This window comes from Parasteatoda tepidariorum, chromosome 10, assembly GCF_043381705.1.
Source record: "Parasteatoda tepidariorum isolate YZ-2023 chromosome 10, CAS_Ptep_4.0, whole genome shotgun sequence".
In the NCBI taxonomy this organism is placed as follows: Eukaryota; Metazoa; Arthropoda; class Arachnida; order Araneae; family Theridiidae; genus Parasteatoda; species Parasteatoda tepidariorum.
In genome coordinates, this window is record NC_092213.1 from 32,084,439 (window position 1) to 32,156,527 (window position 72,089).

General features: G+C 30.2%; 3 protein-coding genes across 5 annotated transcripts; 1 reads left to right on the top strand and 2 right to left on the bottom strand.

Annotated features, from left to right (window-relative positions):
- Nucleotides 1–2,731: 2,731 nt before the first annotated feature.
- On the top strand, nucleotides 2,732–17,973 carry LOC107437748 (adipolin). 2 transcript variants are annotated; one of them, XM_016049848.3, is made up of 8 exons: nucleotides 2,732–3,477; nucleotides 9,219–9,350; nucleotides 11,272–11,383; nucleotides 11,542–11,582; nucleotides 12,871–13,053; nucleotides 15,922–16,112; nucleotides 16,216–16,291; nucleotides 16,822–17,973. In XM_016049848.3, exons 1-8 carry the CDS (start codon nucleotides 3,322–3,324, stop codon nucleotides 16,918–16,920), a joined length of 990 nt encoding a protein of 329 aa, XP_015905334.2. In that variant the 5' UTR covers nucleotides 2,732–3,321; the 3' UTR covers nucleotides 16,921–17,973. The 2 variants fall into 2 exon arrangements, with proteins under 2 accessions (XP_015905334.2, XP_071042970.1); XM_071186869.1 differs by having other exon boundaries at nucleotides 2,953–3,477; nucleotides 7,919–9,350.
- A 12-nt stretch (nucleotides 17,974–17,985) lies between these two features.
- LOC107437741 (acid-sensing ion channel 1A-like) lies at nucleotides 17,986–57,307 on the bottom strand. 2 transcript variants are annotated; one of them, XM_071186868.1, is made up of 14 exons: nucleotides 56,591–57,307; nucleotides 49,174–49,420; nucleotides 47,693–47,815; nucleotides 44,032–44,155; nucleotides 40,944–41,077; nucleotides 39,778–39,899; nucleotides 36,827–36,987; nucleotides 35,330–35,428; nucleotides 34,040–34,139; nucleotides 28,360–28,426; nucleotides 26,952–26,997; nucleotides 24,244–24,278; nucleotides 24,088–24,163; nucleotides 17,986–21,683 (listed from the first exon to the last, which is right to left on the bottom strand). In XM_071186868.1, the coding sequence occupies exons 2-14, from the start codon at nucleotides 49,386–49,388 to the stop codon at nucleotides 21,399–21,401; spliced, it is 1,587 nt and encodes a 528-aa protein (XP_071042969.1). In that variant the 5' UTR covers nucleotides 49,389–49,420; nucleotides 56,591–57,307; the 3' UTR covers nucleotides 17,986–21,398. The 2 variants fall into 2 exon arrangements, with proteins under 2 accessions (XP_071042969.1, XP_042894641.1); XM_043038707.2 differs by lacking the exon at nucleotides 56,591–57,307 and having other exon boundaries at nucleotides 49,174–49,545.
- Nucleotides 57,308–63,295: 5,988 nt separating this feature from the next.
- On the bottom strand, nucleotides 63,296–70,610 carry LOC139426747 (speckle-type POZ protein-like). Its single transcript, XM_071186626.1, has 2 exons — nucleotides 68,853–70,610; nucleotides 63,296–63,781 (listed from the first exon to the last, which is right to left on the bottom strand). Exon 1 carries the CDS (start codon nucleotides 70,435–70,437, stop codon nucleotides 68,854–68,856), a length of 1,584 nt encoding a protein of 527 aa, XP_071042727.1. The 5' UTR covers nucleotides 70,438–70,610; the 3' UTR covers nucleotides 63,296–63,781; nucleotide 68,853.
- Nucleotides 70,611–72,089: the final 1,479 nt, after the last annotated feature.

Consider the following 72,089-nt stretch of genomic DNA (forward strand, 5'->3'; position numbering starts at 1 on the left):
TTGGGAATAAGCTACATGACATAAGTACTTGAGACACTACCATGCAAAAAGAAAATATATGGTGCGCTGGGCAACGATAAAGTCTCATAACAATGCTTTTTGGGCGGCAAAGATATATTAGACTTCAGATCTTACAGGCTATTATGTTTTTTGATAAATGGGTTGAAAACTTAGAAAAGTAAGTAGAACTGCACTGCGCCCACCGGACATTCTGGAGTCTACATCCATCCTATTTCAAGGTCTCTTCGTAGCATTTTGAGGGAACACGAAATTATGCCCAGGCAATGTGAATCTGGAGTTTTGAGGTGGATGTCTTAAATCATATAGAATTTCAATAAGTAACAAGAGCTACTTCTTGATTTTATATGAGTTTTGATTAATACGCTTGTAGAAATCATTCAAAAATAAAACAGAGAATTTTGCAATGGTCTTATCACTTAAATTAAATTGGTAGACATTAGAAGAAAATATCTACCCAATTAAAACTTTAATAGATTCCTTTTTTTCATTATTGGAGCACTTTTCGTTTGCAAAATAGGACATAGTAAAGGGTTTCAGTTAAATTAATAATTAATAAGAGATTCATGTTCGCATTGCCCTAAATTGTAACCAGTGTCCTTAGGGACACTTCAATTATTCCGTAAGCACTTATCGGGAGGATGGGGTTTATGCTTTTTTTATTTTTGCTGTTGACAAGAAGGGAGGAGGAATGTAAGTAACGCTTACGAAAGGGGTATTAAAATTCCTTAATTTTCAATTTTTTTTTAATTGAAAAAATGCAATAAAGAATCACAATTAGAAAATTTTTAATTAAATTCGGAGTAATGAGTTGAAAAGATTAAATAAGAATCAGAGGTCGAGTGTTTTGGGTTAGAAGAAAAGATTCCTAAGAAAGTATTCCACTTAAAATTTTATAAAATGAACAAAAACGTTAATTTTGTTACGTTTAAAGTAAAAATCCTGGCTTGAATTTAATCTTTAAATTTGATTGCTACAATAAAATTTAAAGCTCAAGTAAAAAAAAAGGAAGGCATAGCAATTTTTTTTTACGTAATCATGAAGGGTTTTTGATTTTGTTGTTTTTTCTGACAAGAGGGAAGGGAAACTTCAATATTGCCAAAAATAGGCTGACGTAATTTTTGAAAGGCTGCTTGATATTTTCTTAACCTGAATGTTAGAAGAAGATATTCACTTAATTTAAACTCAAATGTGTGACCATTTTTTTAATTTTTAACTTGAGTACTTTTTTCTATAAAATACGAAGTCGAACATTAAAGGATTAAAGCTAATTCAATAATTAATAAGAGTTTGATGTCGCAATGCCCCAGATTGTAAACAATGTTTTTCGTATTTTCTTACCCTGTATGTTAGAAGAAAACATCCACTTAATTTATAATTAGATATGATATAATTTTTTTTTTATTGAAAAATTTTCTTCTTTCTGCACTTTGAAGATTTCAAGTTATATTTATAATTAATAGGAGGTTGTTCTCAATGTTCCAAATTATAAATAGTGCTCTTCTTTTTTTTTTTTTTTTTTTTTTTTTTTTTTTTTTTTTTTTTTTTTTTTTTTTGTCCCAGTAGTTAAGTGCTTTGGCTATTTCACCTGTATGTTACTTTACTAGTTATCGACTCCGATAATTAGTAAAATCCTTTTGAAAAATTTTTATATTCTGTAGGGGAAAAAAATACAAATTTTCAGCCCTCGAGGTTCTTTGTTAAATTAAATTATCTTTTTCCAATTTTGAAAAAGTCATGTTCTTAAAATTCAATTTCTCAATAACTATTCGACTGATTTCGCTCAAATTTCGTATTTTGTTATATACAATTACATTCTTTAAAATGATGTAAAAAATTGTATACATTAGAATTTAAAATATTTTGACTGTTATAAAACAAAATAATAAATATTTACTAAAAGTTATATTTTGCATGGAATTATCTCAGAGTAATAACTGTGCAGAAATATTTTTCAATTCACTTAAAACACTTTGTCGAATACCATTTATTCTTTGCAAATTACTTAATGAAATTCTGGGGAAAAAATGCTACTGTTTTCTTTTAAACCAAGTTGAGGGCTATTAAAAGAAAATGTCCACCTATTTTAAATCTAAATGTATTACAATTTCTGTTGTTAAAACACTTTTTACAGTAAAATACGAAGATATGCACGCATAAATTTATGTTAAATTGATAAAAGGTTTACTTTCGTAACATCTCCTAATTGTAAGTAGTATTATGATGTACTATTATTTTAAGTGATTAAATCTTTTTGCTATAGCGCCCGGCTCTTATATGTCCTTGTTATTGAATCCCCTGCTATTTTCGTTCCATTTTTTAGATAAAATGGAACTTTTTCATTATTTTCGTGCAACATAATCCAGATTTTAATCTTATTTGAATCAAATCGTCATTTTCCAATAATTTGTTTATAATTATTTCTAGATTTCTAGAGTTTATGTACACTATGTTGAATAATGTTTAAAAATTTTGTTGGAAATTATTTCTTTTATTTCTTATTATTTAAAATGTCTACCACACGAAGAGTCTCTTTTCTCTTTACAGATTTAGGAACTCGAAATGTTAGGCAACAAAACCAGACAATCAGCCAACTATTATAGCCACAAATCGGTAACGTTTATTCCCTTTTAGAAAGAAAAAAAAAGAAAAGAAAATTTGCCATTAACTTCTATGGAAACTGGCTTTCAATTTCTGAGCTTTGACTTATATTGTCCACTTTTTGCAAGAGGAAAAGATCAAAGCGTGTCTTCCTTACCTCCAAGCAAGAGATTTGCACCATCCATCCTACACTGGCACCTGAGTGTCTTTTCTATAGAAAAAAAGGCTGTGACAATACACACGTGTTCTAAAAGCTGCCCCCCTAAAATACCTGAAGCAAAATTTGCACGTGATTTACAGGTAAGGGGGTGGGGTCAGACGGAAAATATCACTTGGAGCTTTTGTCCAGTTTACTTGCCCACTCTTTGCCTTTATTTTCAGAAACGAATCACCTTTAGGAAAAGATTTTTAAGAATTTCCTGTGGAAGGCAGTCGGTTTTGCCATTTTCAGTTCTGAGGTCTTCAGTTCGCGCGGTTCGTCGGTGGTAGTCAATTAGGAACGTAGGATAATCAAAGAAGTCTTTGTATGTTGCGTCATTGTTGATTAATCGGAAATGGAACATTTGTTTATCGAGTAATTATGTCTAGTGGATTGATTTCAAATTGATTCTGGGATTATTTGGTGTTTTGTGGTTGTTTAATTGGCGATTTGTGTTGTTCTTTTTGCCCCGAACTGCGCTTTTTTTGCTTAGAACTATTAACATGATTTGTAATCTACATTTTATTGTGTTTGTGACTTTCCTGGTATCCATTATTTGCCAAACTTCGGCAGCTAAAAAGAGGTTTCGGATAGAAGCTGGAGAGCGAAAATGGCCATTGAATCCATCTTTGCAGAGATCTACGGCGCCAAAGAAAAATGTAAGTATATTTTATAAAATACTTATATATAAAAAATACTTAATGTTTTTTAATAAAATACTTAATATAATACTTTTTATATTTTTTATAAAATACTTAAATATAAGCATTGATAAAGAATTTAACATGTACAATCCGCTGTAATTGTGTTATTTAAGAATTAGAGTATTATTTGAAATGAGAGGAGGGACTAAAAACAATATGTACTATCGATATTTATTGGTTTTTTTATTCGTTTTCTTTTATTTGTACCGTAATATTTGTATGATTTTTACAGTTTCTTTGGAATTTAATTTTCACATTTTTCATTCTAATTATAATTTTTTTTTATTCTAATGTTATTTATGATAAAGGCAAAAAATATCATTATTCAATTTCTGTTTAAAGTTTGTTCAACTCGATTTTTTATTTGTATCATATTGATTGAAAGTGATACTCTTAATCATACAATCTTGGTGATACTTTCAAACAATACATAGAACTAAGCTGGTGTACAAACAAGAAACTACATTATTAATTAAATAATTAATAGTATTACTCCTAAATATTACTAAGTAATTCACAGGCCGATTTTAAGATTTTAGAAGGCCTGAGCCTGTTTAATTTTAAAGGTTCAATTCAAAAAAAATTGAAACGATTTAAAAAAGTTACTTTCCTGCAAGAATGAAAAATTAATGCAATGTTTTTTACTATAAATGATTTACTATGCTATTTATATTAGTTATATGAAATAAATCTTAGGTAACATTACTTTTTGCTGTGATTTTTGATCCTTTATTAGTAAAATTATTTTACTAAAAGGCATTAGCTTCAGTGTCTAGCATTTTTGTGCTCCCCTTCTCTATTTTTTTATTATTATTTCATTTTTAGCCCATTCTATTGAAGAGATCATAAAAAACAATTCCATTTTGGCTGTTTTCATTTATTTATTTTTATTTTTTATTTTCATTTATTTGATTAAGTAATTTTAAACTTTTATAAACAAATAAGTGTAAAACAAACAAGTGTAAAGCAACTGCATTTATTTTCATTTATTTGATTAAGTGATTTTAAACTTTTATAAACAAATAAGTGCAAAGCAACTGCATTTTTGTAGCATTTTAAAAGTAGGAAATCTTTTAATTGCACGAAAATTTTGCCTAACATTTTTCTTCTATAAATATTTTTTAAATTTATATATTTGGAAAATACTTAAACAAACTAGCCGAGTANAAAAAAAAAAAAAAAAAATCAGAAGAGAACAACAATTGCCACGAATAATAGCGGCAATAGTTGACGAACTTTTTGTCTTCCACCAAAGAGTTGTAAAAAAAGCTTAGACGTCCAATTCTAACGTCTCGCAAAAATATAAATTAGCATCGGAAATCAAAATTGATAGAACTAATAAAAGTTAAAAAAATCAGTTTTGCCATTAAAAAAAAAAAAAAAAATTTCAGAAATTTTGCAAGTATTTTTATCATAAAAAATATAAAATATGTTTCCCCCCCTCCAAGTTACACATATCCATAAAAGTTTTTTAAAAAAAAACGCAATTTACGAGGAATACATAACTTTTGTTATTCATAATAACTTTTAGCTCAACTTTAGCACATATCAAATTTACAAAAAATTTCTTTTTCTCACTAGAATTGCCAAAATTCAAGATAAAAAAGCATTTTAGTCATTTTATGAATATGTATTTCAGTCTACTAATTATGTATGTAACCACATGAAAACCACAGTGGCCGGAAGGGGTAGCTCAGGGTATAATGTATTTCCACGTGCCATGGAGAGGTGGTGAAGAACTGATATTGTTAACAAGAGAATCAGCATTCACTTAAAAAAAAGACAAGATTCCAGGGCGTCAAGATGAGGTTATATAACAAGGATGGAAAAAAAGTTGGATTGTTGAAATTGAATTTATGCCCTTTGTTTCAACAATGTGCAGCAATTTTATTTTACTTCATATGCGTCGTTTAACAGCCGACCCAATTTTGAGTTTACGACTGCCAATGTTCAACTCCATTGCCTGATAATTTTGAACCCAACCGAAAAACAAGGGAGCACCTGGATTTCTCCTAACACAAGTATTAGGAAAAATTTGCTTACGTGGAGATATTTTTGATGGAAAAAACTCGCATTTTGCGTAACATGGAGACAAAAACCGCGAAAACTGCTTATGGTTAGCCTGAGGGCAAAGAGACTAATACATAATCTTTCTACCACTGAGGATATTTTACGTTACCACTGTGGTCGGTGCGAGCCGGGTGCGGAATTCATACCGACCAGCCATCGCTGGCATTCAAAACACAGTTCACCGTATTAAAAGGCGAACACTCTATTCTCTGAGCCACCATGACTTTTGAAGCATTGCTGGTATCCCTCCTCTCTCCTTGTCAACAAAAATAAACAACTAAACCCGCCTTCAGTAGGTGATAACGCAATATTTGGAACCCCCATAGCTAATTTTCTTTAATGTAAATAACAACTTAATCGATACATGTTACAAGCTTATTGTTTGATTTTTTTTTCTTGCATAAGGTATTCAAAAATACTTATTTTTCTTCGTAATTTATTGCAGGTCTCCCACACCTCTGAAAGCTTTAAATCTTATTACAAAGTATGAAAATTTGCATGAACTAAACACCTCCAAAGTTGCAAAATAATACTCTAAGTATTTCTTGAGAAATTTCAAAAAATGTCAAAAACTGTAACTGATTCTTCCATTATTGTAGGGTAGTGTATTTTCATGCAAACACTATATGCTGTCAGAGATCACACCAGTTCATATATTAGGCACAGTATAAGAAAATATACTGTATTTAACTAAGAGACAGTGTTATATGCTGTCGATAAAGTTGGGCGATAGCGACATCGAGATCTGATATTTATCGAATTGAGGAACGTTGAAATTTTATAATCATCAAACTACCTAAGAGTTTCGCAAGTAAAGTTGAGATTTTGAAAGAGAAAGGAAGGTGTTAGATAAATCTTGGTCATGATGACATGACATACTCCTATTGCTATTACTACGGCTCATTGACGTAGTTTCGTAACTCGAAATCTAATTATTGTTGTAAAAACGAAACTGATTATTACAGTAACATATTTCTGTTATGTTCTTTTACTTACACTAGTCAGATTTACAGCGCTTGGGGGTTCGGGGGCCTATTGGAATTGAGGCTCCAAAAGTGAAAAATCCCCCCCCCCCAAAAAAAAATTATTATTATAACTTATCAAAAAGTTACTTTGCAAGTTGCAAAAATTGCTTTTGAAAATGACGGTAACGGCGGCTAAATTTTGACGTAATATAAAAATTAAGGTTTTTCATGCATTATAGTAAGCTCTTAATCATGTGGCCGAAAGCGAAAGCATTATTCAGTTTGGTTGAAAATCCAAATTAAAAAAAAAAAAAAAAAAAAAAAAGAAAGAAAATTATAACTTTCCTGTGGCGGAAAAGAATAATTTTTTTATATGCCCGATACTATTCATATCTGATAAAAAAAATTTTTTTAATTGCGATAAATTTATTTATTTGCATTGTTACTAATGATTAAAAAATTTTATATACTGATTGTCGTTGTTAATTTAAAACAATTATTGTAAAATATTTTATACACTGATTCACACAATAAGTGTTAAAAAAAAGACAAAAATATTGACATTAAGCGAGAAACACAGAAAATAATAAGACAATATTCATAAGGAAAAGTTTCATAAGTGACAAAAACACGAAATAAATAATCAAAAAATTTCATATAATTGACGTCATGATTTATAATAATACACAATCGCATCCCAATGATGAATGAATTCTTTTTTAAGTTACTGTTTTTTATACTTTTTAAAATTTCAGATGTTAATTTTAATTTAAAGCAACCATTCTTAATACGATACATTTAAACTGTGATACGTAGGTCGATTATTGTTTAAAATTAAAAGGAACAAACTATTCCTTAAACTTAGTTCTTTTTAAACAGAAGCAGGAAATAATCATAAAAACGTAGACAGCATTCGGAAAAAAGTATAGTTACAATTGTGATTAAACCAATCATTACATGAAGGAAATTTAAAATCGAAAAAAAATCAAAGCATGGAAGACTTACCTGCTACAAATAATTTTTAGAAACGTAGTCTAACTTGATCATTTATTTCACAAGATATAATTGAATAAAATTAAGAAGAGAACACTATTATTGTGTATATCTGTCTAGACAAACCTATTATGCTACATTTAAAGAAAAACAAATTATTTTTTTCTTATAGCTCAAAGAATTTTAAAAAGTCGTTTGGGTACATTTATTTAAGTAGTTTAAGTTTATCTGCTATTAATATTGTAATTGGGCAAACGATTTTTCAGATTAAACATTTCGATTGTCGAAATAATGGAATTCGATGTTTGAGGCAAATTGATGCCACCTTGACATTTTATCTAAAAGAAAATATTCCTATTTCTTTTCAGAATAATAACAGACTCATTTTACTTTTGCAAGCGATATGTAACAAATTGGATATTTGCAAGTAACGTCATCGTAGATAAATCATGGCATTTGCGATTCAGAAACCAATCAGGTTCGACAAACATGCGTGACGTCGCTTACAGAAGTCCAATGAAATCTAATTAAAATCACAACGTCAGGCACTATCACTTCACGAGTTGCAAGTACTCAACAGAAGTTTAAGTTATGCTGGTTTATTTGCATTACTAAACATTTTTCATTTAATAAGAATTTTTATGTCATGTAAAAAAAAAATTATAAAGCTCATAAGATTTAATACTTCAAAATATTTCACGACTGTATCTATCTATCTATAGATAAAATATCGTAGTGCATCCGATTACAACGTCAAATTTGAACTAATTCTCTTGATTGTTCTAATTTAAACTATTAATTATAGTTTTGAATGCTTTTATTCGTAAAATCTGCTTTTGTGAAGTACTACTCGAACTACTATGCATTATCCGTCTCCACAACTACTCTTAAGAATGCTGTCATTTATGCAAATTTTACAATTGATTTTTTGTTAAAATTACAATCTTTCTTTAATAAAATTAACTGTAGATCGTTTGTTACACATTAAATCAAGGAATTTTTTATTTCATTTTCAAGAAAATTAGGAACAATTTGAATTATAAAAGAACTATAAGGAAAATTTAAATAACACATTTACCCCTTTATTAAGTTCAACAGCGCATTTGTCCCGACAACTTGTTGTTGTAAACAATGGGTCCACAAGCCTGAGCTTTTGGAGCCCACTCCGAATTTCTTCAACTTTTGAGAAGTTTATCGTTTAATGGTTGTTATTCGTTTAACTGTTACTTTTTCGATTAATTCAGTTCATATTTTCGAAGACGGAAAGAATATCACCACTTTTCTCTTAAGGTGAAAACCGATTGAACTTTTCAGTTTGTTTTCGAACGACATTATCAAAACAGCTTCAAGCGAACTCCAAAAGCTTCCTGTCCTGGAACAGACACAATTTGAGGTTAATAATGATGCACACTGATACAGAAAATACTGCAAGCAGATCAATATATGCATTTGTTATTGTATGTGTATGTATTGTTGCCTTGCATTTTTTCTCTGTGGAAATAAAACTAACACCATTAATTTAAACCAAACTGAAATTTTTAATAGTTATTTAAATTCTTACAATAAAATCAATTTAAAACAGTTTAACTTATCTTCGTCCTAATTAATGAAATAATTTTACACAAATACACATTGATGTTGCCATAATGCTTCTTATTGATATTATAGGAAGGAATTACCTCATTAAGTTCTAAGGATACATGGAAATATTTCCAGAATGCAGTCCAAGAAAACGAACGGAAAGTAAGAAGAGAGAAGAAAGCGCAACGAAAAATGATGACTAGAACTTTCAATATGCAGGTAATAAAGAAATGGCTGTATTAGCGCTAGGCTATATAAGTTTTGCCATTAAAAAGCATTTATATGAAAAACAAAGACATTCATATCTGCGATGCATTGGTGCAACGTTGATCTAGTTATGCAAAAAGGCATTGAGAGGTGAACGGAAAGGGAAGCATTTTACGAATTGCCGAAATTTTGCCCTCCTCCCATTCCAAAAACACTACACTTGACGGAATCATATTTGGTCACCACTACAGTCCCTAGCCAAATTATTAGACGCACTATAAGATTCTATGTAAAATCTTAATTATCAGTTGTTACTATACAGCATTATTGTTTTTCCGTGGCTGAAACCGGTTTGTTTACACTTGTTTACGTTCGTGTTTTAATTGGTTATCATAGTAACGCAATGGGTCAAAAATAAATACAAATAAGAAGAGTATAAAAAATATCCTAAATAAAAGCCCGTTACATGTATATTTAAAGATAAAAGTATTGCATATAAAATCATGCAAAACATGTAATTATTAAATCACTACAGTGAGTCTAATAATTTGAACTAATTATTATAATATACTAATATAGTACCTTGTATAATAAATATTCAATATTTATATAATGTATCGTCTAATTTATCGAATCGTCGAATTTATATTATATATCGTCTAATTTAACCAATTGATACCCAAACGTAAATAAGTGCAAACCGGTTTCAGTTGCGTAAAAACAGTAATGCTGTATAGTATCATCTGATAATTAAGATTTTACATAGAATCTTACAGTGCGTCTAATAATTTGGTCAAGCAGAGGAGTATAAGAAAGTAAAATAATAACTTACCATGCAAAACTAGCGTTGATCTAATAAAAACTAAAACCTCAGGAAACAAAGAGGAGAAAAGTACAAAATACAAGTCAGATGTTAGAAATTACGGAGATTGTGCATTCTTCTCCAAGAAATTCACTACGTTGTTTCGAATTATATCAACTCTGAGCCAGCCGAAAATAATTACTTACAACTCAGACTATCGGACAGTGGGAAATGAAAAGTTTCTTCGCGATAAGATCGGTGTTTTGCAAGCAATTTGAGGTTAATAATAGCACACTGATACACTAATAAAATCCTGCAAGCTGGTTAAACTTGTTATTGCATGTGTATGTAGTATTTTTTTAAAAAAAAAACATTCATACTTAAAATTGCTTTGAATAAATTTAAAGAAAATAAAAATTGATATTTGAAACATTTGTGTACTATCACGAGACTAAAAATTAAATTACATAAAAAGTAAAATAATTAATGCTTCGAACATATTCAAGATGAAATAATTTTTCCTCTTGGTATAAAAAAGGACATTAACTTCACATTGGGGACAGAATGGATAGTAAAAAGTATAAATTAGGCGCTTTTCTTGAGGTTTTAATTTTATCTTCATGAACATTAGAAACAGATTGATTGAAATGCAAAATAAAGATGAGGAAAATTTAATCAACTATGACCTTCGGTAGTATTTTTTTTGCTCCGTTTTTTTTTCTTTATTATTATTTTCTTGAATTTTTCTGAAGAATTAAAGCTAAAACAGTATGTTTAAATCATGAGCAATGATTTAAATGATTATTGAAATGAATGATGATTTAAACTTGATGTTGGTCAGCTGCTCAAATGGATCAGGAAATACAATTTCATGAAAATGAACTGTAAAACATTTTCAAAGTAATTGTTTTCATTTATTTATTCATATTTATTATTATTTTTATTTATCATTTTGAGGGAATAATGAACTTTTATTTTCAAGAAAAAATTTTCCCACTAGTTTCCTCTTTTATGAGTTATTTAAGAATCCTATTTTTATAAAATATTTATGAAACACGTTTTCATGAAACATGTTTTTGAAACATGTCCAAAGCAAACATTTTATAATATATTACAACTTTATAATTTTAGAGACCATCTGTAGGCTTGCCAGGACCTAGAGGGCCAATGGGGCCACGAGGTCCTAAAGGTGCTAATGTAACAGCAGAAGAAATGTTTGAAGAGTTCCGATCGCTAATAAATGGTAAATATAATTAATTTCTAATTTATTAAACATGCATTTAATTTTTTTTTTAAAAATTAACAGCATTGTCTAAATTTACTGTTTTTGTGATTATTGAATATAAAATCTTATTACAATGTTTTTTTTTTTTTTTTTTTTTTTTTTTTTTTTTTTTTAAGACATGACAAAGCAGAAAATTCTTCGTGCAGCTGATCCTAGGGTATGATATGAGAAAAATATTTTTTTAATTATTAAATATTAAAATAATTATAATTTATTCTTATTATAATTAATTCTTGTTTTAGTTAATTATTGTTGTAATTTATTCTTATTGTTAAAACTATGCTAGAATTCTAGCCCTCGAACCATTGAAGTTCAGAATTATTCATGCTAATTTATTTACTTATTTATTTTTTTGCGCAGTGTGCTAAGGCGATTAACACACTTAATGATGCACACATTCACTACATTTTTTGTGCAAACTGTGTGTAATCCTTGGTATTCCAGCAGACATCCCTCTGATAAACCAGTTCCACACTGAGTAAAAAAGTATGATCAAATCGAAATTACCTAAATATGGTAAAATTTACCGTGTTTCTGGCCTCCTGGGAATATCAAGAAGCTCGGTAATTTTTACCGAAGCGCTTTGATAACTGTAAAAAACAATAATTATCTTTGGTGAAATTAACAATAAAATATGGTTTGATAATATATGGTAAAATTTGATAAATATGGTAAAATTTGAGAATTGATGTCTTAAAGCATGGTATAAAATTATTTATTCTGTTAAATTTACTTCATGATTTAACATCTGTATTCGAAGTCATGATTTAACGTCGTCATCGATGTATGGAAAAAATAATGAATCTGAAATTTAGTTCACCAAATGATGAATTGTAGTTGTTACATGTTTAATGAGTATTATATTAAAAGTGTACCTCAACAAGATTAATATTCAGCTCCTATGTCTAACTATGTCTCAGCTCCTATGTCTCAGCTCCTATGAGTGACTAATGCTCTAATATCTATCCTGGATCAATTGTTAGATAAATCGTTCGTTTGCATCAACTGTAAATTCGGTTGTAAATGTATGGTTTGTGGTTGGCAAATATAATGATTACAAACATTTACAGGAATGTTTATGAAGTACATCATATAAAAAAAAAATTTCGTTTTTGCAAAATATAGAAATCTAATACAATTTTATTTCTTTTCATTTTTGTCTGGTAAATTTTAATATCCAATAAATTTCAGTTTATGAAACTGATGCATGAAAAATGTTATAAGTGGATGTTTAAAATTTCCTGCAATACTTTTTTTGATATAAGAACTACTAGATAGTTTATTTAATAGTTTTCCTTACAATTAAAACTTAACTTTTATCATTAAATTGATGGGGTACATAATTAAAGTTTCGCCTTTGGTTATGATCACCCTATACTTCTAAACTTTATTGGTATTGCCCAATTTATTTCAGTAATTTTTCTAAAAAAAAATTCATTTTGCAGTGTACAGAGTTGTGTGTGTCCACCTTGGGAGCAAATGACAGTGAACCTGTCGACAGGTGGGCTTTATTAAAGGAAGAAAATGATTTATTTTTGCCGAAAGTCATCAGTTCTTTCATGTGGGATTTGAAACGATACATTCTTGTACCAAAACATGCTAAAGTAGAACTGGATATGTTTAAATCAGTAAGAATTATTACCTTTTTTCTCTCAATTGTGACATTTTAAAGTTGTTAACTTCGTAAATTATGTAAATAAATAATATTTAATGAAAAGAGCTCAAATAAAGCTATATATAGTGAAACTATACATGTAGGAAAGCTCACTTATATGCATAGTTTGTCTACTGTAAGAACACTCCCTGCCATAAAGTCTGAAACCGTCTGCTGCTATGGAAACAAGAATAGTACATTTCAAGGCAAACACAACAGACCAAAGAAAAATATATTCTCTTTTTCTCGCCGACCCAAGCCAAAATCTGTCCCAAACAATGATCCCGCATTCCTACTTGAAATAGTTATACCTCGTTATCATAGTCATAGCCGCCGGTCCAGACGAATGGATAGGGGAGTTCTTACTTTAGACAAACTATAGCAACTTCCTCTATTTACTATAGCAACTTCCTCTCCCAGCATCCAAGCGAACCTCTGGACGAAATGCGGTTAAGGTCTGATAAGGAGGCATTAAAAAATATCAAAACAAAAAATATTAACAAAACAAATAAGTTGGTTAAAATGCATTCAAAATATTTGTGTGAGATTCTTAGTTAGATTATTATTAATTTATTAGAGATTTGTGCTCTTTTTGACAATCTCTGAAAGAGATCTCCTATCTCATATTGCAGTCAAAGTGCAATACAGACGATTCTATCAATGATTTATTTTTAGAGCTGAAAGTTAAAGGGAAAAAAAAGTTATTTTAAAGAAGAAACTAAGCATCTCAAAAAAAAAAATTATTTTCATTTTTTAAAAGCTAACTCGTTTTTATGATATAAAATTAATTGTACACTTAAACAAAAAACATAATTGTGCATTTATTTGAAATAGTTCTATCATTCATAATTGGTAAATTTGTTTTTACTCATAATTATATCAGTAGGGATCATTTCTATTGGCTCTAAGTTTTATTCAACGATCCGGTTTTCATGATGACAACACAAGTGCCATTTCCGCACCATGGGAAAGGACACTGACTAACTGGGACACTGATCATGAAAGGACACTGATCATGTACCACTGATAATATTATGGAGATAACCCCTGAGAACGACCAACCTCCATCAACCACTATTTTACTGTACTCCCAGTGTAGTAAGTGGTGACTCTGGTGCACGTTAAATCTGGAAAGTCACAAAGTCCTCAATGTTCCCACTACAATTCAATACCTCTGAGGGTACTGACTTGGAGATTGATTGTTCTCTGGTTCAGGTCAAAATTACGATATGTGAATGAATGGAACCACCCTATAAGCGAGTGTGACGCATGGGTGTGGCAGAAGTCGAATTCTTGACCATAGATGGCGCCACTGGAAAGCAAGAACAATCGCACCCCCTCTGCCTAAATGGCTGACTACAACAACAACAATCACCATAACTAAATAAATATTTCTGTAAAAATTATGGTACATAATTCTACGGTAAAAATGGATTTTGTTGTAAAGTGAATTTTACGATTGCCACACTGAAGGTGCCAGTACTTTTTTACGTAAATTTAATTCGAAAATTTTCATAGGGTAGAAAACCTTGTTAACAAATGTAGGGAGCTAATCCCTGTATCATTCCTCATTGCAGTGACGTCGTAGTAAGGGATAACTTGAATGCTAGCCATGGTCCTCCCTTAATCTGGACTATTTTTCTAATTTATTGTAATTTTATTTGTAGTAAAGACTTAGTAGTATGTTACAGTCAACATTTTACAGTAATCTTTACTTTCAAATTTTCCAGAATTCTTTACTTTGAAGTTCAAATATTATGTAAGCACCAAACAGCGAGGGGGGGGGGGAGGTTGAATTTGCTTATTTTTGCTGTCAAGAGGGAGGAAGAATATTAGCAATGCTTACGCAAAACATAAAAATCACATTATTTTTAAATGTGAAGAAAGACAGAAAAAAAGGAAAAGAAATAACCGTTACCAGAAAAAAATTGGTAGTTCTTAGAGTTTCACAGGCAAGAGACCTGCATTTTATTTCAGGCAAAGTCAGTTTGCTTGATTTCAGTCATAAAATTAAATTACTAGGTTCAAAGTCAGAGTTAAAACAGAAATAAGGGGCTATAACGTTGAAAGCTTATATATTCAACGACGGAAACAAGCAAAAACCACTTCATTATAGATTGTTTTCGAGATGGCTTACTGAAACATTCATGATTACTAAGAATTTTTTAACAGTCGTAACAAATATAGACTGTTTTTTTTACTAGAGAAAAAGCGAATAGCGATGAATATAGTTTATAATAGTAAGTTTTATAATAGTAAGAGCTTAAATTAGACCTCACGCAAACCAGCTATAAATAAAATCGCAGTTCCACCAGTTATTTTTTCCGTCTTACATTCGGCCCTGGAGAAAAAAAAGTACACTGTAAAAAATTCCGGATCAAATTACGATAAAAAGTACTGCCATCTTGTGTGTCTCATATATTAAAAACATTTCTCCGCAAAATCCATTTTTACGGTAAAATTTCATATCGTAATTTTCACAGGAATCTTTTTTAATTAGAGTGAACCAGTGATTTTACAATATGCACTACTGTAAAAATTACGATATATCAGGTTTTTCTGATCTGTAAAATTGTATGGTGAAAATGAATTCTGCAGTAAAAATTACCTGCATCCCGAGTGGCGGCACTTTTTACTCTAATTTGATCTAATAATTTTTCAGCGTATTGCAGTTTGGAGTGGTGTTTGTGATCTGCTTATTTTTTTGACAAGGGGCAGGGTTTTTTTAAAATTGCTAAAAGCATGCTTACGTAATAATTGAACTGCCCCTAGGAGTAGCTGCGTTTTGCCGCTGTTAACAAAATAGTTATTGTTTCCTAAAATTAATTCATGATCTTTACAGGCATCTAAACCAGGAGCATATGGCAGAGATTCTGGTAAGTCGGATGCTGATAGTGGTAGATTTTTCGCTCCCAGGACCGGATTCTACACATTTAACGCAAGGATGCATATCCGTTTGCCAGAAACAAAAGTTGTCAGAAGCGACTTGTTCTCTGTACAGATATGCATTGATTCCTCCTTGCAGGAGAAGACGTAAGCTGAAAATAGTTTTCTGTTACAAAAACAGTTTTTATTTTTATTTTATTTTACTTAATGTAAGTCTAACGAATACAATTTTTTTCTTTTTCAATTACAGATCTTTAGAAACTGTTTCGGGTCTCGGTCCAGGTAGTATGATGACGGTTACGGTGAATGGTCTATTACACTTAAAAGTGAGTTTTGCAAAATAAATTGCATTGATAATTAATAAACACACATACAGGGTGTTCCGTACTTACTGCCCTTATTAGAAAGATTTTGCTATCTCGGGTTACATGCAGCATGCTCAAGTACGTGGGCTCTGCGCAAACCGAAATCGTATGCATATTACTGGTCCTTAATCAATATTTAAACGAGGAAAAAAAGTTTTAAAATTTAACGAATCACTACTGAGGAAATAGAGATGAATAGAAAGATGAGAAATTAGAAATATAACACCAAGTTTCATTTGACAATGGAACGGATTTTGATGTTTTGGCTTTCAGTCCTTTCTACGGAATCAACTTACATCGATAGTAATTTTGTCTTTTCTTCACTTAAATATTGATTAGCAATCCTCAATCTGTATACTGTATGGATTTCAATTTTGATAAGGAATCTGAAAATATTCCTGTATAAAGGGTAATATTTACGGAACATTCTGTAAATAATATTTGTTCTATGAATGTTTCTCTTAATTGAAAACGTTCTTATTTGTTTTCAGGTAAATCAGTACGTTTCTGTATTTGTGGACAACGCTTCAAATTCTGATCTCACTTTCCTGGATGGTTCACAGTTCAGTGGTTATTTAGTGGGAATTTGATCTCAAGGAAACAAAGATTACAAAATTCATACAATACAATAGCAATTAATTACATTAGTTTTCTGATGCAATTGTTTAATCAAACATTTCATCTCATTTTTATGAAAGGGCTATTTTTTGGATATTAGAACCAGGTGTTTGAAAATCTTCTATGGACAGAAATAGCCGATATAAATATATATGGACACAAACTTTATCGATCTGTGGTTCATGATGCTATTGATATTACAGAAAAACAAACTATACGGGGTATCGGTTTTAGCTTTAATATGCTTTATTAGAGTGAAATAGTTGAGATAATGATAAAGTCTTTTCATATATCTGAAGATGATGAACACTCATATTAAATCAATGAAGACAGATACTATTCTCATGCATAATTTTTATCAACGCCCTATTACAAAGACAAAATTTGATTTACATGGAAAATAAATGACATATTTCCATCTGAAAAAAAAATCGCTCAAATTTTTAAAGGAAATGAAGATTTTGTTTATGAAAACATCATATAAGAAATTGGTTAAAAAGCACAAAACTTCGATACCAGTGTCTTGAAGGATTCTTAAGTGCTGAAGATATCACTAAACTAATAAACTTGAAACAAGAACGAAATTTAGGCAAAAGTTCTTATCTCAATAAAAGTGTTACAACACCTATATCTAAGAGTTTTGCGTTGTAATACGGTTGCTATTTATAATGTTTGCTATGTACTTTTCTTAATCGAAATGTTAAAAAAAATTTATTCTTTCCTTTACTGCAATGAATTACTACAATGAATTATTATTCTGGTTGTAGCATATTATTCCAGTAAGTTTTTGCCAAAAAAAGCTTCTTTTTTCCTTTCTCTTTGTACATTATTTTTTTCCATCAATTAAATACATTCTAATCTATACAACATTTTATATCTCATATAGGTATCTGTGTATATACACATTGATATATGTCCTTTTTATATTCCTGATATGGGTACATTTTTATCTGTTATGTATTTGTATTTTTCCTATTATGTATATAATATGTGTATGTTGTGAATATTAAATTGTATCTATTTAATCTGTTTTGAACTTTTTATTGTGCTGTATTTATGGATTGTAATATTTAATACAGTTTTTTATGTTTTTCGTATAAAACATATGGCCTTTATAATCGATGATATAATTTCAAGTTTCCACTCCCCCCCCCCCCCCNTTTCCCCCCCCCCCCCCCCCTCGACATTTATCTTTTTTTTTCTTCCTTCTTGCGTGGGATGCTTAGGTAGTTAAATTACAATTGAAAATTTCATTTTATAAATTTTAAATTTTTTTTAATCAACCTAAATTTAGTTACGCAATGTTAATTCAACTACTTAATCGTAAAATTTTTTGAGTTAACGTAAGGTTGCAAAAATATTACATAATACTATGGTTCAATATGCCGATATTAAGGTGCGACATTAATTCATTTTTTCCTTCTGAGAGTATGGTACCATCGTTTTTGTTTTTTATTCTTAACAATAAATTATTTTTGCAATTAAACATTATGGTTAGAATTAAATTTAACAATTCCACAATACTAGTCACGTGACTATTTCATTTATTGTTGTTTCATAGTTTTCTAATTAAACATAAATTTCTGTTTGTTAAAACAGGAAAAAAGTATCTTGTTTTTTTTCCCTTCCCCCTTTTTCAATGGTCAGTTACTTAATAAATAAATTTTTAATTTCCTCCCATGTTTTTTTTTCTCCAATGTCCACTTGGGGAATGACCTCTCATCATACAGGCATCTGAAGTGCAGATTTGTTGGCCACTTTTTCGGGGGAACCATATTAGGTGGGCCAACATTGCTCCCACAGTAAGGACAGATAGCACAGAGAATGAAAGAACATCCAGGCCACTTCCTTGACCCTTACACAGGCATTTCCTAACATGTAATAAAATATATTTCAGTTTCTTACTGCAAAAAAAATTTTTTTAAATTCTTGATTGCATGTTTTTCATAAATTCTATTTACAATAAACAATATACTACACTGTTCAAAAAATTGGTTAATTTTTAAGAAAAATCACAGCATGCAAATTTTCTGTCAGTTGACGTTTAATTTGAAAGTAGTTTTTTTAAGGGACTTTTTATATTAAAGTAATTGAAATATCACAAGTACAAGTGTTGTATAACAGCAAGTGCATAACAATTAAAAATTCAAAGTATATAATAAATTTAAAAATCATTAAATGAAAATATCGAAGTATTGAATCAGCAGACAAGAATAGCGTAATAAATATTTTATAGTTTATTTCATTTTTTACATTACAAAAGTTTCTGAATTTCACCAGTTTGAAAAACTCTTGCCTAATACAAATTTTACAATTGATACAAATTGCATTGCATACAAATTTTAATGTATTGTGTAATCTACTGAATACTTTTTATTTCATTAAAGAAGCTATGTGTGTAGTATCATTTCTAATTGCTCTGATAATATTTTTGAAATGCTCTTGCTAAATGGAAAATTATATTTTCAAGTATTTTTAAAAATATTTTACTTAAAAGTTACCTTATTAAATTATATAAATAGATATAGATATTTACGAAAACAAAACTTTTATTCAACGATTTTAAAAGCATTTTTTTTCTTTATAGATTAAAAACAATTACATATACTAAAACCCTTAGACGCAGAAGATTTATTTGACATACTTTTTTAATTATTTTGTATATTTTAGTTCAAAATGAGAAAAGAATATTACATTTAACATTATAATAATGTATGGTTGGGAAATGCGGCAGGTAAATCGGTCGCTTTTCTGCGTTAAAGGTGAAACCTTCCAAACACAGATCATTGCCAAATAATTTTTTTAATTTGATCTTATTTTTTGGCTATTTAGAGTTAAGAAAAACAGTTAGTCATCATTAAAAAAAATTTATTTTATGAAGTAATTATTTAAACATTTTTGAATAAGAATGGAAAAAAAATTTCTAACTACTTTTTTTAAATTTTATAGTTTAGTACAAATATAATTCAGATAATCTAACAAACTTTTTTAGTAACTAATAGACAATTTTTTATAATTAAATAATACCAAAAATATTTTTTCGCTTGTAATTAGAGCGTTAGAAAAAAATTACATAAAAGGGATTCCGGTGTCCCATCTGCATCAAAAAGTTAATACATACAATGATAATCTACAAGAAACCAATAAAATGAGTTGATATTTAGGTGATTCACGAAACATGACAATTCGGACCAAACAATTTCTTCAAATTTAAAGTCTTCAAAATAATCTAAAAAATTTTTTGTATGCTTCTTTAGCTACACTTATTAATGTCTTATAAACAGCAGTGTAGTTTAGAAGCTCGAGAAAAAAAAATAAAATAGAAATTCACCAAATCTTGAATGCCAGAAAAATGACATATTACCTTAGAAGTTTAAAAAACAGTAATTTTAAGTTAATAGTGAGCAACTCAATTTAAGCCTTTATGCTAGATGGACCATAAATTGCTTAAATTAATTCTTTTTATCCACTGTAGAAAGAAGCAAAAACATTTTTGTTGCTGATATGTGCAGAATAAAATTGCGTATAATAATCAATCATTAAATAAATAAATAACTTTGATTACATCCAAGCATATTACAATCATACATAAACTTGGTATTAGGTTAATATTTGCTTTCCCTCTTTACAGTATTAGCAGTTAAAAAGAATTTCTGGTAACACTTCAATGTCCTGGCATTCATAAGCCAGGAAAATGACAGCCAGGATAATGACAAATTCGCCATTTTATAGCATATAACTTTACTTTAATTTAATATTTTGGCCGAAGACGTTTATATTCTGCAGAAAACAACAGTATTTCTTAAAATAACTCAGATAAATCTATGTAGTTTTTGTTATTAATGATTTCAAGAAGCCAGGAAAATGACAGCATAAAAACCTACTCACCTTGAAAAATTTTTTGAAATAGATTTTGAGCCAGAAAATTGGTTCTTTATTCATGCAACAAGACATGTTCAGATAGGAGGGTATCTAATCAATCTATTAACATAAGATATTGATTCCTGGCGCTATCTATTTTGGTTATAAATCACTAAATAAAAGTAGCCAGGAAAATGACAGATTTTCATGGGACAAACAAATTATTGACTGAAAAAATTATTTTAAACGAAGTTTTAGTAAACAATACCCTTTGCGTATATTCTAGAAATGCTTACATAGGATAAGATAAAAAAAATTAGATTTTGAAAAATGTATGGGAAGTTTTGAAGCTAGTTATTATTGGAAATATTGTTTGGGACATGCCAGGAAAATGACATTTTGATATTCAATTAAATTTTTTAAGTATACAAAGCAGTCAAAGCTAGTGCAAAGTCATTTTAAAATGCTAACAGCAATGCTATTTATTAATTTTTTTAAAAAAATGTTCTTTTAGTATTATAGTATTAGATCTTGGAGCAAGGGGCAGTGAATGTCATGTTTCATGAGAATCACCCATTTATGACATTCTTCAGTAGTGTCCATTAGTAACCTTACGAACATTTACGCCGAGATGGCGAGGGTGCTCTTTAGCATCCTTAGCCCATGGCATGGAATCAGTAGAGAATGTAGAATTGCTGCGAATTCTAGAACCTATTGCTGATTGAATGTTCGTTATCTTGTGCTTGTTTTTGAAACGATCAAACACATACACAATGAGAGTACTTAATGATTCTAAGAAGTCCAGCAGAGCAATTAACGAAACTCCGAGCCATATCCCGATGAAACCTCCTAGAAAACTGAATAACTCAATGCTCTAGAAAGATTAAGAAAAGCTAAATGAATATCAAGAATATTAAATATCTACATTGTTACAGCGTATGACATCTGCATTAAAATAGGATTGAATGTCTGCACTAGACAAGGATTCAATGTCTGCGATACAATATTATTCAATATCTGCCTTATGACCGGATTTAATATCCTGGTTAAAATCGTTTGGTAATTTTAAACTCGCCTATTGTCAGCAAAAAATAAGCGAATCACAAACCCAATCAATGTTTACGTAAAAAAGTTTTCTATCATAGTGCAATTTACGTTTAAATTTAAATAAAAGATGTAGCAAAATTTACGCTTTATCAGTTTATAAACTTTTTTGTTTTCTTTCCGCGTTCAAAATTTTTGACTTCTGAAACACCGAATCCGTCCGAATTCAATTTTCATAAAAAATTTTAAAATTTTGCATTTGTATATTTTTTATTAAGTTTTTTTTAAAAAAATGGAAATAAGGGGATTTTAATGTTTTACACAAGGCATTGTACATACCCCTTTTCTCAATTGTCACCAAAATAAGCAAAACACAAACCCGTAATATTTAAATGTAATATTTCAACAGCTCCCCACGGCTGAGCATTTGCATTATAAGAAGATTTAATCTGTGCATGTAACCAGGATTGGATATTGGCACTATAGCAGGCAAAATATCTGCAATTTACGGAGTAAATATCTGCAATTATTACAATTTACTGCAATTTATATAAATATCCTAAAGGAGTATTTACAATATATCATTTAGAATATCTGCACTATAAAAGGTATAATAACTGCATCTTATCACGTTTGAATATCTGCATTAAAATAAGGTTGAATATTTTTATTACATTCAGAATCTGATCAACTTTGATGCAGTCAGATACAATAATATTTAAAAGAAACACGATAGGCAAATTATAAAATTAGAAACAAAACGTATTTTCCTTATTTCGTATTTAAGAGCAGCAATGACTCAGTGATTTAAGCATTGAACTGTCAGTGTGAAGAGCTAGGATTCGATTGATTCCTAGTGACTGCTTGAACCCTACCCAACTTCAGATAAATGGAAACCAGCCTTTCTGGGAAGTAAAGGTGGTCAGTGTGCAGTGCTAACCACATTGCCACAATCATACCGTTGGTTACGAAATCGTAGAGTCTTGGCTCCCTGACTCACAATGGGCTGTGGCGGGAATGCTTTTTAAAACAAAAATATACGATATTGGTAATTTTATCGTTCATATGGTAATGGTTTACCTGAAATTCTGGTAATCACAATTATAGTTTATATATGTATGTATAATTATAGTATCACACATTTAGTAAAAAATACAAAACTGAAAAGTAAATTTAACTGAATATTGCCATGCTCTGTGGTATCATGGTAAAATTACTAAATTTTATCCCATATTATTAAAACATATTACATTGTTAATTTTGTAAAATCAATAAAAAAGCAATTCGGTAAAAATTACCGAGTATTTTAGTGTTCCCAAAAATCTAGAAACATGCAATCTAAATGTCCCCTTATTCTTTTAGTTCTTATTGTACACTTTTTTTCCTCATAGTAGATTTAATAGTTCTCAAAAATTAAAAACTTTTAAAAAAAATTATATATTTTTCCTCATTTTCTATTTTTTTCATTATTTAACCGATTTCATTTTAGATTTCGCCATTCATAGTTAGGTAGTTTTCCATAAAAGGAAAATAAATAATGTTTCAACATTAAAAAAAATACGTTTGTATAAACATAATTTAATAATTAAACAAAAAAGGAAGATTATTTCTGAATTAAACATTATTTTTTGGTTGAGATTATTTCTCGTAAGATTATGAGCTTTAAAAAGAAATTCAAAGTGGATTTGATTAGAGTATATCATTCCAGAAACAGGAAGAAAAATGCAACGACTTAAACAACTTATGAAGGACTAAAATATAAATGTCATAAGTTTGAAGAATTATTTGTAGTTGTCACCCTTATCCTATATTTTTAGTATCTTTTTCAAAAGGAAGTAAAAAAATAAACCTATAGGTTACGAAAATTACTTAGGCGTGGAAAAAATAAAAACGCATGAAAAATCTAAATGAACATATGAAAACATATGAAACATCAAAAGCTGACAAATTTTGATGCCTCTAAAGCAGTCATCCTCTATAATTATTATTCAGATATTGCGAATATATTTTTTCTTACTTAAATGTTAATTTTCAACTTCTAATATGTATTTCTGATACTCCTTTGACTTTATTTTAAACAGGGACTTTAAAAAATGTATATTAAGAGTTATAAATATGAAACATTCTATAAATGATCTCGTGACGAATTTCGCTGAATAAACCGACAATCCAATTTGTTTAAACATGCAGCAATAAAAATAAAAACGCCCTTTACACGCTACTCAATAACTTACATCATACTTCGCTCTGTATCTGAATACATTGACATTTGTTCTCTTGAAAATTATTAGAAGAATTGCCGTTCTGTTCCTGAAACACAAAAGTTAACAATAGAATTTATAAAAGAAATTTGATAATTCCTACATGAGCTTGCAAGAAAATTATTTTACCAGTTATGCGTAACGGCATGCCCGACCCTCGTATCCTGAAAATAAAAAAATAAAAAATAATTAAAAAATTCACCCTTAACGGACGCATTATTTCCAAATCTTTCTCGAAGTGAAAACGTCTTTTTTTTAAAATATTTTTAATTTATTTTTTTTAAATTAAATTAGTGTGTACAAAATGCGCAAAATAAAAAAAAAATAACATTCTGAAGAATAACTTTTGATCAAATGATCGGATCTTCATGTTTTAGGACTTAATCATATTGGTTCCAGGGAGTGACCTCAAATATACTAATTAATTAGAGCAGACGATGCTTCAAGTTACGAAATCAGACACAAAAAGGAATTTTTTCTGAATGAACATTCCATTTTTTTTCGATGTGTTCGTATTTCTGATCTATGAAATATAGGGGGTAGCTGAAGTCTGGGAAAAAGGTTAAAAACGTTTGGTCAGGAGAGTTTGGACGTCTCAATGTCATTATTATTTTTTGCGTATTCTCTGTATCTCAAGAACTTCTTAAATGAATCGAAACATTTTTGCACTCAATTATAAAATTCGCTTATCTGAAGATATTTACGCTAAAAAAATATAATAAATGTTTATTATTTTAATTAATAATAGTCGAATAATTTTTGATGTATAAAGTCTGCACTTTTTTACATCATTTTAATGAATGCAATTTTAAATGACAAAATACGACATTTGAGCCAAATAGGTCGAATAGTTCCTGTGAGAGAAAGAAATTTGAAAAAAAGTAATATATTTAAAATTCAGCTCGATTATTATTAAATAAAATAATAAACATTCACTAAAAGTTATTTTTTGTGTGTGGAAAAAAATAGTGAATGCAAAGAAAATTGGATAAAATTCGTATTGAATAAACGTAATTTGTATTTGAATAAACGAATTTTATAATTATGTACAAAATTTTTTGATTTGCTTAAAAAGTTATGGAGAAATGCGGAGAAAGTAAAATTAACATTAAGAGGTTCAAACTGTGGATTCGCAGCCCTTTAACTGTTGGAATCATATTTCCCAGTTTACTTGATTCCTCCTATATTTTGGAGATCAGAAATACGAAACCGTCAAAAAAATCGGTATGTAATTTGTTCAGAAAGAGTATGTTTTTACGTTTGATTTCGCAATTTTAAATATGGTCTGATTAATTAATTAGCATATTTGAGGTTCCCCTCTCGAACCTGCAAGATCGAGTCCTAAAGCGTGAAGATCTGAGTGGTCAGGTTTTTTTTAATTTTATTTTGCGCACTATACTTATGGTTTTAAAAAGATTGCAACAAATATGAAAAAGATCGTGATAAAACTTTCTGAAGTTCTCCAATACCACTTTAAATGAACTTTTAAGAATAAAATTTGCAAAGTTAGCTTATAAGAATCGTAACAATCAATAATTCTCTCTCTATAACACTTTTAAAAGCTTCAGTTATAAGACTTTATTAAAAATATTAAAACACAATTTATACATCGTACAATTATAGGAGATAGTTTGTTTAATCTCCCTTCTAAAAAAACACAACTTGGTTACATTTTTAAAACACATGGCCCAATCTCAGTCACCCGTTGCCACCCTCAGCAACAAATGGAGGAAAAATATCACTAGGGTGATTTTGGTTGGTTGGCGCGTGGCGGGAGGCCATAGCGACCAACCCGTTTGTGATATCTCTATATATTTTCTTTAAATTTTTGAATTGAAATAATATTTTATTGTTTAAAAGGACTTTTAGATATTTTACAATTCTGATTGGCATATAACCTTTTGTACCTCGATATTTACTTCTTGAATAATATCCTCTTTATGTAAATTATTATTCACTGTAAAGGTTTCCATAGTGTCTGTAAAGGTTTCCATAGTGTAAATCTAATACGTTTATTCATTAAAAGCAAACTATCTATAAAATAACTATGTGTAAGACTAATAGTAACCGACCTACCCCCGAAGGAGTTTGCGGATAAGGATTTCACCCGTTGTCACGTGAACTAAACACAACAAAACTACAGAAAAGTAAAATCAAAACTGAAAAGATTGATACACATAGGAAAAATCCCAAAAACGAAAAGATGGTAAAAATAAAACAGAATAAAAATTAAAAGTGCTTAAAACATCTAAGTGATTAAAATTAACCAACAGTAAAAGTGTCAAAAATACAGGTAAAAACACATAAAAGTAAGGTCAGGTAAAACATCAAATGGTAAAAATATGAAAAATCGCATTAAATACAAATAAGACTAAAATAAGAATAGAATAATTAAAATAGTCGACTAAAAGTTCAAGTGTCCCCCTTTCAAGGCTTCTAAGATTAAAAATGTTCTAAGGTATACCAAAGTTTCTCTAAAAAGGATAAACACTCAAAGATGATACCAGGTAAGACAGAGGGTACAACTAACTATGTTTAAATAAACTAACTAAATAACTACGTGTAAAATAAACTAACTAAAAATATGCAAAAAAGTGTTTTAAAAAATGTAAAAATGATCTTGGAGGAATTTTTTTAAAAAAAATGTTATCGGTCATTATAGTTATGGAAAAATTTAATGATTCACGCTATGGCTAATATTATCGATACCTCGCCAAAACAGCTAATCTGCCAATTTGACTATTGAAATGTTCGTATTGTTGGCGTGAAGTTAGCGATATCGAGATTTCCTCTTCCTAGGTAAAAAAATTTTTAAAACCAATACAAAAAAAACTTACTTTCATTACGTCTTCCTCTTTTATATCGTAATCAAAATTCCTATCACTGAAAGAAAAACAATATTATTATTTTTCTATCATTATTTCATTATTGCTATTTTATGATATTTTTTTAGTATGGATTAAACCCTCACCCTAAGGGAGGATTTCTTAACCTGTGGCTCATGAACTCCTAAGGGGTCCATGAGTTATAATTTGGGGGTCCGCTGACTACTAATTTTTAAAACGTTTGAAAGCCTACCCATTGCTTGTAAAGCGAGCTATGGCAGCTATAATTCCGTTTGCCACAGTATATCTTTGCGAAGCGGGATTTTCCACCATAGTGACAATAAAAACATAACATCGAAATCGATTGAATGTTGAACATGATATGCACGTTGCTTTGTCGAAAACCATCCCCCAATTCAATTTATTAGTTAAGGAAAAGCAGCAGCAACCTTCACATTAAAAATTTTAATTTAAAAAATTTTTTATACTATTAAAATAATAAAATTAAATGTTGTTTTCTAATAATTGATGTTTATTGCAATTATTTTTTTCACAGGGGGGTGGTCCATGACTTCTTAAAAAATTTTAAAAGGGGTCCATTATATCAAAAAGGTTAAGAAACACTGCCCTAAGGTGTACACTACCAGGAATCAGTATGTCTATTTTTATAATTTTGGAATACTTATTAGTTTTTTTTGTTAACATGCTCGCTATGAACTTTAATTATAAAGTAAAGATTTTGCTAGAAGAATGCTGATTACGTCCATTGCCGAAAAAATATTAACAACCATTGTTTTAGAAGATCAGAGATTGCCTAACAGACAACATCTTCATGATGAGTATGCTATTAATACCCTTATTTCTCAAAAGATGGCAACAAATTTCATTGCGCTGGGAGAATACGTAGACTGTCTCGATTGTCATGCAAAATAACCATATGCAAAAGAATATTAATAATGTAAGGGTGACAGTGAATAAAATGCTGAAACACTCATCATCTCAATTCTGTAGATCAAATCTTGAGCGAATGAATTAAACGGGCAACGAAGCACCAGCAAATCTTACGGTCTCATTTTCCAGCATATTTGAAAGGCATTAGATTATACTTTTATGATACTTTTATGATATTAGATTATACTTTTCATGATTTTTCTTTTGCCTAAATAATTTTTGGTCCTGCAAACCAACATGCAATTCCCATTATAGCTAAGTAACGGCCTTTAGATAAGCTGATCAATAATTTATATAAAAAAAAAGGGACGAGAAAAATTATTTTTTAGTCAATTTGCACGAACAGAATTCGGTTTTAAGATATAATATTATTTTAAAATATGTATGAGCATTTTAAACTATTATGATTATTTTAAATTATTATGATTATTTTAAAACATGTGAGGAAAGTAGAATATTTAAAACTTACTGACAGGCAGGAGCGCATCTAACATAACAAAATGTGTAATTAATACTGTTAAGACAATCGTCCATTTCTGCAAAAAAGGAAAAAAAATAGTTATTGCATTTGGTTTGGGGTAAAAAAATGTACAATTTTTTTTTATTATGTCATATTTTAATTGCTAAATTTTAAAATGTTTTATGTGACGCTGCCTTAAAAAAAAAATTGATTAGTTAATATTGTAAAAAATTTTTGTGAATCTGAATACTAAAATGCTGATAACTACTTTGCATCAAAATAGTGTTCCACTAAAGGTTCAACTGCATCAAAATCCAAGGATAGTTCCTGATGCAATGAAACACCTGGAATGTTCTTTTACACTACTTGGTGTAAAGTATTCGCCACCAACCCCCATGTTTATCATTCAGTAACGCTGCAATTTATAATTACAGTAAGGGCGCTTTTTCATTACACGACACGATACCGACAAAATCGGACGACAAATGTGTGAACGACAATGTCGTTGCCGGATCGTTCAAGCAATTGTTTTTTCACTTGTCCGATATCGTTCGTCCGAGAAGTAGAAATTCTTGTTCATTCAATGTTTCGAGCTTGAATGAGCAGTTGCTTGTGTTCTGCTGTGATTTTTTTTTGCAAATTTTAAATATGCCGGATGATATTCGTCGTCTCAAACTTCTTACTTTATTTTAGAAGAAAAAAGCTAGCAGTACAGAAACGTTTTTGGGTTCACGAAATGGTACTTATGTATTAACGCTACCGCAGCTAAAGATTTGGCGGCTTTTAAGTGCCGCCAATCTACACCTAAAATTTTTGCGACGAATCATGAAATAAAATACTTTATTTAAAATCTAAAAATTCAAAACACTTTGTTTAAAATCAAAGTAGTCAATCGAATTTCGGTGGAAAATGGGCCGCTATAGAGTTTTGCATATATTCAAAAAAACAGTCTCTTTTCTTTCATCAGATGCTGTCGCCATATCGTCGCTTTGAAACTAAACCGTAGTAACTCAAAAAAATCGAAAAATGAATTATTTAAGTCATTTTGTGTTAAAAAATCACCCTTTTAGAGAAACAAAGTGCTATCTTCATAGTTCCATAAAATTAATTTAGAGAGCACATAAATCGTAATCGCATTGGCGCGATTCGCCATCTTAGTTTTAGGGAATAGTGTAGCAGTGTGCCAATTGCAACAAAACCTTGGAGGAGATAACGTCGCTTTGAAACTAAACCATGGTAACTCAAAAAAGCAAGTTTTTCTGGAGAGCGATTTCTTTCCCTACACTGTTGTACGTCAAAATTTGAAATGAAATATGTAATATTCGGGAGGATATTTTGAAGAATATCGTTGTATTTTGAAATAACTCTCCACATTTAATAAAAGTTTTAGAGAAAAGTGTTGCAACTCAAAGTACCTTAACTTATTTCGAAATTACCACAAAACTAGAAATGCTACAAGAATCTGCCCTGGTTCATTGAAAAATGTAAAGAAACAGGTTTTTTTTTAAAGTAAACTATTTTGTAGTAGTCACCATAGCTTTGAGACAACCTGCGGAGGAAGTTCCTGAAAAGTTATAAATCGCTCTCTTGAGAAACTTGCTTTTTTGAGTTACCATGGTTTAGTTTCAAAGTGAAGATATGAACTCTGATAAATAAGATTCCAAATGATGTCTCGCTGTCCCCCTATGTATTTTGTTCCACCATTTAGCACTGCCCCTTATTCTCTCAACTGTTTGTGTATTATGAACTCCTGTATCAGGATTAATAAAATGTATGCAAATACCTACTTGCTAAGGTATTTGTATTTATGATAAACCTTAGTAAGTAGGAATCCTTCTATTCTCTTTGATAACCTTTCCAACTGTCGGAATAAATTGTGCTACCATCTAAGCCTCACTTGCTGATCAGACTGTCTTAAATTACATTTCCAAAACGTACGTTTACCAAAATAAAGTTTCATGTCATGGGAATTGGTACATTTTCGTTTTTTTGGATAAAATATTTCGCAACTAAAAAAATAAAATTACATCTTGTTCTGTTTTTGAAAAATCCCAAAGATGCATTTTCGTAGCACTAAAAATTGGCGTCAGAAATCGGCAAACAAGGCAACAAGGAGTCCAAAAGATAACAGCGTGCGAAAACGGGGTTGCTGTGTGCGAATAACAGGATTGCTTTTTATTGGCGCATTAGCACAACTTCTGCAACATTTATTTCGTGGGTGCTGAAGTACCCACAAAATAAATGAGGCAAGATATGTTGAATGAGATTTTTATGTGCTTTTTCATAAGCTACAAAAAGTCCCAAATAAATTTTTTATATTACGTCCGAATAAGAGAAACCAAGAACAAGAGTGATGTTAATGAGGAATAATTTTTACATGGCTTTTGAGATGGCGTCTGCTCGCTAATTTATTCTGTAATCACTTAAATTCTTTAAATGTTTCAAAGTATTAACGTTTTTTTAATCGAATTAAAATATTAGTTTAATTTAGAATAATCTTTTTAGATGATTTTTTAAATGAGTTTTATCAAATTTATCTTATGAAGCCGCTCTATCATGTTTCAAAAAAATGTTTCAGTTGAATCAGGGAACAGACTTTTTATTATTCAATCAAGCAGAAACCAGTAGTTAGATAGAGTTCTGTTTGAAATACATAAGGTCTTTATTTGCCATCTTGTCAAACCATTACCATTATAAAAAATACTATCTCTTCATTAAAGCATATAATGAATTTATAAAAATTTTCAATAAGACTTTTGTGAAGTCTTTCAAAATTATTATAATGTAAAAAATGCTACATCATAAAATTAAAAATTTATAACCAGACATGAGAATAAATTATAAAAATCTTTTATTTTCAAATTTTATATTTGACATGATCAAATAAACGATTAAAATTGATTAAAAGAATAAAATAATGATCAAAAGAGAAGATAAAACAGGAAAGAAACACAACAACTAATAAAATCGCCACGATTTGAGGAAAAACTTACTTGCCTAACCAACATTTGATTCCGACAAACGATATCGCCTTGTCGGATACGACATAATCGTTATCGTATCGGTGAATGAAAAAACGCGCCGTTGCTGACCATGTATTTTACTTGACTCTATGTCGTTCGCCGACAATCGGATCCGTTTTGTCGTTATCGTGTCGTGTAATGAAAAAGCGCCCTAAGATATGATACACATAATAATCAGTAAAATTATTTTTACGAGACAATACAAAATAAAAGTCGTTAATTTAGGTTGCATAAATATACTAATTTTCAAAAATAAAATTAGTTTGTAAATCAAAAGCACGGGTAATACAGGAGAAATATTAAGACGGATTCGATCTAGGCTTAGCAGAGCAGTAGTGTATAGAAATTACACATTATAAAATTATTTAATGCAGTTTACAGAGACTTAAAATTAAAATATAAATAGCCTTATTACACAATTAAAAACATACATACATATATTTAGTGGTGATTCATAGTTTCTGTAGATGAAAAGCAACATTGAAGATGACCGCAAATGGTCGCCAATTCGATATCGATTGTAAGTATTTTCAGACGATATCGAAACGCGCCAACATTGGAATTTTTGTAAAGTCAAATATTTAAAGTATGGTGTAAAGGCGCCTGATCTTGGTGTAAGTTTTTGCATTCTTGGTGTTTAAAGCTTTCAAACACCCTTTAAATTATACATGAAAGCTCAATTTTGGGTTAAGATAAAAAAGCGTTCCGTATCGCAATTTTTTGGGCTGTTGAACATCAAATTCGTAGAGATATTAGTCTGCACTTTTTACAGTGTATTAATTCAAAAATAAATGTGTTCCAAGCGATAAGAAGCCGAACTATAATATTTGTATTAATAGCACTCGATTCGTGAAAACTTATGGGGAGATCTTAAAATAATACCAACTGTGTGGGGCTTTCATTACTAAAATATTATTAAATCAAAATTTTTAAATTTAATAGCTAAGCGTATTAGATAGAAGGTGCTGTCAAATGTTTTGTTATATAATAAATTTTATTACATTAAACGGAACTATTTTAACATTGAGGCGTAGATTTTGGATGGAACGTATACCGTGATTTAAAATATTATTTATTTCAAAAGAAATTTTGCACTATTTTTTGCTTTATTTTATTTAAATTAATTTTTTTATTAATTTTTTTTTAAATAAACAAACTTTCTTTAGATTATTTTAAAGTTCTTGAATTGAAATGTTTCTAAATCTTATTTTGTAATTATTCCAAACATTTCTTTCCAGCGTTTGATATATATATATTTCAGACGATTGATGCAATTGTAAACAGTAATTGTCTAACAACAATAGTTTTCTAGTAACAAAGACATAGTAGTACCCAGTAGATTTCCTGCAAAAAATGTTTAGTTATATTGAACAAAGGTTTCAAAAAACAAAGGTTTATTAGCATTCAATAGATTTTAACTACAAGATTAACTAGCATTTAATAGTATCTAACATCAAGAGATAATACTAGCATCCAGTAGATTTCTGGTAAAAAATGTTTAGCAGTATCAACCTGTTTTCCAGAAACAAAAGTCTATTAATGTCCAGTAGTTTCATAGTACTTAATTAAATGTCTGGATTTATTTTACTATCACCCTGTCTATCGGATAATTATTTACCATTTGAGGGGAGTGAAATTTTACTCCGCAGCTCGCAATTGACGACCAAATATTTAGGGCTGTCGAGTATGTAACAGAGTTTAACTCTAGAATAACAAATTTGGCAAGTAAGCTGGGATAGTCCGATTGGTAGGGCACTGGGCCCATGTTCAAGAGTTCGTGGGTTCGAACCGACCTGGCTGAAGACTCCCCGTGTAGTAAATGGTGACTGATGCAGATTAAACGTGTCGAGTTTCTAAGTCCTCCATGTTCCCATAACAAAACAATACCTCTGGGGGTACTGATCCAGGAGTTTCCTTTTTTTTTGGATAGGTTCAAAATTACAAGGCTACGGAGTTGAACATTGGTAGTCATAAATCCAAAAAAATTGGGTCGGCTGTTCAACAATGATTAGAAGTTTGGTACGTGAATAACAAAAATTGGCTGAAGAATATTAAAGAATAATAGAATAAAAATACGACTTTTTTAAAATTCGATTTCTGAGGAATAATTCTGCCGATTTCGAACAAATTTTTAGTTTTGCTTTGTAAAGTTAAATTTTTAAAGTGATGTAAAAATCGAATAACTAACAATTCAAAGTTTTTTCGCTTATTATTAAATAAAATAATAACTAAAAGCAATAAATAAAAATAACTAATAAATAAAAAAAAGACTTACTTTGAGCCATTTGTTTAAACATAATGGAGCTTAAAACGTAACAATGTTCTTATTAACGCATTGCAGCATTGAGCATATATATATAAATAAATAATTTCATGGAAATGTATATAAATAAAAAATGTATAAAATGAGTGTAAATAAAAAGTTTCACAGGTTGTATAGGTTGCATATTTTTATAACTTTATTTTAAAACATTATCATTCATATAATAATCATTAGCATCCAACTTCATTAACATAACAATTACATTGCATAAACATTATAATTTCATTTTAAACCCAGCATACATGCAAAGCTTGACTAAAATACATAAGTATTTGATGATATAGCTCTAATTGCGAAGCATCTTTAAATTGAACTTAATTTTGGTTTTTAAAATAATGCTTACCTTCACCACAAAACTTGAAATTGTGTGGATACAAGTTTTCAGTTAAGACACACTGGCAATTGTCCATCGTTTGATTTAAAATACACTCTTCAATGCACATCTGTTTAAACAAAAATCATAAATTTAATGCGTAATTAACATGATTATGTTTTATGACGTAAAAATGTCGACACAGCATGTAAACTATACCGCTATCGCTATTCTTATTTTAAGTTTAAAAAAAAAAATGGAAGTCGCTAGAACCTACAGTCAAAAGTCTCACATTAATGTTTTAACAAGAAAAACAAATTGCAAATTTACTTATAAAAATGTAAGAGAAAGAAAGTATAAGATAATCACAATTAATTATAAAAGAGGGAAAGGGGTGATTGAATTATTGCAATCACAGTTTACGGCTTTCACCAAACTCATGCGCATTCGCATTTTTCATGAATTATTTCCAAAAATACCAATTTTGGCGTAGTTTGGATATGGTCAGTAGATTGCTGAATTCAAGTAAGAAATCGCCAAGAGTTAGCTGTTGTTCTGCACATCTGTGTGCTATTCATCTGCAATACTGAGTGCTGAAGCTTTGTCAATCTATAATAACTGTGTGTTTATAACACATGCGAAAGTTCGCCTTTGGTTTTAGTTGTGTAACAAAGACACTTATATTTTTCTTTATTTTGTAAAATGTATAATTTTATAATATTTTATTTCTATCAGTTAATGTTCCATTAAGCCTAATTCGAATTTTTCTTTTGTATTCTCTCAGTACGATGTGCATGTTTGATTTATTAACTAATTTAATTTTAAGAATTAGCGTTTGTGTATGCATTCTAAACTAACCGTTCATACTCTAAATTGTTACGGGAAAATAATTAACTCTTTTGTATACACATATGAGTCTAAGAATCTGTCTTATTGTTAATAATATTAATATGTACATGCACATATCTGTTATAAAAATGTTAGCGTTATTGAAAATCCACGATGGCCCGACCACTTAACATCAAAAGAAAAGCAAAATTTCAAATACTTCACTACACCAAACACCAAAGAATTATTTGCGATGTTTCACTTCACCACATTTGGTGCAAAGTAGTTGCCGCCATTTTTATTGCTTAGATAATATCGTTCAACAAACAGTTTTACTGAGTATTATTTTATTATTTTTGCGATGTTCCAACTTGTACCACATTAAGGCTTCTGCAAACTCAAACTATGTCTTAGCATAATTTTCTCCAAAATTTTTATCAGTGTAACGCCTGACACATCATTTATAATCATAAATAGTTCGTAATATATTACTTCTTTTGATAGTGGTCCATTCCCACCTCTAATCTGCCATGTCTTTATATAATCTGTGCAATTCGTCTGATATGGATATGGTAAAAGATTTTTTATGTCCTGTAAGAAAAAGAAGAAGAATCATATGGCTTGCCAGAAACATGAAGTAATGAGCGAAGAGCTTATCTTTCTGGAAAACTATTCAAATAAAAAATTGATTTCGTTTTACTTTTAAACTTTGCCATCTAACATTACGAATAAATATAAAATTCTTTGGTCTTCAGTCTTAAAAATTATTATAAGAATATAATAAATAGTATATAAAATATATATTGCAATAATAATAGTATATAATAATTATTTTGCTGTAAGTTATTTTTTGGTAAATAAGATTGATTGACGTCAAGAAAAAAAGACCATGGAAGGAGGTAAACTTTTGACGTCGATTTTGACTGCTTTGATGTGGTCATAAGTTTCAAAATGAATCTAATTCTCATATTTTGAAGGTTGAAAATCAAATTCCCTCAAAACAAAGCAAATCTAATATATATAATTCTCTTACGTGGCTCCCAAGTTTTGGCTGTATTTCTTTTCCGCCGGTGGCAACGTTTGCTTTGTTTTGTTTACGTTACTATTTCTCTTACACGGCGAATCGACCAATGATTGCCGCTAAAAATGTCACATGAAAAATCTAGTTGAGGTGGCTCAACATATAGCGCTTTTAAAAACAGGAACTGAAATAACCAGAGAGCATCAGCTGCGGCAATCTCATACTATTAAGCTAGGCAGAAGTGAGTAGTCTTTGTCGATAGATCTCTATTTTAGTATTTTGCCAAAAGCGCTTTTTTTCACGAATTTATATATTACGAATTTATTTGACGATTTTTGATTTATATCACGAATTATACTATAGCACATTTCTAATAGGTTTAGTTAATTACATGTCATTTATTTGATTTCGAATTTATTTTAATGACTTAGCATTTACTAAAAAGATGTAATTTATTTTTTAAAAAATAGGTTTTTATATGGATTTGAATGATTGTTTTGAATTCTTAGAATTTTGTGCATTCGCAATGTACCTAAGTTAGTAGCGAGCGAAGCGAGCTTGATTTGCAAAGCAAACCATACAAGATTGCGTTGCAATTTTCGGGGGTTGGCGAGCGTTAGAGGGCGCAGCCCACTAGTTAAATAAAATAATTTTAAAAAATATCGAAAAACAGCAACTTTTCTATAGATTTGCACAAAAAAGTAAGAAATAAAATATTGCATGTGATTTAAAATTCCACGCTATTTAAGTATATTACTCGAGAAAAGCTGGTATCACCTGCTAGATTTTAAATAAAGTTCCAGATGGCAACACAGTAAAAAATTTCACTACTTAATATAAGGGAATCTAGTTATTAAAAGATTTTTCTCAAATTCAAATAAACAATCAAAATAAGACAAAAGTTCATTGTGGAGTAAATTTAATGAATGAATTTAATAAATAAATTTAAATAAATATCAAATAATTGCCTCTTTGAGATGTATGACGTATGTTTTTCTTGGCTTCAGTAAGAATCCTTCGCTGAAAGGGTTGAGGATATTCCAAGGAGAGTGAATGGCCACTTGACCAGTCACCGTCTCATCAATTCTGAAATATTCATCCGGCTCCAAGTCTATTACCATCTTAAGGACTGAAAATGAAACAAAGTAAAATAAATCTCTTACGAAGAAAGATATCTGTTTTGTCACCCTGGATACGGAATGAAAGGTTAAGGAAAATAATAAGGATAAATCAGAGAGCTGTTTTGAGGGAAAATACGACGATTGTCATGTACAAAAATTGACACAAATTTGGCATCCTGAGTTAATTTCTGGATTATTTTAGAATAAAATTGAAACCTCTAACTTTTCAACTTCATCCACAATTTTTTTAAAATTCTTTTTTAATTACTTTTTTAATTTTGCACTTAAGAATATTTTGCAATGGTGCAGAAAGTAGATTCTCAACATTATTTTGAAGTTTTAAATATTTATCTGTATTCGTTTCATTTGTAATAATTAACTGGTCGCAGTTCTACATAAAATTAATTATAAAAATAAATATAACTAATAGTATAACTTAAATAGTAAATAGTATGACTTTACATTTTAATGATTGTAGAACGGTAAATAAAGTTGTTTATCATGAAATATTTCACTGTACGGTAAAAGTTGCTTTATAACGCAAGCAACAACGCTTTTAGTCTTAAGAATTTAATTTTGAAAAATAATCAAAATCTTAATAATAGAAGAGAATAGCGTCGAGAATGGATATAAAACAATTACTGCAGGTAATACCGTTAAACAATGAATCTATAAATAACACTGGGAAACAAATTTTTTGTTGCATTTACATAAATCTTGCCTAATTCAGGCGTAGGGATTTCAAATATGAAATTGGTTTTGCTCCTAAAGCTACAGATTTCTTTAAAAAGGACATTTTTAGTGTATGTTTTTCTCTAAATGTACAAATTTAAAAATTTTATCTTCCAGGGAAGTTAGGGCACATCATCAGGATTAAAACTACATAGAAACCTATGTCCGGAAATGTTACCACGCTCTTACTTATTTTCATCTCTTCCGAAACAGTTTACAATAGAGGAGCGTTCTTGATCTTGTCTTGTTCTCTTCTGTATTTTGTTCTAAATTTTAGTAAGATTCTTGGTAAAAAAAAAAGAAAAAAGAAATCGTCACTTCGTTTTCTTTAACGCCAATATTAGGGCTGTCTTATAGATCTCGCCTAAAAGTTTCTCCCCTACCTGAATGATTGATGAGGTGGGCGGAGGAGCTCTATTGAAAAACCGCACCTGTTCCCGTAGAAGATTACTCGCCAAATCTTTATGATGCCAATGACGATAAAGGGTCTCAAATGGAAAACCGATTTCCCTCCGTTTTGAGAGACATAGTTGATTAATTCTTCCTTTAGTGGGAGAGTGAAACTTGCGAAATTTTTCGGATGCGCAAGGGATTTTTAGGGATTTGAGTTAAAACATTACACGACATTTCCGAGTGTTTTTNAATTATTAATCATAATAGTAATAACATTATGATCGATTTCATTAAATTTAATTGACGTAATAATTGTACTCAATGAAAAATTAGATTTGAACTACAATTAAAAAAATTCTTAAAGATTTCAAATATTTATTTAATGCGATTGTTAATAACGACTTCCAATGCTTAGAAAAAAATGTTCTGATAATTGAAATTTTATAGTTTATTTAAAATTTCAGAAACACTACATAAATCTATTTCACTTCGCTAGATAAGATAAGCTATTCATGAAATGGTGGTAAGTCAAGGTCAAGCTTCTTTCATTCTTAGAAAATTTTCCCTCTGATAGCTAAGACTTTTCCCTCTCATGACTAAGACTTCGATTACACACTTGCGGACAGGAAAAATCCTTCTTCATACCAGGAGAAATAGTAACCTTGTTATAAGAAAAGCGCCAAGAGAAATAAACTCTATCATGCCAAGGGAGTATTAAGCCAAGCCCGTTCTAGGGGGGCTTTTTAACGCACCTGAAAGCAATTATCCTTATCTTGACAGCTTAACTTTGGGCGAGGTCTACAATGAACCATATTAGCCACTTCTTTTTCTTTTTTTTCCTTGCCACCTCATGCTCCCAACTATCTTAGAACAACCCAGTTACCATGATAACGGCTGCAATACGGTCTACCTGCCTTTCTCTCCAGAGCCAGCTTCAGGTGAAACGGAGTATAGTGATGTGCATTTAACTCCCCTACATTAACGCGACCCCTGTTATATATAACGTTTTATAAACTTGTACATTTAGATAAAAGAAATACACAAAATTGTAATTTTTAAACAAATCTGCCGCTTGGAGGGAAAAACCGATTGCAGATTTGAAATTAGAGATACAAAAGTATTTAAGATCTATTAAATAAAAATCTCATGCAAAAAAAATTTTCTCCCTTAACTGATCAATACCAACGTGACATTCATTAACGAATCTAAATTCAATGGCACGACAGCCCATAGAGGACAAAGGCTTACTGTGGAGGAAAACTTCTCAGTTTTCTTGACCTTTGGGCTCTGAGGTGCAAGATCAGATGTTCCGGTTGGGTAGTCAACCCAATGTGGAACCCCAAGTGTTTAGCTTGGTACTCATTTTATCGACCCACTGAAGGGATGAAAGGCTGAGTCAACCTTGCCCGGTTCAAGGATCGAACCAGAGACCTGTGGCACGACAGCGCGAAGTGCTACCGCTCAGCCACCAGGCGTCGACTTTTATTAATGATATCAGCTAACTATTTCGTGATTTTTCTGCCCAGTAATAATGTACGAAAGTCTTAGAGGCTAATTATCTTATTTATAGTATATGGAGAAATAGCAGTTTACAATAAAGGAAATAGTTTACATTGAAGAATAGAGGAACTTATTTAAATTTTTATAGGTGTAAAATTTTAATAATATCATACCTGCTCTTGTTGGTACTTGGGGTAGATTTAGGCGAGCTTCCTGCCACAAGGCATTAATTATGTAGCATTTCTTCATTCTGCCATACAGGTCTTGAAAGACGAAACTTTTAAACGTTGTATTTCTGAAATTACAGATTCAGAAGTTTTTATAAAAACTGTAAAAAGATGTAAAGATTTGAATGCGAATTTTCGACTATTATTAAATAAATAAGCAAAAAATAATAAATAATTATTTAAAAGAAATTTTTACGTGAAATTATCTTTGGACAAAGGAATTTTTAAAAAATGTGAGTAAAATTCTTTCAATTCACTTAAAAAGTTCTCGAAATATGAAAGGCGCAAAAAGTAAAAAGATCATTAATGAGTCAGATTTTTTTACTGCTCTCCTGACCAAACTCTTGCAACCATATTTCCCGGATTGTGACCCCCCTTATATTTCGGGGGTCAGAAATCAAAACCCATCGAAAAAAAGTATGTTTTCTCAAAGAAAATTCAATTTTGTGTCTTATTTCGTAACTTAAAATATCGTCTGCACCAATTCAGCATATTGGACTTCCAATTTAGCCTATTTACCTCCAATTTAGCATATTGGAGGTCACCCTCACCCTCACATTTAAGATTCACTCCTAACACATGAAAATCTAATCGTTAGATCAAATGTTATTGTTTTTTGAGTGCTTTTGTTTTTTTCTGGACATTATACATTTTTTTAATCAATTGGCGGAGTGCGAATGGTAAATTCACATGACATACAAATCATAATTTTTTTTAATTTTATTTCCAATGAGCTGCACAATCAGTATTCCCGATGAGCAGACCTAGTGTGTTCTCCAGAAGTGGTATCCACTCTTTCAGAACGACCACAATGGGTGAGATACCGTTGGCCATGTTAATTTGAACGTCTAGTTTCTGCCACACTAGATGGCAGCACCGAAACTCTATTTGGATGCTAAAGTGCACTAGGAATGTAATTTGCCGGAAATGCCGAGAGCCAATAAGGCACTCCAGGGATCTTTTACATGCCGCATAATCATGTCTGGGCCGGGGATCGAACCCGCAGACTTAGGCTCAGAAGGCCGACGACAAACTAACTGCGCCACCCAGCCACCACAAATCACAAATTAGTTGCTCGGATAAATAGTGATATTTATTACTGAAAAACGTACTTGCAAAAGTCATGCGTGCGATTCAGTCCTTCAAAATGGCACGAAGATATGAGAGGATACGATGTATGTCCTGCCTTTTGTATCATATCTTGTGTGGCCGTCACTTCCTCAGACTGAGCTTCAAGCGTCGGAAACTGGAAAGGAAATTCAAATGTAATAATCATCAATATTAACGTATGATATGCACTTATCACAAAGCTTCCATCGCTGTCCAAACTATTTCTCTCAAAGGAAATATGGTTTAACATTAAACCCTAATGTCAGAACCCTTAACTATAATTAATACTTTGCAACTTTGATGCAACCTCAATAAGGTGTTAAACCACTCAAGTTGCATCATGTAATCAAGTTCAAAAAGTTCGATAACATAGATAATTTGTATAGCATTACGGCTGTCTCCAACTCTAACATTCTTGAGCTTCACAGCTCATGCGCAAATATTTCCTTACAAATTAAAGCATCGCTGAGGAAGAGAACGCAAGGTTGTCGTCACGGTTAATGCCAAACAAACGTTATGCAAAATCTCTCTAATGTTATTCAACTTAGTGCCGTATTAAGATAGCAACGANTAAATACCTTCTGTTTCAACTTATACTGCACATTCAATTATTTTTTACTAGCTCAAAGATCACAAAGCTATCAGAAACCACGTGTTTGCTTTGTTTATGTTTGTGTTTTTAAAATGCGTTTCTATAGAGTAAAACAATTTTAAATAAATGGCAATGGTTTTAAATAAATAAGAATAATAAACTAAAAATTACAATCAATAGATAAAAAATTTTTTTCGTGCAAATTAATAAGAAGTTTGATATTAAAATTATGTTTGATTTTAAAATTATATTATATGATTATATTACAAAATTATATTATATTATTCTTCCGAATTTAAAAAGAAATTAATGTCCGTAACTTTCAAAATGAAAAATAATTAAACAAATAACAACAATTTTGCAAAAACATTAAAGAACATAAGAATATTATTCAGTAAAACTTTAGGTTACTTTGAAATTTCGATTTCCTAGAAATGTACTTTTAAATCGTTACTTTTTTTGTTTAGTACTTGTACTTTTACTTGTATTCTTTACTCGTTACTTTTTAAAATAAGAACTTTTTACTTTTTACATTTTTTAAAAATACTTGTACTTTTACTCGTTACTTTTTAAAAGTAACGTTGCCATATATGTCACCGCTACAGCTCCAGACGAATGTCTGGCAGAGTACGCACAGCTGGGGAGACTCTCTTAACTTTTTACGTTTGAATGTTCATGTTACCCTCATGAGTAAGGTGATCTCAGCAAGGAAGAGTTGGGATTCAACCGGTTCAATTAACAAGCTCTGTTTTGTGTATGTTTGTGAAAGGGAAAACTTCTCCCCTCACTTTAGAACCGTTTTTTCTTTTCTTTTTTTTAAAAAATTCAGAGCAAAAAGAGGATTTTATGAAGAAGCTAAGCGTATAAAGAAGCTTTAACCACAGCATAAGCTTTGATTGGTTAACAGTTAACTTGGCTAAGTCACAAGATGAAAATTTGATTAATTGTCTACTTCATTGGTTGACGAAATGGATGTCCAATTGAACATCCATTTCGTCAATCTATGTCTCAGAGCCATGGTGGGTCGGGGAATAGAGCGTTCACTTTCCACTGGGGTAAACCGGGTTCGTGGTCTATACGAATTCCGCATCCGTCTTGCACCGACAGTAGTGCTGACATAAAATTTCCTCAGTAGTAAACGGATCATGGGCTAGAGTCCCCTTGCCGTAACGCAAATGCAGATTAGTTCTATCAAAAACGTCCTCCACGAAGACAAATTTCTCCCACTACTTGATCCAGGAATTCTTATATCTTCTGAATTGGGTTGAAAATTGCAAGGCTACTGAGTTAAACATTAATAATCCTAAATCCAAAATTGGGTCGGTTGTTCACGCCGGTTATGAAAAAAATAAATGTCTTACTAATCTAGTCTTGATGTAAGGATAAAGCTATTATCCAGTAAAAAAAAATTTGCCTTCCCTAAAATATTGCCATAGATTTGAGGGAGCAACATCATTTAAAATATCCATATATATCTTAGACTTAATGTTACCAGCCACAGAATTAAGAAACCCAAACACTAAGAACTAAGAGACCCAAGCCGAATTATGCCAAGCCCTTCACACCATAACACCAGATCCACTTCTTTTGGCGGATACCTTTGGTTGGATATTGGGAAAAATGCTGAAATAATGTCCAGCACGCTCTTGGCCGTAGGTAAGTTACAATATTTTCGCCAAAGTTAAAAATTTTCGTCGTATCATTTAATTTTCAAAACACGTTTTTTTTTAATTATTTTACTGCCCATTGGCTGTTGTTGTTAATTTACGTCGCACTAGAGTTGCACAATGGGCTATTGGTGACGGTCTGAGGATGAACCAAAGACAAGTTGATCCTCTGCCGAGGGGATGAATATTACCCATTTTGTCAAAATGGGTCTTGTTTTGGGTTTTAAGACTTGCGCACTTTATTTGGACGTTAACACACTTTTCAACTGTGTTCAAGAGTAACAGTAAACAGTGCGCATGCGTCGTCATTGCATACGTTTCTATGGCGACCGATGTTTGATAATGATGGGACCAGAGAGATCCCATAAATACTTCTTGAATTGTGATTAAAAGAGATTTTCATCATTTGAACAATATTTTTGTTTTTATTGTTTTAATTAAGAATCAGAAATTCTAACCTACAGTTCATACTGTATAGTTTTCAATAGCAATTCAGTGGAATATCACAATTAAAGAGGGTCCCAAATTGATTGACACGGCCCCAAAGGTTAGAGTTGAAGCAAGAAAAAAAACGATGCCAATAGGTAAATGGGGGTCTCTTTTAGAACAAAATGTTAAAAAATGAATGGCAAAAAAGTAGTTTCTCAACTTAAAATTTAATTTCGAAGTACATTAAATTTATGAAGCACATTATGTTTCTGATAATTTTTCAAAGCAGTGACTGGCCCCCAGGAAAAGCTTAGTTATTTTAACTTTTTGAGATAGGGCGTAATGGATAATTAATTACTGATATAAGTGTTTAACGAAACAGTTTCAAAGAGCACTACTTACATAAGAATTGCCTTTAATACGACCATTTTCACACGCTTCTGGATACCGCTGACAAAAAAAATCAGCGTATTCGACTGGTTCGCAGTTCTCTGGTTTCATTTTACAATAGTTTGTACGTTTGAGTCTAAAACAAATTACATCAAATTTAAAAATTCATATTTCACCCTTTTTTTTTTAAAAAAAAAGTCAATAACAACATTTATTTTCAAAAAAAAACTTACATTTCTGAAAATTTTAAATTCAGTCAACATAGGAAATGTTTTCCTCGCTGAATTTGCGATTAAAGACTATAATGCATTAGAAAGTTTTTTAAAAAAAATCTCTTTTCTTCATAGGTGAAAGTGAAGTAAGGTCGATATACTTCAAACTGTTGAAACATGACACTCATCATAATGACACCACGTGATGGGCGAAAACAGAAACAGATGTGATTAAACACAAGAAATGGCACTGTTGCAAACAATATAGCTCAAGGAAATTTTGTGGGAATAAAAATGGAAAAGAAACCATGATAGCCAAGAGATCGCTGGCGGCCAAAGGAGGCAAATCAGGGCGGAATGTGTTTTCCGCAGAGGTTGGGTAGAAATAAGATCATTCACTAAATAATCTATGTTCACATGAATGATCAAGATGATTATGAAAAACAAATGCCCTCTGAAATATAGAATAAAAGAATGCGATCAATATGTTCGTCATGAAGAGATCAACAATTCTAAAACACTGCACATTGTTAGGACCTTGGGCGAAAATTTAATTTCTGTAAAGACAACCCACTCCTGACGCTTCAGCTCACCTGATTGCCCTTGAATCTCGTTTCATTTATTTTAATCATGTTACAAAATGTCACAGCACATTTAATGAAAATTATTTTATTAATTACAATTTCTATTACACTGTTTGTAATAATAATTATTGAGAAAATCTTTTAGCTGAATGATGAAAATAGATTTTAATTTTTTACATTCTTTTATTGGTAATAAATATTATTGAGTAGATCAATTCCAGGTTTCGAAATCTTATTTTTCTCAACATCAACTCTTCATCTGGCATAATTCATGTTATAAAAGTTTTATTACTAATTTTCTTGAACGTTCGCTTTAGTCCTTGTTTTCAGTGCTCTTGACATTTTTTTTAAAAATAACCTTCAAATTTTTTTTACAAACTCTTTACCTTAATTGCATTTCATCAGGTGGTGTCTGTTTTATTGACTTTTCTGCTCTATTTTTATCACTCAAAATTAGTCTCATTTTGTCATTTCAGGGCAACTATTTTTACTTAGATATTTTTGGTTTCTTTTTCTTTTTTAATGTCCTCATTCTTAAAGTGACTGAATTTTTAATTTTGTTAATAAAATATAGAGTAAGATTTCAAAAATATAAAATAAGGCTTCTCTTTGTAATTAAAAAATATTAATGAAATTTAAAATATTATTAAAACCTAGGAAATTACAATAATTTTTTTCTTTTCATTTACTTAATTTTTATTAATTATTTTATTCATTTATTTTGATCCATTCATTGATTTTTATATTTTGATTTTATTTATTTATTCTTTTATTTATTTTTATTTATTCAAACGAATTCTGTATGAGGAATTTAGTACATAGAAAGAGGCCGGGATAGCCTGGTTGGTAGGGCACTGGGCCCATGTCCAAGTGGTAGTGGGTTCGATCCCTGCCGGTCGAAGACTCCCCGTGCAGTAAATGGTGACTGATGCACGTTAAATCTGTCGACTCTCAAAGTCCTCCATGTTCCCATAACAAATCAACACCTCTGGGTGTACTGAATTGGAGATTGATCGTTCTCTGATTCAGGTCAAAATTACCATCTGTGGATGTATGAATGGGTCCACCCTATAAACGGGTGTGATGTATGGGAGTGGCAGAATTCGAATTCTTGACCATAGATGGCGCCACTGGAAAACAAGAACAATCATACCCCCTCTGCTTTAATGGCATACGCCAACAACAACAACAGTATATAGAAAAGTATGTCGCTTGACAATTGGAAACACACGTTCTTTCATGTTCATATTTAAAAGTGCATTTACTGAATTTATTTTCAATTTCTTTTTTCTTTTAAATTTCTTTTTTAAATTTTTATCTTTTGAAAACTATTCAACCGATTTTTTTTTCAAAAATGAAATTTATAAATAAAGAGAAGAAAAATACTAATTTTAATATTAAGCTTTTTTCCCCAGATTTTTTCATTAATAATTGGTCAGAACTAATTGACAAACATATTTCAAGTGTTAAACTCGTAACAAAAAGTTCTAAGACCTCTTGTACACGAAAGTCCCATTATTAGAATAAAGTTATTCAGAGTGTAGAATTAATTAATAATACATTTTTATTAATTATTAGCATTTATTAACTCCAGTTGATAATTTGTTGTTGTCAATTATAATAAAAATAAGCATTATTAGCTGCAATTAATTATTCGTAGTAATTACCCATAAATGATAGTGTGTGTAATAAGTGAATAATATTTATTAACACTAAATTATGAGTGAAAGTTACAAACTGTAGGTAATAAGTTGTGCATATTTAAAAGTAAGAAAATTTTTTTGAACTTCGTAATTGAATATGAAAAGTTGACTTACAGATTATCATTTTTACTTAATTATTTTTTGATATTGTTCATCTTAAAAATAAAATATTTTTAAATTATACCCATTTCTATTGTATATTATTAGAGCAGATAGATTAAAAAGTAAAGTATTGTGAAATCATACCCATTTATATTGCATATTGTTAGAGTATTATTCATTTATATTGCATATTATTGTTAGAGTATTATACCATTTATATTGCATATTGTTAGAGTATCATAGATCAAAAAATAGTGTACTTTGAAATCAAAACCATTTCTATCACATATTGCTAGAGCAGGTTGATCAAAAAATAAAGTGATTTGAAATTATACCCATTTCTATTTCGTATTGTTAGAGCAGATAGATCAAAAAAATAAAGTACTTTGAAATTATACCAATTTTTATTGCATTTTGTTAAAGCTGGTAGATCAAAATATAAAGTACTTGGAAATTATACTCAATTTTATTTCGTATTGTTAGAGCAGATAGATAAAAAAATAAATTGCTTTGAAATTATACTAATTTTTATTGCATATTGTTAGAGCCGATAGATCAAAATGAAAAGTACTTTGAAATCTTACCCATTTGTATTGCATATTGTTAGAGCTGATAGATCAAAAAATAAAGTACTTTGAAATCATACTATCTCGTATGTATATTTTTAGTGCAGGTAGATCAAAAAATAAAGTGATTTGAAATCATACCCATTTCTATTTCGTATTGTTAGAGTAGATAGATAAAAAATAAAGTACCTTGAAATCATACCCATTTCTATTGCATACTTTTAGGGCAGATAGATCAGAAAATAAAGTACTTTGAAATTATGCCTATTTTTATTGCATTTTCTTGAAGCTGATAGATCAAAAATTAAATTACTTTGAAATTATATCCATTTTTATTGCATTTCGTTAAGAATGGTAGTTTGCTAAAGAAATTACTTTGAAATCATACCCATTTCTATTGCATATTACAGGTGAATCAAAAAATAAAGTACTTAGAAATTATACCCATTTCTATTGCACATTGTTAGTGCTCATAGATCAAAAAATAAAATACTATGAAATCATACCCATTTCTATTGCATATTGTTAGAGCAGGTAGATCAATCATAGGTGGAGTGGTAACTTGAAGATCTACTAACGTTGGGTACGAGAAGTAGATGACTAAAAAGGCTGACGTCTGATACAAAAATCTATAAAATTAAATGTAAAATAAGCAGAAATTATTCATGGCTCTATTTGTAGTTTATGAGGGAAAAGTATATACCTATGATACTTAGTATCTATCTTATTTATATCTCCAGGAAAATTATCTCAAATATGTAGTTAAATACCTCTTAAACGAGTGGAACATGAGGATTAGGATATCTTAATTGATTTGGATAAAGTAAGTGCTAAGAAGATTTCGTCAGCGTTACAGAACCTCCAAATGGGAACAACATACGCAGATGGCATGGGATGTTTGAAGAAACGGGATGTGTGTGCAAAGGGAAAAGTAGCGGAAGGTCACGTGTTTCAGCGGAAAACGTTAAAAGAATTCGCAGCACGTATGAACGAAATCCACGAAGGCAGTAAGGAGTTACAAATGGCACAAACAGACACGGGCTGCAACTGAAGCCGTACAGAATTCAACTTGTGCAGCAATTGAAACAGGAAGACTACGGCAAACGTATGAACTACTTTACGTTTATGCTGGAAAGCATGGAGGATGAAACAATGGCTGATCGTCTCATTTTTAGCGATGAAGTTACCTGCCACATAAGTGGGAAGGTTAAGCGACACAACAGTCGAATATGGGGTACGGAAAAGCCTTCCGCTGCAATTTAACATGAACGTGACTCAGCGAAAGTTAATGCGTTCTGCAAGATCTCATCACGTAAATTGTACGGTCCTTTTACTTCTGTGAGCGAAGTATTACGCCAAATGTTTATCTTGACATGCTTGAGGTACAGTTGATGTCACAGCTAGATACTGATTCTACGGATTGTATTTCACAACAAGACAGAGCACCCTCACACCAGGGTACGATGGTTCGCACATTTTTAAATCAACATCTTTGAAACCGTTGGATCGGTCGAAGTAGAGATGCAGATGATGTCTTCTGCTTTGGCCACCAAGATCTCCGGACTTGACATCCTATGAGCGATGATGCTACGAGCGACGACTGCCTAGATGCCGTCCATGTGACCAAGGGAAGTCACATGGAAAGTCTCTGACGCATGTATACAAAATTTTGAAGTTCCTTCTACATTCTGTGTAAATTTTATCAATATGTCCTTTTTCATTAAATAGTTTGTAATCACTTTATTCATTTTTAATTACCCTGTAAAGTTTTTTAAGTAATAAAATTCTAACAAATGTTGCCTAATATATCGGAAGATGTGTCTCAGAAGGTTATGTACAAAAAAAAATTTTTTTTCTTGCTCCCTGTACATGAATAGTTTGACTCTTGTAAATGTTACACTGTTTATGTCTTTATTTGAGTGTTCAAATATTTAGAAAACTTAGTCCTGAAAAATACAACAAAAAGAGAGTTATTGTTTATACGAACCCAGTAAAGCTGCCAAGTACGACAAAGGTTTTGAAAACTCTGCTTCTTGTAGTGGGAGCAGATACAATTTGAGGAACTCCAGTGAGCATGGAATTCGCCAACATATCCTTGCAGTAATCTTTTAAATCTTCTTTCTCGACATTTTTTTCGTCTTTAGTGTTGCTTTTCGGTCTTCTGAAAACGGGATAGGGTGTTGGAGTTCTGTTTGGTGACATTTCCAAAGTATGGTCAGGAAACTACGAGAAAACTTTAATTTTCCATCAGAAAACTGCAGTTGCTAATTTTAGACAATTATTGCATTAACTCTGAAAATTACACATCAATAAATAATTATAAAATTAGGAAATAAAAATTTAAAAATAGAGCTAAATAATTAGTGACCGAAATCACCTTGAAGTAGGTGTTCTAAAATTACAGATGGATATTTTTTATATGTCTTACTTTACCTTTTCTCGATATCAAACTAAGGAAGTAGTAGCTATTCCTTAACTTAAATGTCCAAGATGGCAGGCCCCGTGATAACTAAGTGGTTCAGGCAGTTTTTCGAAGGCTCTGTCGTCACATAAAATAATATTTTTTTTCAATTAATTAACATGCTACTTTCATAACTGCATCGAGTGTCTGTAGTTACTCATAACTGTAAGGTCGAGTTTAGCCAGTACCCTCTATGCTAATTATCAAAATGGCGTAAAAGGTCGTTCTGAAAAAAAGCCATATTTGCGAAATTAAGCTTCAATTTTAGAAAGATTTTCACACAAGAGGCTGAACTGGATCAGTGTTCCACAACCATTTAATCAATTTCCGCTTGCGTTATTTCTATTGGACAATTCGTATTCCGTTCCCAATAAAAACGTAGTCCTATTGGTTGCATCTGAAACTGACTGATCATTGACGGATTTCCAATTGTGTAAGTGATGTGACATCAGCTGAAACATCTCTATTTTAATTTTTTAATATTTGAAAAATATAGATATATTTTAACGCTGCATTATCGGGGTTTCCCGAAATTTTGCAACAATTGAAAGATTGGTCATGAATTAGAATCCCTTTCCGTCGAACAAACTGAGGGAGATTTACATAGTTTTCCTCCCTATGTAACGCAAGTGTGGATTAGTTCCATGAAAAACTCCTCCATGGGAAGCTAGTTTACGCCAATACTTAACCCAGGAATTCCCTTGTTTTCTGGGTTGGATTCAAAACTACAAGGCTACGGGAATTGACCATTAAAGGTCGTAAACACAAAAAAATTGGGTAGGCTGTAAAAAATGTTAAGACTAACAAGCTTTTAGCTTTTTAAGCTAACAACCAATTGCTTATATGGTAGTAAAACCTACTCTTGCCAATGATCTATCTACTTCTAAGGATAATTTACGATAATGAATGTAGTTGGAACGGATCAAGATCATCCGGGCACCGCTAGTCAAGCCAGGGTTAGATCTTCTGAGCTTTAAATGTCTTAAAATACTGTGATATTTTAAAAATCTAATAAAAATGTTTGAGTAAAATATAAAATAAAATGTTCGTCTTCATCTGTTCTAACTGTTAGAGAAGTGATTCACACATGCATCATTTCCCATAAATCGTAGCATTTGTCAATTCAGAAACTGATCAGGTTTGGCTCACAGGCGTAACGTTGCTCAAAGTTATCCACTTAAATCTAGTTTAAATTACATGGTTAGGCATAATCTCTTTATTTTTCGAGTTGCAAGTACCCAATTCAGACAGCACGAACAAACATAAATTTTGGTAGCCAATTTTCTGATTAAGACAAAATTTGGACACTGAACGGTTGATGAGACATGAATTTTTGACACTTTTATTTTATTCCCATAATTCGACATCGTAAGAATCGCTGACGCCGGAGCCTCTGCAGTTTTGGGTGTTCACCTCAAAGTTAAATTTTGTTTTGTTGAGCAAAAATTATGAGACTTAGAAACTTGAAACTTCTAAGATCTCTAGAAAAGTTTATAGAAATATATATAAAATGTTCAATTTGTAGAAAAGTTGCGATGGAATAAAATAAAGTAACATTCGATAGCTTTGTTTAACAATTATTAGCTGTTAAGCTTGTTAGAAAAAATATCATACGGACCGCTCTACAGGCGGCAGGAATGCAACTACAGAGTTGAAATTTGGCATGATGAAAAATTCGCATTTGATTATGAAAAAAAAAAATTTTTTTTTCGTAGTTCCAATTTGTTCGAAAGTTATTGAAATTTTCATTGCTTTTTTGCAAATTTATTCTTTGCTTTAAGTTGCATTATTCTTTCTTGCTCAAAATTTATAAGGCTTAGAAACTTGACATTACAAAGGTGTGTAGCAGAATGTAAGAAGAGTTCGATGAAATACAAAAAAAAAAAAAAAGGTTTGATTATTAGTTCGCGAATTAATAACTGTTAAACTAGAAGTAAAAAAAAAAAAATAAAAAAAAAATAAAACATGTTGGTTGATCTATTTTCCACTGGAACGTAACTACAGAGTTTTTAACCTGCTGATAAGGCCATTTTGTATTATAATTTTATCAAGAGTTTTTTTTGAAGTTATACTTCTTATGCGACTTCCAACAAGGTTGCGTTAAACGTTTAATGCTACATTTTTATTGGCCGGGAAATCACGTGGTAGGATCCAGTTTTCCCTCATTCATTTCCATATTGTTTTGGTTCTCACTAGCATAAAAATAATAAAAGTCATAAAAGTATTGTTTTTCTATAAATATTTTTTTAGTTTGTTTTGATACACATATAATTTAATAGGGTAGTATTTTTTATTTTCAAATTTAGTGGATAACAATTGTAAAAAATGAGTGAAAACAATCCCACGGACAATGCGACGGATTTAAGGTTATGTCAAGGTACGTCTCTTGTGAATATCAATTGATTGTTAGGTTTTCTCTTCTGAAATTACATTATGACGCATTCACATACATTATTAATACAAATACATTTTCCAGGGCGAGACGATGAGGCAACCACAAGCACTTCCACTGGTTCAAGAGGTCCACGAGGGAAAAATGCACAATATTACCGTGATTACAGAGCACGGAAGCGAGCGGAGCAGGAAAAAGAGTCGTTGAATAGAACTAGTGATCCTTCTACGACTGCTGATTCTTCTACAATTAACGTCGCAGGTTGCGAAGTTTAACTTCTTCCGCGCAAGGGACTCCACGCACTATTTTTTTTTTCCAAAATGTTCGAAAGTTAGTGCAGATTTAAGCTCTTTTTCGTGATCTCTATTTTCACCTTTTTTTGCTTAAAATATTGACTATTTTTCAACTTTAGTTGGAAATTTATTTTTCCCTCCCGAGATCTTTATTTTATAAGATCACTCTTGCATAGATGTCAATAAAAAGTAGCAAAAATAAGAGAGAGAGAGAGAGAGAGAGAGAGAGAGAGAGAGAGATTACCTGTTACCAAATATAATCATATCATTCATAGCAAAATATTTGAAAATACAAAAATAACTTGATAAATAGAGCTAAAAACCGTTCCCTAATTAAACTGTTATAAGTCACATTTCAACCTCACATTTATTTCTTCATGCGAAGCAAAATTGCCTCGCATTTATTTCTTGAATCTCGCAATCTGTATTCCTTAGGTTAATATTTTTCCCTAGTACAGATGATTATTTTACAAATCTAAATAATCATCTATTTCATTACGATTAACGCATTAACAAAATGTTATTACAAAAATTTTATATTTGAAAACTAAAATATTCTGCGTTTTCTGGAAAATATTGATGATTAAGAAGAAAATAAACAATAATGAATGAGAATCAATTACGGAGTTTAGCGAACGGAACGAACCTCTTAGTAATAATGAAAAAAACTGTCTCAATTAATCCATTTCAGGATAAATGGCCATAATTTATAAAACCATTGGTAATATCGAATAAAATAGTAAAGTGGTTTCTCACGTTAGGAATTTTTAGTTTTTGATAAGCGACATTAAACAAGATGGAGAAATGGGTTCTGACATTCATTAGATAGGGAAACTGTATCCCAGTTAGTCAAAGTTTCGTGCTCTGATTTCCATACTGAGAAAAACAAACGTGGTCAAAACTACCAGAATATGGTAAAATTTACCGTGCTTCTGGCTCCTTGAGAACAACCAAAATCTCGATTATTTTTACCTAGGTGATTTGTTAATGTATTTGGTAAAATTAAAAATAAAATTTGGGTTTATAATCTGTGATAAAACTTGGTAAATGTGGTAATTTTAGCATGGTAGCTTAGAGCATGGCATTAAAACCATTTGTTTAGTTAAATTTACTTTTTAGTTTTGTATTTACTAGATGTGCAGCAACAAGAACTATAGATTTGCAAACCAAAATAACTGGTAAATCGTTACCATTAAACGGAAAAATACTGTATAATTTGATTTCATTAGCAAGAATTAGGGCTGTCTTTTTTAATAAGAAATGGCATTATCATACAATACAATAGTTCGACCAGAATTTTTTTTCTCTGTATTGAAGCCTCACGTCGCTGTCTCAACTCGCGATTAAATTTAGTGATACTTAAGAAAATTCCACATCTTTTTATTTTTATTTTTATGCATAAAAAATGAAAGAAAATTAATCAATAAAACAACATAGTTCACTTTCTCCATCGAAAAGGATGCGTAAAAGTTTAGCTGATACTTTTTAGAAGAGTTTAAGATAGTAATTGCATTCCCAAAACGTTATTTCAAAATTACCAAATCGATCGAACTATGAAAGCAACAAGTCTTAAGATAACTTTTTTTGTCAGATTCCTACATATTTAAACCAGTAAGTCCACATATAAATCATGATTATACATTCATCTGTTAAATACAAGAGATCAATTTTTGTCTTTTTCTTATAGTTATCTCCAAGAATTAAATGGTGAATAATCGTTCTTAAAAGCGGTCATAATACTAGAATTATAGATACCCTTTGCTGCCTAAATGATGTTTCAAAACGGTTCAGTTTTCCATCAAAACAGTCTTCAAGCTGGAAGTTAATTAGCAATCCAAGCAGCTAAAAGATATCAATGATTTCATGATATTTGACCATAATTTATCTAAGAATTTTGTATCGTTAAAACATGATTGTAAATTGTTGGCACGCATTAATCTCTAATTGATACGAATAAATAACTGTAATCCATAAAGTGATTTTTTACTGGCTATTAATATGCTACTCATACTCTTAGTTAAATATCTATACAATGATTAGATATCAATGATTTCATGATATTTGACAATAATTTATCTAAGCATTTTTTATCATTAAATATGATTGTAAATTGTTGGCACGCATTAATCAGTTATTGATACGAATAAATAACTGTAATCCATAAAGTAATTTTTTACTGGCTATTAATATGCTACTCATACGCTTAGTTAAATATCTATACAATGATTAGATATAGATGATTTCATGATATTTGACAATAATTTATCTAAGCATTTTTTATCATTAAATATGATTGCAAATTGTTGGCAAGCATTAATCAGTTATTGATACGAATAAATAACTGTAATCCATAAAGTGATTTTTTACTGGCTATTAATATGCTGCTCATTTGCTTTGTTAAATATCTGTACAATCATTAGATATCAATGATTTCATGATATTTGACAATAATTTATCTAAGCATTTTTTATCATTAAATATGATTGCAAATTGTTGGCACGCATTAATCAGTTATTGATACGAATAAATAACTGTAATCCATAAAGTGATTTTTTACTGGCTATTAATATGCTGCTCATTTGCTTTGTTAAATATCTGTACAATCATTAGATATCAATGATTTCATGATATTTGACAATAATTTATCTAAGCATTTTTTATCATTAAATATGATTGCAAATTGTTGGCACGNAAATATCAATTCAACAGCGGCCTTTTAAAGCATTCTCACTTCAATTAATTAATTAATTCCTAATTGAGTTTAAATTAAATATTGTCATGTTTTTAGTGCATGAATCTGAATTGAACAACCTGATAATGCTCACTCTGGTTATTGTTATCTGGTTGCTCACTACGTGCTCTTGCGCGCCGAATCCAATCAATTAAAAATGAAAACTGTTGCCAGCGCGAGAAAAGAATTTAGCGCGCGAGAGCGCGAGAAAAGAGAGCGCGGCTTTATTGATACATACATACGTACGTATTAGCGTTTTATATAATATAGATAGATTATCTCCAAGAATTAAAAGGTAAGTAATCGTTCTTAAAAGCGGTCATAATACTAGAATTATAGATACCCTATGCTGCCTAAATGATGATTCAAAACGGTTCAGTTTTCCATCAAAACAATCTTCAAGCTGGAAGTTTTTAATTAGCAATCCAAGCTTCTGAAAGATATCAACGATTTCATGATATTTGACCATAATTTATCAAAGCATTTTTTATCATTGAATATGACTGTAAATTGTTGGCACGCATTAATCAGTTATTGATACAAATAAATAACACTAATCCATAAAGTGATTTTTTACTGACTATTAATATGCTGCTCGTATGCTTTGTTAAATATCTATACACTGATTAGATATCAATGATTTCACGATATTTGACAATAATTTATCCAAGCATTTTTTATAATAACTGTAATCCATAAAGTGATTTTTTATTGACTATTAATATGCTGCTCATATGCTTTGTTAAATATCTACAATGATTAGATATCAATGATTTCATGATATTTGACGATAATTTATCTAAGCATTTTTTATCATTAAATATGATTGTAAATTGTCGGCACGCATTAATCAGTTATTGATACAAATAAATAGCTGAAATCCATAAAGTGATTTTTTACTTGCTGTTAATATGCTGCTCATATGCTTTGTTAAATATCTATAGAGTGTTCAGTAAAAGCCGCCCTTAATATATATTTTTAGAATCCTTATCAAAAATGGAAAACAAGAAAGTATACAAAAATTAATATTTAAACGAGGAAAACACAAAAACTCTATTTAATTCTTTCAGGTACAGGAAGGTGAGAGTAATAAACAACAAGACAGATTTGATTGCAGGGGAAACATTGACGATTTGAAAGAGAATTATCAGAAGCACCTTCAAATTTCAACATCCAATAAAACCTGTTTTGATGTTTATTACATTTGCCTTCATTTACTTTAAGTAGTCAGATTTCTATAGCGTTTTTGCTTGTTGTTTGTAAATACCAATGTATGCTTTGTTTTCATTTTTGATTATTCCAAAAATACTTATTAAAGGTGCACTCTGTGCAAATCTATTGAGTTTCAGATGAATTATTATTATTTATTTTTTTGCGGGAGGGGGGGGGAGATAATTGGAGTGCGATTCGTTAGAGAATCAAGGAATGGGGGAGCTTCTGGTTAACAATAAGCTATCAACATATACTGGGGGGGAAAAATAACTATTTTTGGATTCCATGTAAACAAAGAAAATGTGTGATACTTACATTAGTTGTTTAAAAGTTGATTTTGATAACGTGTTCAAGTTAATAAAGCATTCGTAAAAATAACTTAATTAGTAGCAGGAGGTTATTTATAAAGAAGTTTCATCGTAAGTGAAGTATAAGGTAAGAAGTTTTAAGTAGGAGGACATCAAAAGGTTCTTCTTGAAAATTGAATTGAAGATAAAAATAATAAACCCAATAAAAAAAGCGAAAACGAAATCCTCATTATAACTTTTCGGACAACTTCACTTAACGCTTCCTTCACCACTAATGATACGGGTCGGTAGGCAAAAAGTGATGGTAGAATAACGAATAAAAAACTTTTATAACTATCTCCATGTTTTTAAGTATGCATTAAACAAACCCTACTAATGTATTAATGTCAAATGATATGTTTTTGAAAACGCAAAGCATCTAAATAAACCATAAAAAAAGTAAACATTGCATCGTTTTCTTCGTTTATGAACTCCAACTGTCAAAATTGATTCCATTTTATATTCCACGTTAACGAGTCTATGACGTAACAGTAACGACCAGCCGATTTCATAAAGAATTCTACACGAAGTATATTTTTATTCTTTTTATTTTTTTTATAGGTATTAGTACCGAAAACGTGGTATGGTGATGACCAACAGATGGACAAAGACACTTGGGAATGTTAACATCAGTTTCAAGTTCTTAAAATTATGCAACTAAAGATTTATTTTTAATGTAAGAACTTTTTTTTCGAAAGTGTTTCGAAGTTGGATATCAGTCATCATTACAGAAGGAATGGACAACTGTCAAAAACTTATTGGAAAACTCCCGAACTAGTTCACAATAACGAATACACTCTTAAGAAGTACAATCATTATGCGAAGAATATCTTAATAATAAGGAAATAATTATTCTATCTGTATTAATTGAATAAAATTCACGAAAATTATTTGATTCCTCAAAGTTTATCCTCTTCTTTTTTTTATTAATTTCATTTAAATAAACATAGTGGCTATATTTTAGTATTTACAACTTTATTTCGTAATATTTCAATCCGTGTTGTATTTTGTATTGTTGTATTAATCCACTTTGATAAATTAATTTCATAAATATTTTTAATTAATATTTGAAATTGCAAAAGTGCATTTCTTAAATAAAAATTTTAATCAATAAAAATAAACTTCATTCACCTTTCTTTGTAAATCAAACTGACAAAAATATTTCAGGTTTCCTGACTTTAAAAAAAAAAGTACTTCGAGAAATACGTATATTGCATTTATTTAATCTTACACCAAACCATTTCATAAGTTCCTGACCATTTTCAAATTTATCAAGTTATTTTTTTACTTTTAGCGAAGCAAATTTTTTTTATTTATTGTATCATAAAATATCTTTTTCATAGTCTTAAAATATATGTCTGCTAAGAAAAAAATTATTTCGTTTCTCATTGCTGAAATACACGGGGAAAAACTATACTTCTGATAGTCGAATAATGGCTAAAACCAATTAATTCAAAATAACTCTCTTACGATACACTGGTATAATTTATAAAGCAATTTGTTTTGAACCAATTTGCTACGTTTAAAAGACAAAAATAGTGGCTAAAATCAAGAATTCTCTGTTATCTCTTTTATAATATTTGACAATAATTTATAAAATAATTTTCTTCAATAAATGTGATTGTGAATACATGGATCACTTATAAAACTCTTAAATTATGGTTAGATAATAAATAAGTTATAGATAGAAGTAAAAAATTATAGCAAATTATTGGGACCATTTTTAGCTGACAATTAGCGTGCTACTAATAATCAAGAATTCGCTGATATCTCTTTTAATATATTTGATAATAATTTATAAAATAATTTTCTTCAATAAATGTGATTGGGAATACATGGTTCACTTCTAAAATTCTTAAGTTATTGTTCAACAATAAATAAGTTATGGATAGAAGTAAATAATTATAGAAAATTATTGGAACCATTTTTAGCTGACAATTAGCCTGCTACTAATATGCATGGGTAAAAGGCTATCAACAGGGATTATAAAAACTTAGATAATAATAAGAAAAGCATATACTGACATGGCTTGTTGAGAGATTTCTGGCGATCAGTTATACTGATAAAGGCAAAACATCGTTCGTATAATTAATTCCAGAAGTAACACGACGAATGAGATTATTTCACCAATAAATAAATTTGCGTTAAAACTGTTTACACAATTTAAATGCGTGCTTCCAACATAACTTAAGATTGATATGAGAGAGGAAAAAAAGTTGTAATGCAAAAACCGACTAAGATATTTTTAACTATCTTCACGCTTTTCTGAACGAACTCGCCAGATCATGTCATGCATTAACAATAAATGATCCGTTACTGAAAATGCTAAACATCCAAGTAAACAATAGAAAACAACACAGTTTATGAACGCTAACTGTCAAAATTAGTTCGACTTTATTTGACGTCATAACAATTACAAAAATCAATTTCATTAATAACAAATTGTATTTATTTTTTTCTCTCTTTTATGTTGTTTTTATGAAAACGTAATATGAGGGCCAGCAAATAAACAGAGACATTTGTTAATTCTTATGATGAGGCAGACGAATAATTATTTTTAAGGTAGAATATTTTTTCAAAAAAGGATTTGTAAGTGTCTTATAAACTCATTATTATAATTAGATTGGGCAATTTTGAAGAATTTATCAGTAAACCATTAAATTAGTTTGATAGAAAGAAAAGGAAAGTTGCAAAATACCTGAATCATTATTAATCAGTATTTATTTGAAATTACCACTGAATTATACCCTTTAAATGTCGTAATTAATACTCTTAAAAAAGACTGTTATAATCTGATATATTACAAAGCTATAATTTAATACTATGTTATAAATTATAATACAGACAATATTGCAAAATTTTATATGCAATGAAATAATCATTTCCATCTGAAGAAACATTTAAACAAAACTTATAAACACCCAGAAGTGCATATTTTTTGCTTATTTTTTTAGTAAACATTGTGTAGCAATGTTTACTAATGTCAGGTTCAGATGTCGTAGAATTGAAGTAGTATAGCGTGTACTACTTCAATTCTACGACATCGCAATTACAATTTTAGCATCATTAAAAAAAAAAATCTTGAAACGTTTTGCATATTATTGAAAGTTTAGAGTTATATCTCAATAAAATTAACTTTGAAAGTTGTATTAAAAATAAATTATTATTTTACTTTCTTTCTAGCTGTTTCAAGCAGAATTCATCGCCATTTTTATCACCAATCGGAGTTTTATATTCGAATTAGCTAGAGAGCTCAAATGTCAACTGAAGACTCTGAACCTGATAACAATAAAAATTTCCCGAATTTACTCGCCGATACAAGCAGGATGTTTGGCCTATCAAAATATACAAGCAGGATGTTTGGCCAATCAATATAGGGACAATACTTTCAATATCAACAATACTTTAACTTTAATTACTAACAATACTTTCGTAATTGTTAGATTGCTGATATTTCAGTTGAAGTTCATGAATACAAATATCAATTTCTTTACCTCAATTAAAAAAAAAAATTTACATTTTTTGTCAAATGAAATGTATTGCCATTTGAAATTCGACCATTTTCCGACTAGCTAAAGTACTCAAACTTCAGTAAGAGCTTTGCACCACACTGTAAAATTTTCCGGATCAAATGCAAGTATAAAGTATCGGCACTTGGGATGCATCATCCGTAAAATATTATGCTGCATATTTTTGAGTAATATTCATTTAATAGATAGTTAATAGTAGCATTTAATAGTAAAATTTATTTAACGTAAGTGTGATACAGTAATTTTATGGTATTTAATACTGTAAAAATTACGGTATATCAGATATTTTGCTCCGGTAAAAAGTTGCGGCACCCTCAGGGCCAATGCGTTATACCGTATCTTGATCCGGAATTTTTTACAGTGCACATGAAAATATAATTCTCAATCTTTTTCTGATTATTACAAAAAATTATTGCTTTTTTTCCCCTCGTCAAACAGAATTTATCAACAAAAGTGATTTTGGCAATTTTCCGATATAAAGAAATAACAGAATAAACAGACTAAATTTTTCGTTTTAACAAAACATTCCTCGCTTTAGAGAAAAATCTAAAAAAAAAGAAAAGGGAAAATAATAAGATAAAGTTTTTAAAATCTCAATTCATTAAAAATCTCAGTTAAGACGGACACAATCATTTTGTTTTTGTCATACCGAAAACGAGAAATATAGGAGTAAATATAATTTTGTGAAAAACTTTTAACATCACCTGAACTTCACGTTTTTCCATTTTAGAAATGACAAAAATGAAATTATTTTCTCTTTTTTTTAAGTTCACTTGAAAAATGTGAATTTTCATAAAATTTTTTTATCCGTAGTAAAGTATCACGAAATTATTTACTTTATACATTAAGAAATGCTTGTAAATAATTTCAAAAATTGTTGCATAAGTATGCGCATATGCACTTGTGCATGTGTTGGCCACATGTAATCACGTGGATTACACTTTTAAAAAATTTTCATGGTCTACAGATTATTCGATAAAAGGTTGATAATCATTTATTCATTAATTATTTCATCATAATTAGGAAAAGAATCGACATAAACTTGAAATTAGCATCTCAATCGAAGACAAAATATGTAGGGACAAACTTTAAGGAGAGGTAGGGGACATTAAGCGGAATCAGATTTGCATAGCAATCCATGGTCGGAAACGTCTTCGTACGCCGCTAGGTGTTGTTGTTCACAAGATGGTGAACCGGTTCCTTGGTTACCCCGCTCTCCTGATTTAAACTGATTTCTTTCTTTAGGATGCACTGAAAAGTGCTGTGTACGCAACACCTGTGGTTTCCGTAATAAATCTGGTATCAAGAATCATCTTTACTGCAGCGGAAATGCAACAAAATTCAGGTGTATTTGAGCGAATCCGCCAATCCACACACACACTATGTAAACGCATGCATCACCAACAATGATGGAAACTCTTAACGTCTTTTGTGACATTTTTACCTATCGTCTACAACAGCACATGTAATATCTTTGACCAATAAATATTTAAGGTTATCTCAGTCTTGTGTGTCTTTGTTTCTTGTACCTGTCATATAACTATTTTCCTACATCATGGGTAGCTATGCAATTCTTAATTCTTGTGATGGACCTTACCTCCCCGAAAAGTTTGTCCCAATTAGCTTGGGACACTCAACATGCCTATATAACCGAAGGAAAATCATTCGAGATAATTCAAAGGCACTCAGGTTGAATTCCTATTAACAAAATGTGAAAATTTTTATAATAATCTATATATATATTTCTCTTACACGGCGACAAAAAAAGCCTCATTACAACTCCCCGAATGGCAACTCTAGAAAATCGACCAATGATTGCCGCTAAAAATGTCACATGCCAAATCTAGCTGAGGTGGCTCAACATATAGCACTTTCAAAAACGGTAACTGAAATAACCATTGAGAGCATTCTCATCAAATGCGATCTCTTCCGAAATTCAGCCTATCAGCTGCGGCAATCTCATACTATTAAGCTAGGCAGAAGTGAGTAGTCTTTGTCGATAGATCTTTATTTCAGTATTTTGTCGAAAGCGCTTTTTTTCACGAATTTATATAATACGAATTTATTTGACGATTTTTGATTTGTATCACGAATTTATTTGTTTTATTATTGTTATTAGTTATTCATTGAAAAATGAGTCTCAGTCGTGATGTTACGCTTTAAGATTTTATACTATAGCATATTTCTAAAAGGTTTAACGAATTACATGCCATTTATTTTAATTCAAATTTATTTTAATGACTTAGTATTTACTAAAAAGATGTAATTTTTTTTTTTTTTTTTTTTTTGAAAAAAAAGTTGTAAATGATTGTTTTGAATTCTTAGAATTTTGTGCATTTGCAATGTATACCTAAGATAGTAGCGAGCTAAGCAAACCATATAAGATTGCGTAGCAATTTTCGGGGGTTGGCGAGCGTTAACGAGCAGGGGGCACAGCCCACTAGTTTGTAATTATCATGCTACACGATAATTTAGATGCAAAAGGGATTTAAGAAATAAATTTCTAAATAATTGTTATTTAAGAGTAGTTTGTAAGTATAAAGTATTCATTGATGAGTTCACTTTAATTTGCTTCACTAATATAATAAATAAATTATCATAATAATATATAATTATTTTATTAATGCATGATTCTTAACATTCAAAATAGATTTAAACAAATTAATTTCAGAATTATTATACAAAAGCATAATTTGTANAAAAATTCGAATTTTCATAACGTTTTTTTATCAGTAGTAAAGTATCACGAAATTATTTACTTTATACATTGAGAAATGCTTGTAAATATTTTCAAAAATTGTTGCATAAGTATGCGCAAATGCACTTGTGCATGTGTTGGCCACGTGTAATCAAGTGGATTACATTTTTAAAAAATTTGCATGATTACATTTTTAAAAAATTTGATTTGCGAAGCAAACCATATAAGATTGCGTAGCAATTTTCGGGGTTGGCGAGCGTTAGCGAGCAAGGGGCGCAGCCCACTAGTTTGTAATTATCATGCTACACGATAATTTAGAAGCAAAATGGATTTAAGAAATAAATTTCTAAATGATTGTTACTTAAGAGTAGTTTGTAAGCATAAAATATTCATTGATGAGTTCTTTTTAATTTGCTTCACTAATATAATAAATAAATTATCATAATAATGTATAATTATTTTATTCATACATGATTCTTAACATTCAAAATAGATTTAAACAAATTAATTTCAGAATTATTATGTAAAAGTGCAATTTGTAATTAAAAAAATATATAAAGATAAATACAATGTAAATTGTTTCCCCACTAATACAATTTATAAATTATTATATTATTATAAATTATTATGCTATTTATAATAATGTGTAATCATCATATAAATGCATAATAATTTAGAAGAAAAATTTATTTCAAAAAATAAATCTCTAAATATTACTTACATTCTGGATATATGGTTAAATACATTTAAAATTGTTTCAAAATATACATATATATATTTATATATCATAGTTTATAATATCAAAATAATATTTCTGATTGAGTTAAAACTAAAACAATACACATTTTCCATGTTTACTGCCTCTTTTCTTTTTTTTGGGTGGCATCAGAGCAGCCAAAATAGCCTCGTCGAAGACGTTTTTCAAGTTTTTCTAAAGACAAGGAAAAAAACACAAAAACAAAATAATTTAGAATCATCAGCAATTAAATAAAAAATTAAAATTTTAATTTTAAATTAATTTACTTAATACATGATTGCATTTTCAGTTTTTAAAAAAAATAAGGTATTTGACCTTTTTTTTAATTTTTTGAAACTAAGTCATGATTAAAACCCAAAAAAGCATGTAAAGAGTTTCCACTCTAATGCTAGAGAATGTTAAAAACGATATAGTAAAATTACAACGCTTTCTGACCAAATAATTATAGCGCCCCGCTGCGGTGATAATCTTAATTACTAATTAAAAGATCATTTCATCGTTTTTTTTTTCAAAAATTTATAAATTTATTTTAATCATTGTTTACTTATTTATTTTAATTTTAAGAATATCGAGTGTTAGTGAAGAAAAAGAAAATAATATCTTAGTACAAGAGTAAAATACGACTTATATAAGCATTTTAATTTATCTATATTTTTCTTCTTTTTAAATTTATATCTAAGTAGAATAAATTTTTTATTTATATGAAAGGCATACACCATTAATCATTAAAAAATAAATTAAGAATAATTACGGATAAGTGCTTTTACTTACAGATAATACATAAATACTTTTCGATAAATTATAAATGTTAATTTTTTCTTTTCTTTACTTAGATCAGAATTTATCATAAGCAAAAATAAAATAAATAAGAGTAAATAAAAATATGAACGAAACACTTTTTACGAATAGTTGAATAAAAATTCTAAAATCTAAAGTCAAAATAAAAACAATTAAAATAAATATGTGGAATCGTTCAAAAAGTATGTTCTACACTATTATGCAAGATCTAAAAGCAAATTTAAAAACACTATTATAAACTCACGCAGTTCTATTTTGTTTCGATAATTTTAAATGAAATGAAACGTTAAGAAAATCTCAACTTCAAAACAAAAAATATAATCGTAGCATTTATGGAAAGTAAACAGAAGTCATCAAAAATATTGCCAAGACACTAAATTATAAGCTGTAGAATGTCGATTTTTCAAATCGACAGCATGAACTAGCCACTTCGTTTCAATGTTGCTAGAGGGCGCTGTTGGTTAAGAAGCGGGAAAAGAAACTTTGAAAAATAAGTTATGATGGCATTGCAGTGGATCGTTGTGAAATATTAGTCGTTTATGAATCAAACAAAACATCTGGCAAACCAGCAGTGAGGGCTATTAAGATTTTTTTCCATAGATCTTAAGTGTTGAACTTTAATATTTTATTTATTTTCATGCCTTCAGAATAAATCCTAAGTTTTAAAAAAAAATGTTTGTCAAACTTTAAAAAAAGATGTTGTAAGAAACTAGAAGTCCCAGTAGTCCGCAATGAAGAGATGAGCGACTAAATTCCACGAGATCATTGGTTCAAAACTTACGTCAGACTGGAATAATTTTGTATGTTCTAAAACTCTATTAAACAACAAACTAAATTCCTCAGGTGAACAGGGTTCGAATCCCGTCGATGGCTGGTTGATTTGAATTCCACACCCGGCTCACACCGATCACAGTACTGACATAAAATATCCTCAGTGGTAGACGGATCATAGATTAGAGTCCTCTTGCCGTCAGGCTAACTGTGGGAGGTTTTCGTGATTTTCCTCTCCATGTAGAGCAAATGCGGGTTAGTTCCATCAAAAAGTCCTCCATGAAGGCAAATTTCTCCCAACACTTGATCCATAAGTTCCCTTGTCTTCTGGATTGGNCCTTGCCTTCAGGCTAACTGTGGGAGGTTTTCGTGATTTTCCTCCCCATGTAACGCAAATGCGGGTTAGTTCCACCAAAAAGTCCTCCATGAAGGCAAATTTCTCCCAATACTTGATCCAGTAATTCTTTTGTCTTCTCGATTGGGTTCAAAATTGCAAGGCTACAGAGTTGAACATTGGTAGTCGTAAACGGAAAAATTAAATCGGCTGTTCAACGACGGCTATAAAATAAAATAAAACTAAATTTCTCCATTTATCTATTTTTAGTACCATAATAAGAAAAATGTGTTTAGTACAGGGGAAAAAAGAGCAGAATTGGACCAACGTTTTTGAATAGCGAGTAAAATACAAATATTTATTTTTTTTAAAAAAAACAAAGTACTCAAACAAGTTGCGTTGAAAAAACGCATCCTCTAATTATTTCAATAAGTGTATTTCAAATCGAAGCGTTAAAAAAAACGCATCCTCTAGTTATTTCAATAAGTGTACTTCAAATCGAAAATCAAAAAATTTCTCGTTTAATAGCTATTTTTATGTATAAAACATGCTTAATGAGAATATAATTATTAGAGATATACCGGGTCCGGGAACCTGAAAGAAAAAACTGAATATTTTACGACTGGTTACGGGTACCCTGTAAAATTTGGATATAATACCCGGCCTGATATTATACATTTCTATAAAACAACATCAAAATCGTATAATTTTCTATCTAACAAATAATTTGCAAGATATAGTTTCAAGGAAAATTACTGCTAGCCTCTATATATAAAAACATGTTTTTATTTTTAGATTTTTTTTTTAAACTCGATTTAAAAACAAAAAGTTTTTTGGATTGCTCGGATGCAGAATGATTAACGTAAAACTTCGCGAACATTTGCTAAAAGTGGACTTTATAATTAATTATCCTTTCATTTAACTTACTCAAATATTCAATCACATTTATTAATGTAGCATTACATTTATAATGTTAAATGATGAATAATTTCTAAATATTTTAACAAAGTAACTGTCCGTTAAATGAAAAATGCTTTAACTATCAGGTTTAATTTTAAATCATCCAATAACTATAAATGTAATTTACGTCAATATACAATATATTTTAGTACAATCTGTTAAACTTTTCAGTTACTCAGTAGAAATTTTATCTTAAAAAAATGTTAAACGGAAGATTCACGTAGCAGTTTTGCTGTTCTTGAAGTTAAGATTCAATTTCCGTATCCTAGTAATTTAGAACTACAAAAAGATAAACTCCTTGGTTAAGCAACAAACAAGGTGAAAATTAACTTTCATGGATAACTTTTTATGCAAAAACAAAGCGTATTTGCGTTACACGGAGGGGAAAAAAATGAAAATCTCTTACGGTTAGTAGGATAGCAGAAGATATTAAAACTTCAGTTTAAAGTTAGCCAATAGCTTTCATACATGCTTATTTTCAATATAAACATAAATTAAATTATTCTGAAAACTCTTAAGCTTTTTGCTTTTTGTCGAGTTATGTAAAGTAATATTTTTTTATCTTTATTTATAAAGTAAAAAGTATATTCAAAAAATTTTTATTATAAGCATTTTTTTATTTCAATTGGCTCGGTTTTAACTGTTGTTTTTATTTACTAGGAAATTTAACTTGAATGTCTAAAATAAATACAGAATTAGAATATTATACTAATATGCCATTTGTAAGAAAATACTTTACGTTTTTATTGCAACTGTTATCTTCCATAAAACAGGTAAAAAATCCTAAGCTTGCAAATCTAAACAATAACATATTATTGCTCATTAGCTGAAAGCAAATGTAGTACGAATAGACTTTGAATTTTTAATTTACTTTAAATAAATATCAATATAATTCCCTATTTCTAATCTTGTATTTATTTAACTATCAGATATCAATTTAGTTAAAATAGTTTTCAGCATAAGATTTATGAATTTACATGTCCTTCTCCTAAGCAGACACCTAGTTTTAACGAACATATTTTTCTGTTCCAAAGGTGTCTATTTTACTAAGCTTTCCTTGAATTGAAATTTCGCCCCAACAATTTTGCACTAGCAATTTTACACCAACCAATTTCGCACCAGAAATTTTATATTGCACCAGCTATATAAAACATGTAATATGTTGTACCTTAACTGGTAATTCAGCTTAAAATAATACATGCTCAAAAGAAATTGATAATAATACTACATGGATTTCTAAGACTACAGTTAGTTTAATGAACAGTATTAAGGTTACTAAAAATCTGAATATGATTGTGTCGATTTAATAATTCGGCTCTGGATATCTGGAAAAACAGGCCGAGTGAGGTCTTGAGACTAAAAACCGGGTTTGGATACCCGGTACCGTGTATTGAAATTATCTAGCCGGGTACTCGGGACATGCCTAATAATTATGAATAGCATTTCATGATCAGACTTTCAATAAATGTCTGTAACTAACTAAATAAATAAATATATCTAACTAAATTAATAAACAGGTTGGAAAAGTTACTTCCTCAGTGAAAAATCAGTGGGGAAAAATGGAAAAAAGCGTCCCTGGAAGAAATAGGCTTCTTTTTACCAAAGTGGAAGAAATGGAAAAAACTCTTTTTTCAGAAAGACACATCAAATATTAAAACAATTTTTTAAAATTTATGTTTCTTTTTCTATTTTTTCTCTTTCCTTTGCTTTAAAAATTTCCATCATTTTTAAATAATGAAATGTTTTAAAGCAAAAACTAGAGGGAAAAAAAATTTAATAAATTTTTGCAGAAATTAAATCAACTGTAGCTTTTTGTCCATATTTTACAGTCAGGAGAAATTTTTTTATGAAAATAAGGCATCTGATTTTTTAAAAAAATAATCTGAGAACTTCAGCGTCTGATTCGTGAATTTAATAAAACATTCAAATAGTTACTAATATTTGATTTATATAGACTCTATGGACAGCCACAGATAGTGCAGGTCATACGAAGCAATAGATTAAGATGGCTTGGCCATATCTGGAGAGGTCCAGAAAACAATGCAGTACGAATCGCCACCTTTAAAAATCCTTCTGAATCTCGGGCCAGAGGAAGACCTCCAACTAGATGGCTGGATGACACTACTAAAGATCTCAAAGTAATAAAGATTAACAACTGGAAAAAAGTCGCCATGGATAGGAGGCGTTGGAGGCTACGCGTGGTTGAGGCAGCCAAGGCCTGTAAGGGGCTGTCGTGCTGAAGAAGTTACTATTTTTGAACAAGAAAAAAATCGAAAGAAAAAAAAAGGAAGGGGAAAAAGATCACTACCAAACGATCTCGGACTTATTTTTGCATTTGTTCTACGGAGTTGAAAGTTTGTAATAATGATTGAATATACTTACCTCAAACTTCAACAAACATTTCATGCATTAGTTTTGCAGCTAATGCCCCCTTATCTTTCATAAATTTTTTCCATTCTTCAGTGCGAAGCACTTCGTCTTTGTGTGTTTTAATAAAATCTGTAGCAAATTTAACTAGTTTTTCGTTTGTGTGCATATCAGCAAGAAATAACAAATCACTCACATTTGAAACAGATATTTTAGATTCCAATTTCGCTAAGCAGTTCTCTAATAGTGACTTTATTTCATATTTATTGGCAGCAAGATACAACTTTGCTGTTTCTTTCCACTCTAAATCTTCAACAGTTTGTGTGTACATGAAAATAAGCATTCTATCAACGGTCCCAGCATCAATATCATCGATCTCCAGGATATTGCAATCTTCGCTCAAATCTTGCTCTAGAATAGTCTTAAACACAGAAGACCAGGTGCACAAGATTACTTTGTGGGTTTGAAACAATTTATCTTCGACTTGCAGTGAGACATCGCAGAACTTTCTCTCTTTGTTACTTTCCATTATCTTATCACTTGGATGTTCATCGTCGTCGCCAGCTCTTGTCAAACCATAAACACCAAATTTCGGAGGGAAATATGTAGTCTGTTCGACAAAAGACTTCACAGAAGATGGACTTGCAATTTCGAATTTGTAATATAGTGTTAAGGTTTCATCCACAAGGCGTAAATCTTTGTTACGCTGAAGTTCGCTCAACTTGAGAGAATTTCGAACATTAATTGACATAGATGAACCAATTTCGAATAAATGTTCTCCTTTCATGTGAATTCTCGAGACCAAGTCGCAGTCAACTAACAGTATTTCATATAAACAATAAAACGATTCTTTACTTTCAGCCAATAACTCAATCTGCATACTTTCTTCAGGCTGTCTTGTCGACACATTGGGAACAATTGACAGAACAAATTTTGGGGAATTTTTGCCTGCAAAACAAATTGACGTGGTAAGTTTCTGATTCAATGCGACAGTACAAAACCTAGGAATAGCCCAAACAAATCTAAGTTCTTCAACATTGATGCGAGTACGAATTAAACATTTGCTGACCTTAGGTTTAGAAGCCTTCTTCATGCCATCAAAGGCTTGTTTAGAAGCGAATTTCGAATCGAAAGCATAATTGCGAAAAGCAGATGCAGGAGAAAAATTATTCTCAACGTTACATTTCCGCATTTGGCATTCCAATATAAAAGTATTACCAGGATAAAGGTATTTCTTCTTTTGAAATACTTCGCTCTGAGGAATTAATTGAAATCCATATCCCTTATCGGCATCGAAATCATAGTTTTTCTCACATATCAAAGAAGATGATCCATCAGTTTTTTTGATGGAAATCGCAAAGCTAACAGGTATAGTTTCTGCTCCTTCTTCGGATTTACCTCGATAAATAACACCTGTGACATAACTTTCGTTTTTATAACCCCTCACGTATAATCCAATATTCCATTCTGTACCAGCAAAAGTATCTATCACTATCGTAGGGCTCCAGAGTGGTTTATCGGCTTTAAAAGGGATCATCGTGAAATTATGGATTTTCCATGTTAATTTAAATACTGAATCGTCTTCAGTAGCAAACTGCATTGTAAAATTCGAACGATTTTCAACTGAAACTACCGTGGTAGACGGTTCAGGTCGATATTCAAATTTTTATCAATTTTTGTTTCGATATTCTAAATAATTATAAGGAAGTTGAACTGAAACATCTGTTTAAGACTCTTCCCACTGCAAGCATTATCATCATATCAAAAAGAAACAAAGCGCTGAGACAATATTCATTGTCCTTTTTATCTAAAAGACCTCGATAAAAACGAATCTACGTGATAAGATGGTTTTAGGAAAAGGTATCGAAAGCTAAACTATTTGTCTAAAAAAAGGTACGAAATAAATTGTGAGGAACTGAAAAATGAATATATATTTAATTTCCTATCAAATGCTTTTCTTATATCTTGATCTGTAATAATAATAAGAAAAAAGGAACTGCTGGTTTTTGTCTATGTTTGACACCCGTGGGCAAATTTAATTTCTTAGCTGTTCATTTACAACAGCGGTCATCAAACGGTGGTCCGCGAACAAGTGATGGTCCATAAAAGAATTGTTTATGCCCGCGAAAGAATTATTAAGGAACGAAAATTTTTGCTCTTGTTGCGTTAGTCAAATTTCCTGATATGAAGTCGCATTGATTAAATATCGTTACTTTTATTGTAGTTATTAAGTAAACTTTAATTAATCATTGTCATCAATTAAATTTTCTTTCTTATCTTTGATCTTCATGCGACATAAAAATTACTTTGAAAATATTCAGTCTCTTTATTTGGAAATGCGATATCTTGAATAACTTTTAACCTATTTTAGGCTAAGCATAGAAATTTTATAAAATATGGCATTACTTTTATTAAAATATGCTTCAATTATATTGATTAAGAAACAAAAAAAAATTCGCGCATGAAACATAATATTTTATTTAAGAATTAAAATGATGCGTATATGAGCCATTGTTCAAAGCAATGGGCAAATCATATAGTTGAACACTAGTTTTTTTAATGACATTAATCAAGAATAGCAACTTTAATCCATGATATATATGATTAGTTTAAAATGCAATAATTATAGATTTACAGTTATACATTTTTCTAAATCAACGGACAAATTATATAGTTGACCACTAGATTTTTTTTATGACATTAATCAATGAAAGCAACTTTTATCCATTATGAAAAAACATATATTTAATCTAAAATGTAATAATTATACATTTGTCCAAATCAATGGACAAATCTTATAGTTGAACACTAGATTTTATGACATTAATCAATGACAGCAACTTTATTCCACAATAAAAATAAAAAAAAACATATGATTAATCTAAAATTTGATAATTATACATTTCCAAAAAGTCGAATTAATCAATAACTGTTTAAGATAAGAAAAAATAGCGTAGTTAGAAACTTCTTCAACAGAAAGTATTTACTTCAATTGAATTGCTATTATTTTATACACGTCTTCAGTACCCTTGAAAATAGTCAAGAAATAAAATTAGAGAAAAATATACATCACACTGTTTATAAAAAAATATTTGGTGCGTTTATGCACATTTTGCTGAAAATGGGTTAGTAAGTAATCAATCATTGGTTAATTAGTAATCAAATGGGTTAATTAGTAATCAAATGGGTAAATTAGTAATAAATTAATAGGAATCACTGTAACATGTGCAGCTATGTAACGCGCAGTTATAA

Coding starts and splice junctions, on each gene's coding strand:
- LOC107437748 (XM_016049848.3), top strand. CDS start 3,322: ATGATTTGTAATCTACATTTTATTGTGTTTGTGACTTTCCTGGTATCC. Junction 9,351..11,271: donor CTAGAACTTTCAATATGCAG/GTAATAAAGAAA, acceptor TTATAATTTTAG/AGACCATCTGTAGGCTTGCC. Junction 11,384..11,541: donor GTTCCGATCGCTAATAAATG/GTAAATATAATT, acceptor TTTTTTTTTAAG/ACATGACAAAGCAGAAAATT.
- LOC107437741 (XM_071186868.1), bottom strand. CDS start 49,388: ATGTCACCAAACAGAACTCCAACACCCTATCCCGTTTTCAGAAGACCG. Junction 47,816..49,173: donor GTACTTGGCAGCTTTACTGG/GTTCGTATAAAC, acceptor TTAATTTTATAG/ATTTTTGTATCAGACGTCAG. Junction 36,988..39,777: donor CCAAGTACCAACAAGAGCAG/GTATGATATTAT, acceptor TTTCATTTTCAG/TCCTTAAGATGGTAATAGAC.
- LOC139426747 (XM_071186626.1), bottom strand. CDS start 70,437: ATGCAGTTTGCTACTGAAGACGATTCAGTATTTAAATTAACATGGAAA.